The sequence below is a fragment of the Ochotona princeps genome, chromosome 5, assembly GCF_030435755.1.
Source record: "Ochotona princeps isolate mOchPri1 chromosome 5, mOchPri1.hap1, whole genome shotgun sequence".
NCBI classification, from domain to species: Eukaryota; Metazoa; Chordata; class Mammalia; order Lagomorpha; family Ochotonidae; genus Ochotona; species Ochotona princeps.
In genome coordinates, this window is record NC_080836.1 from 102,162,801 (window position 1) to 102,232,384 (window position 69,584).

General features: G+C 52.6%; 2 protein-coding genes and 3 non-coding genes across 5 annotated transcripts; all 5 read right to left on the minus strand.

The window, feature by feature from the left end:
- Positions 1 to 11,467: 11,467 nt before the first annotated feature.
- Positions 11,468 to 20,040, minus strand: NCL (nucleolin). Its single transcript, XM_058665103.1, has 14 exons — positions 19,874 to 20,040; positions 19,056 to 19,169; positions 17,630 to 18,104; positions 17,248 to 17,457; positions 17,071 to 17,157; positions 16,741 to 16,882; positions 15,399 to 15,527; positions 14,604 to 14,723; positions 14,155 to 14,312; positions 13,288 to 13,411; positions 13,009 to 13,142; positions 12,572 to 12,698; positions 12,021 to 12,244; positions 11,468 to 11,923 (listed from the first exon to the last, which is right to left on the minus strand). Exons 1-14 carry the CDS (start codon positions 19,889 to 19,891, stop codon positions 11,847 to 11,849), a joined length of 2,139 nt encoding a protein of 712 aa, XP_058521086.1. The 5' UTR covers positions 19,892 to 20,040; the 3' UTR covers positions 11,468 to 11,846.
- LOC118757948 (small nucleolar RNA SNORA75) lies at positions 12,372 to 12,512 on the minus strand. The gene has a single exon (XR_004995450.2). It is a non-coding gene; the product is annotated as a small nucleolar RNA SNORA75 (small nucleolar RNA).
- Positions 12,871 to 12,949, minus strand: LOC118757952 (small nucleolar RNA SNORD20). The gene has a single exon (XR_004995453.1). It is a non-coding gene; the product is annotated as a small nucleolar RNA SNORD20 (small nucleolar RNA).
- On the minus strand, positions 16,958 to 17,026 carry LOC118757951 (small nucleolar RNA SNORD82). The gene has a single exon (XR_004995452.1). It is a non-coding gene; the product is annotated as a small nucleolar RNA SNORD82 (small nucleolar RNA).
- Positions 20,041 to 44,865: 24,825 nt separating the features above from the next.
- Positions 44,866 to 48,919, minus strand: NMUR1 (neuromedin U receptor 1). Its single transcript, XM_036493284.2, has 3 exons — positions 48,832 to 48,919; positions 47,532 to 48,417; positions 44,866 to 46,139 (listed from the first exon to the last, which is right to left on the minus strand). Exons 2-3 carry the CDS (start codon positions 48,346 to 48,348, stop codon positions 45,688 to 45,690), a joined length of 1,269 nt encoding a protein of 422 aa, XP_036349177.2. The 5' UTR covers positions 48,349 to 48,417; positions 48,832 to 48,919; the 3' UTR covers positions 44,866 to 45,687.
- Positions 48,920 to 69,584: the final 20,665 nt, after the last annotated feature.

Genomic DNA, 69,584 nt, shown 5'->3' on the forward strand with positions numbered 1-69,584 from the left:
GGACACAAACCAGTGCCCATTTGGGATCTTAGTTTGTGCAAGGTGAGGATTTAACTCCTGAGCCGTTGCACCAGGCCCCCTAAGGTGGTTGACATATATAGGCCAAATGGAAGACAAGGGAGCAATGCTGGGTGCGGCCGGTGAATACAGCCCCTGTGGTACTGGCATCCCATAACCGAGCATCAGTTGGGAGTCCTAGCTCACCTGGCTCCCTGCTGAGGAGTCTGGGAAAACAATGGAAGATGGCTCAAGTCACTGGGCCCCTGCCGCTCACCTGGGAGACCCGGATGAACAAGCCGATGGAAGATCTCCTTCCTCTCACTGTCTCTGTCTCTTCATCTCTGTGTCACTCTGCATGTCAAATAAATACAGTGCTCACTTCGGCCACTAACACTAGAATATGCTAAAATTGAAAGAGTAAATAAATACATCTCCACCCCGGTGTTGCCTAGATTGCCTGGTACCTAGGCAAGTGTTACACTGCTGGAAGAAAAGCAGCCAACAACTGGCAGGCACTCAGGGCCTGCTTAAAGCCAAATGTGTGCTAACTATACCAGAGTGCCAGCAGTTACTTAACCCCCCTTTTCTTTTCTTTTTTTTTTTTTAATAAATTTTTTTTTAAAGATTTATTTTATTTTATTTTCATTACAAAGTCAGATATACTGAGAGGAGGAGAGACAGAGAGGAAGTGGAGCTGCCGGGATTAGAACCAGCGGCCATATGGGATCAAGGCAAGGACCTTAGCCACTAGGCCATGCTGCCGAGCCCCCCCCTTTTGTTTTCAAAGATAAGTAGGAAAGGCTGCGGGGGGAGGGGGTGCCATCCCGGCCCCCAGGCACAGGGGCTGCAGACTGCCTGGGAAAGGAGTCTGGGGAAGCCCTCAGAACACATGGCGGTCTCTAAGCATCAGCCGAGGACTCTCTTCCCCAGTGCTGATGCAGTCTGCCACAGGAGCGCCCCCTCCCTCTCCTGCCCTGCAGCCACAGGAGAAACAGGACCCCACCCTAATCAGCAGCCCACACGGGCATGCAGCCCTCAACTATGTTAACACTATCAAAGATAACATTTTTTAAAATAATAAAAAATGAAGGGCCCGGTGACTTGGCCTAGCAGCTAAAGTCCTCGCCTTGAAAGCCCCGGGATCCCATATGGGCGCCGGTTCTAGTCCCGGCAGCCCCACTTCCCATCCAGCTCCCTGCTTGTGGCCTGGGAAAGCAGGAGAGGACAGCCCAAAGCTTTGGGACCCTGCACCCGCGTGGGAGACCTGGAAGAGGTTCCTGGTCCCGGCATCGAATTGGCACATACTGGCCCATTGCGGCTCACTTGGTGAGTGAATCATCGGATGGAAGATCTTCCTCTCTGTCTCTCCTCCTCTTTGTATATCCAGCTTTCCAATAATAATAAAATCTTAAAAAAAAACAATAAATAAATAAAAAATGAATAAATAAAATTTAAAAGTAAATAAACACATCTTCAAATGTAAGATGGGGAAAGGCAAGTGCAGTTACCAAACTGGTATAATTAATGCAAATTAAATATAAAATTGTAAGAATCAAAGTTCTCCTCTGCTTGAGAGGCAACAGACAGAAGGATCTCCCATCTCCTAGTTTACTCCCAAATGCCTGCAAGAGCCAGGGCTGGGCATGGCTGGAGCTGAAAGCCAGGAATTCCAGCCAGGCCTCCCACCTGAGCCACAAGGAATCAAGAACCATTGGCAGCTGCCTCCCAGGGTGTGTGCTGGCAGGAGGCTGCAGGGGAAGCAGAGGAGCTGGGACTCAAACCAGGAATTCCCACCCAGCAGGTTGCTTGGTCCCTACAGAGGATTCAGCTCTTTCTTTGTTTGTTTTAAAGATTTATTGATTTTTTTATTGGCAAGTCAGATACACAGAGAGGAATAGAGGCGTAGATGAAGATCTTCTATCCACTAATTCACTTCCCAAGTGGCCACAATGGCCAGAGCTGAGCTGATCCGAAGCCAGGATCCAGGAACTTCCTCCAGGTCTCCCATATGGGTGCAGGATCCCAAGGCTTTGGGCCATCTTCTACTGCTTTCCCAGGCCACAAGCTGGGGGTGGGATGGGAAGTGGGGCTGCCAGGATACAAAACGGCACTTATACAGGATCCCAGTAATTGCAAAGCAAGGATTTAGCCACTAGGCTACCACACTAGGCCCTATCCAGCCACCTTGAACGTGATTGGACAAAATGAGTCTGGTCTCAGGCTGACACGCCGGTTAGCTAAGCTAGCAGGGGTGGAATCTCAGGTCCAAATGCATTCGTGGGGGCTGATGTGGAGGTGCAGTGTGGTAAGCCTGCTGCTTGCAACACCACTGTCCCAGACTGAGTCCCAGCTGCTGCGGGGGCCACTTCCCAATCCAGCTGCCTGCTGATGCGCCTGGGACAGCAGCAGAGGTGGCCCAAGTGCTTGCGCCCCTGCGGTGCTTGGGACACTGGAGAAGATGCTCTGTGGGGAGCCAGGAGCAGGCCCCCTCCATGCTGCTAGGAAGGGCCGTGAGGCTGGGCCACCGCCGGAGCAGGTCACCCCACTCCCTGCAGTGTCTCCCTCCAGCAGGCCAGTGGGCCATGACGCACCGCATCATGATGGCATCTGCGCTCAGCCCTCATTTGGCCATGGGGGTGCAGGCTCCATGGCCCACACCAAGGCTTCAGTGTCTCGGTTGTCAGGCTCCTTCCACTGCACCTCTTGGATCAGGAAGGAAGGAATGTCGGGGGAGCTTGGGGAAGAGCCCCAGCATTGCCCCAAACCCTGTCTTCAAGAATACCCTTCCTCTGCCTCCCTCCCGCTGCGTGAGGAGGAGCCAGGACACCCCCAGCCAACCCTTTGCCCCACCGTTGCCACTCAGATTCTGTCTACGAGACAGTCAGGGAGAGATCTCTGAGCCGCTAGTTTGCTCCCTCCACACACCCTCCACAGTGAGGGCTAGGCTGGGTTCAAGTCAGGAGCGGGGACGTCTCCCAGGGTTCTCCATCACTCAGCCACCATCGGCTGCCTCCCAGGTGTGCGCTGCAGGAAGCTGATGTCAGGAGCGGAGAGGTGGACCTGAGGTGCGACAGGGGCACCTTGGCTGCAGGGCCAGACCTCTGCCCCTCTTCCTGCTCCACACAGGGCCATTGCCTGCCGGAGTCCAGCTCCAGCCGAGGTTCGGAACTCGGGAAGGGTGCGTGGATGAGGCGTGAAGAGAGAAAGAAGGAGACGGACCACCAGATTCCTTGATCGTAGTGGACAAAGCGAGAAAGCTGTCCGCTTTATTTATACAGAGGCAGTACAAAGTTTTTTCTTAGGGGCATATTAACACAGCTTCAGGGGGGCACAATTTACAACTTCCTGAGGAAGGATTGAGGAAGGATTCCACATTCCTTGCTTATCTTGGCTTGCCAGTCTTCATCTGCTCTCCTCAGGTCTGGGCTATAACCTAGGCGCCATCTGTGTCAACCAGACCCCTATCTTGTATGAGTTAAAAGGACTGGGGCCTTGTTCTATGGGGATCAGGAATATTGACATTAGTTGGCCATAGGTCTGTAAGCTCACAGTTTGTTAACCAAACAAGTAAAGCAAGGGTAAAAACGGCGGAAAGAATTGTAGTTAGCAATGAGCTAAGTTACTCTATTTAAGTTTCAACTCTACAATGGATGAGCGAGTGTTTCCAAAGACAATTCTACAAATTGTTTCAGTATTAGGCAAGGCATTATCCATTCCAACGTTGCAACCAAGAGTTTTTCAGTAGACAACACATCTTATGCAGTAATACACTCCTAATACAATTCTTGTTCTACAACTTATCTATCACTAAATGGGAGAAATACATCAAGAGAGAAAAAACATGAAGATCTAAAACAAAAAGTTATAAACATTACATTCCTCTACAACTGCAGACTCTACAACTTCATAAGTGATCAAACAATAATCAAAAATATCTCTTTATGATGTTAGTGAAATCACCCTATATTTCCTTTAGCTAAAAATTTATGAAAACAACTAAAACAGCTACATTTTCTATATTCTAAAGAATTGCAAGGACAGGCTAACCTTTAAGACCACAGTAACTATATTTTTTGCCTTAGCAGGATAGGCTTCAGGGTTACAGTAGCTATATTCTTCGTCATAGCAGGATGGCCTTTAGAGTCATAGTAACTATATTCTTTGTCATAGCAGAATGACCTTTAAGGTCACAGTAACAGGATAACTTTAGAGTTCCTCTTATCAAGCCATTCCCCGGAAAGCATGATAAATATCTGGGCCAGATTTTATGGCAATGGGTAAACAGCACAGAGTTAATTATACTCCTGTGTGTAGTTAAAGGCCCACTCACCAGGACATCCTCAGTAACATTAACTCTTAAGCTCACATTGGTTGTAAAAGCCATCTCACAGAGGCAGACAATGCCTCAATAGATTACATAGTGGGGTGGTTGAGAGTCCATGCAAGGGGGAGTGAAAACTGCGTCAAGGTGGTCAGAGATGAATCCACTTAGCCCTGCTAAGCAGCTGGTAGCTCCCCGGGCCCTGCCAGTCAGGGAGCTGCTCTCTTCACACCCTCGCGCTATACACACCTACTGCATGGCCTGCATCAATTGCCCACCCCAACTCTTCCCAACACCCAACCAATCACTCTGCGATTGCTGGTGCTGGCTGGGTATCAGGGTGTGCTCCTGCTGGGTTGCACACATACAACCCCACACATGCTCAAACACACACACACACACACACACACACACACACACACACCATGAGCCCCCCGCCGACTCCATGCAGGGTTCCCCACCCCTGGGCAGCTTTGCCACCTGCCCAACTTTCTTGTTGCAACCAGCTCTCAGGGAGGGTCGGGCTTTTGTCACACAGGCTGAAGTGGCTGCCTGAGCACCTGGCTCCACTGCCAGATCCAGCCTCCTGCTAAAACACCCTCTGGGAAGCAGTAGGTGACAAAAAAGTGAGTCATCCTGCACTGCTTTCTGAGACCAGCAATAGGGAGCTGGATGGGAAGTGGAACAGCCAGGATCTATAGCCCTGATGGCACTGCAGATGGTGTCACAATGCCTGGAAAGAAAGAAAGAAAGAAAGAGAGAGAGAGAGAGAGAGAGAGAGAGAGAGAGAGAGAGAGAGAAAGAAAGAAAGAAAGAGACAGAGAGAGAGAGAGAGAGAGAGAGAAAGAAAGAAAGAAAGAAAGAGAGAGAGAAAGAGAGAAAGAAAGAGAGAAAGAGGCTGGCTCAGTGTTGCAGCAAGCTAATCCTCCACCTGTGGTGCTGGGGTCCCTTAAGGGCACCGGTTCATATCTTGGCTGCTCCACTTCCCTTCCAGCTCCCTGCCTGTGACCTGGGAAAGCAGCCTAAAGCCTTGGGACCCTGCAGTCGCATGGGAGACCCAGAGAAACTCCTGGCCCCTGGTTTCAGATTAGCTCAGCTCTGGCTGTTGCAGCCATTTGGGGAGTGACTCAGAATGAAAGACCTTTCTCTGTGTCTTTCCTTCTCTCTGTGTAAATCTGTCTTTCCAATAAAAATAAATACATTAAAAAAAAAAAAAAAAAGGCAGAGATGCAGGTGTTCTGAGCTGGGAGGACATCAGGGAAGGGATCCAGTTGCCCAGTTCTGAGTGTGACACTTGGCTTTATCATAAAGACGGCAAAATCATGGGACCACCTTATGATGAGGCCGGGGAGGGAGCGAGGGGCTCCCCAGTAAGGTCCCCTTGGGGTTGATGACAGTGACACAGCCCACTGTGCTGCATTCCTTATCTCCCCAGGGAGGTTCATAGGGTTCTGCCTCTGCAGGGACCCCCCTCTAGCGGTCCAGTCTCCTACCCCACCTCCCCACTGGCCAGACCTGTACCCGGTTTCCACTCTCAACAGGCTGTTCCCCCACCTGCATGCAGGCAGCCCACCCAGGGTGCGAAGGCAGCAGCTTCCCCAGCCAGCCGCTGTCCCCTTAGTGGCCCGGACACTGCACGCCGAGAGCTCCTTGCCAGGTGACTCCTTGGTAGAGACAGTGTGCGCTGGGCGGGGCAGCGGCTCGCGTGGCTCCTTGCCTGCCTGCCTGCCTGCGGTCCACTGCTCGCCTACATACGCGCCATCGCCATGGCCTCTCTGCTCTCCTGGGCACGGCCTTCCCTGTGTCAGTGTTTGCCTGACGTCACCCAGCACGATCCAGCAGTAAATCAAGTGTGTTGATGCTGTCTCCCAGGCCGGCTGCCGCTCCACTTTTTTCCGCTCCAAAATCCCAGCAATCGCCACCGGGAGGCGCTCCTGGGCTTCTGCCAGATGCGCCCCTCTGCACGGCTGTGGTAGGGGGTGTCAGAGGGGAGCTGGCAGCATGCTGAGGTTTGGGGTGCACAGGCTGCAGAATCCGAAATCACAGCAACTCTGGCCTTCTGGCTCGTTCCAGGGTTGGAGGAGTGGGTTCGCTGCTGATCTTTCTCGTCGCTTGTGGAAAATCCCAGGAGTAGATCACAGCACCAGCTGGGGGCACTGACGGGCTCCTGACGTGGAGCTCAGGGGTCCATGTGGTGAGGCGCCGGGATCCCATCCGTGCTCTGGTTCATGTCCTGGCTGCTCCATTTTCCATCCAGCTCCCTACCTACGGCCTGGAAAAGCAGTAGAGGATGGCCCACGTCCTTGTGACCCAGAGCAAGGTCCTGGTTCCTGGCTTCAAATCGGCTCAGCTCCGGCTGTAGCAGCCGTTAGGGAGTGAAAGAGTGAATGGGAGACCTTTATCTATCACTCTTCCTCACTTGGTAAAATCTGCCTTTCCAATACGAATAAAATAAATCTTTTAAAAAGTTTAAAATAAAGAACAGGCCAAGCTGGCATGTAGCCTGACTAAAATCCTCACCTTCCATGTGCCAGGATCCTAAATGGGCACCGGTTCTAATCCCGGCAGCTCCACTTCCCATCCAGCTTCTTGCTTGTGGCCTGAGAAAGCAGCAGAGGACAGCCCAAAGCCTTGGGACCCTGCACCTGCATGGGAGACCCTGAGAAGGCTCCTGGCTCCTGGCTCCTGATTGGCTCATCTCCAGCCATTGCAGTCACTTGGGAAGTGAATCATCAGACAAAAGATCTTCCTCTCTTTAAAAAGAAATGAATGCACGTGAAGGCAAGAGCTGCAGGAACATTGAGGCCAGGCCCATCAGTCCATGGGTGACCACAGACCCCCAGTCCTTCCTGATTGGGGCAGGTGTTGTCTGTTACCCATGATCCTCAGCCAGGGAGAACACACACTGAGAAGTCAGATATACAAAGAGACAGAAAGATCCCATCTGTTGATTCACTCCCCAATTGATTGCAATGGCCGGTGCCGCGCCGATCCAAAACCAGGAGCCAGGAACTTCCTCCAGGTCTCCCACATGGGTGCAGGGTCCAGGGGCTTTGGACCATCCTGACTGCTTTCCCAGGTGAGAAGCGGGGAGCTGGATGGAAAGCAGGGCTGCCAGGATACGAACCGGCACCCGTATGGGATCTTGGTGTGCGCAAGGCAAGGATTTTACCATGCTGAGTCCATTGCCGGGATACTTAACAGAATCACGAGCCCAGCCAAAATGCTCCAAGCAAGGATGGGAATGCTAAAGGACACCCCAAGTCCAAGGGAAAAGATGAGGCAACAGTTAAATCGTAAAGCCATGAGGAGGGCCCCTGAGATGTCTACCAGGTGCTGGTAGTGACCCTCGACCTTCAACCTCAGGCAGGTAGGCATCCTCACAGTAAGTGGCTCCAGGCCTCGGTCTCTGCAGCCTGGCTTGACACTCCTGCCCTGGGACCACCTGCACACTGGAGAGCTCGCAGGGGATGCAGGGGCCCCTGCCCGAGAGTTCCTGCTTCCTGCTGGTGCCCCCAGACAGGGCTTCTCTGCTCTGCCTTCCCTGGGGGTTGTCAGTGATGGGGACAGCTCTGTCCCTGGACACATGGCTCTGTCCTCACAGCCTGGCTGGGCCTCCTTCCAGACCCCAGGGCCACCACACAACCCTCTGTTCAGCCTCGCTGGAAATGGGCAAGTGTCTTACCTGTTGAGGAAGAGCAACAACAGGCCTTGCTGTCCCAGTTACTGACCTGTCTCGCAAGAACTGGCCACCATCTCTACTGTCCAACCCCATGCGGTCCCGAGTCCCTGCAGTCTGCTGCATCCCCATTAGCCTAGTGTCCCAGGGCAGTGAGTCTTGGATCTTCTTGCAGGTGGGGGTCTCTCTCCAGCTGGGGACCACTACATCTCATGACCTCAGCAGGTGTTCTAGGGGTAACCAGATACCTCCAGAGTCACTTCCACATGCATCCACAAGGGGGAACCAAAGGGTCAGCAGTTCGATTGTGGCACCTGGCAAAGGACAAGGGTCTGGTCCAGGGGGTCTGGGTGTGTCCAGATACCGGAGATAACGCAGTTTCCTCAGGACCAACTGGGGGCGGGGAACACCTTTCAGCCAGGCATGGGACCTGCTACCTGCCCTCAGCATTTCCCCGGCCAGCTCCCAGAACTGAGGGGGCACATCAGAGGTGGAAATCAGGAGCTGAGGCCTCCTCTGGAGAGGCATCTGGCCCTGGCCTTGGCGCTGGGGTGGGCTGGGTCAAGCCTGGGTTCAACCCCATGGACAACGGCATTCATCCACCTTGCCCAACATCAGGACAAGCTCTACAAGGCCAGGGACCCTTCTTGCCCAGTGGCACTCAGGGACTAAGGCCTTCAGGAGCCCCATGGCATTTCTCTTCTGTGTGCTTGTGTATGTAGCTTTGTGGGTCTTACCAAGGGGCACACTTGGATCCCCCCACCTGGAACCCTCCCAAGCCCACAGGGAGGCGCAAAAACATGGACAAGGTAAGACTGCAAAAGGAACTTTTCCACAAAGCTAAGAGTGAGTTGGGAGACCGGACAGGAGCCACTCTGTGGTCAGCTGGTCAGCCTCAGCTGGGCTGTACCCATCGCAGGATCAACCTCTGTTGTTCCTTGTGCCCACAAGTCATCACAAAAGTACTTGAGTATCCATTTTAAGTACACTCTTAAAAGGAGGCAAACTTGCAAACACAAGCTCCATGAATAGAACTGACACAAGACTGGCCTTGTGGCACAGCAACCTAAGCCACTGCCTGCAGAGCTCATCCCATGGGTGCCAGCTGCTCCGCTTCCCATTCTGCTGCCTGCTTACAGCCTGGGAAGACAGAAAACAGCTCAAATCCTTGGGTGCTGCACCCACGTGGGAGACCCAGAGGTTCCTGGCCTTGGCCTGGCCCAGCCCCAGATACAACAGTCATTTGGGGGTTGAAATAGCGAAGATTGAAAAAAAAAAAAGACCACTAAGATTTCTCCTGACCTCCTTTAGCTTCACCTAACTAAACAAATTAAATCTAAGGCCTGGTGCAACGGTCTAGCAGTCCTCACCTTGCCAAGTGCCAGGATCCCATATGGGGGAACTGTTTTTAATCCTGGTGGTCCCACTTCCCATCCAGCTCCCTGCTTGCAGCCTGGGAAAGCAGTTGAGGATGGCCCAAAGCCTTGGGACCCTGCACCTGCCTGGAATAAGCTCCTGGCTTGACTGGCTCAGCTCTAGCTGTTGTGGCCACGTGGGGGAGGGGGGGTGAATCATTGGACAGAAGACTTTCCTCTCTGTACTGAGTTTGCAATAAAAAAGACCTAACTGGATGCATAATAGACTATTATGTCCAGATGTGAAGATATAATATAGTATTCATTTCTACTTCCAGATCAAAGATGGACTCCCAGTGGTAACTGTTAACTATATCTTGACAATAGGATGCTGGGCTTTGTCACTGTTCATGCCTGCAATGATGGACATGACTTAGTAGCCTAGTGCCTAGTCCTCACCTTGAACATGCTGGGATCCCATATGGCTCCAGTTGGTTCACTTCCCTGCTTCCCATCCAGCTCCCTGCTTGTGGCCTAGGAAAGCACAGGCTTAGGGCCCAGATTTAGAGACAAGGAAAGCCAGAAACATCCTCTATTCAGTGGTTCACTCCCCAACAAATGAAGCCAGAAGTTTCTTCCAAATTTCCCACAGTTCTGAGCCATCAACTTGGTTTCCCAGGCTGTAATCAGGGAACAGCACGGAATTAAAGCAGCCAGAAGTGATCCTGGCACTTCTAAGATTGAGGATCTAACCAACCACCGAGCCATCATCCAGGGCCCTGGCAGCCTGGCACATGTTGCCTAGCAGGCAGCAGCTAAGCCCAGAGGTGAGTTCTTGAGTCTGAGCATAGTTGAGTATTCCCTGGCTGTTGTGGCAATCTTTGGGGTGACTCACAAGGATCTCACCAAGGTCGGTTTTAGGGAGCCCCACAGGACTCCCTACTGCTTGCAGGTCTGGTCTGCTGGGATCCTAAGAGTTTCCCGTCACTTGGGCTCAACCACATGTTACTGCAGGTGCTTTGGGCTGGTGTTAGCCATTGGATCCCATTAATGCACCTTGGTCAGCATCCCTCTCTATTGATTGGTGAGGTTTTCACCATCACCTCCAGTTTATGCGGCCATCCATGGAGTCTGCAGAGGCAGCAGGCTGAGAAATCAAGCCAGCAGAGGTGACTGGACAGGGACACTCTCCAAGTGGCTGGCACTATTTCCCACGTTCACAAGTCTGGTTCACAGTGCTCGCTGGTCTGCAGTCAGAAGCCTTCTGTTGCTCTCCAAGCCCCGTTCAGAAGTGTCCCTTTCTTTTCTGGTGTTACTACTGCCACCTGCTGGGACAATGCTGCAAGTGGGCACCACCATTTGCCAGAAGTGAAATCACTCCTAAAATGGCTGCACAGCCCTTGCCTAAGCTACCACACCAGCAACAGGGCAGGAGGCTGGGGTAAGACTGCAGGCATTCTCCCACCCTCAGGGCTGCAGGGCAACCACTCTGCCATTCCTTCATTCCACAGGAGACAGCACACTTGGGGAGCAGGCACGGCTGGGCCACTTCCTTCCCTCAGGGAAGGCAACCAGGCAACTTGGAGCCTTCCTTTAGAGAACCAGTGAATGTCAGGAAGCTATTATCCCCACTACCCAACACCCAGTGCAGTGACTGAAGGAATTTCTGGGAGCCGCACAGCACCCCAGCTTTCAGGCCTGACGGTTGCAATTAGCAGTTTATACATCCTTAATAGGCCCCAATTATCAGTGAAAGCGTCCTATCCCCATAGCTGATCACACACCACACCAACCAAAAAGGAAAATAAAACAACTCTTCTGTTCTTTTAGCTGCCGACGCCTTGACCAGAAGGTGTCCTGTGGCTGAGCTGAGGAAGAGGGCAGGTTGCTTTGTCAAACCAACAGCACTGTGCCCAGGGCAAACAGAGCTGTCAGCCCGCATGGTTACCGCCGCAAGCAGACGATGCCAGAAGGGCCTTCCAACAAGTTCCCATGGCACCTCCCTGGCCACCCCACCCAAGGCCCTGGACTCTGCAGTCATCAGGTGGTGGCTCTGCTGGGTCTTCAGTGCCACTTGATGAGGAACGCTCTTCCGAAGTGCAAGCCTGTGGCCAGAGTTTAGGACTTTTAATCGGTCCTAAAGTCACTGAAGCAAAAATCATAAAACATTTTGTTTTCCTTTACAAGCCCCGAACAGAAAACAAAACTATTTGTAGGAAAAAAAAGTTTTGTACATGGGATGAAACAATATAAATTCAAAACTTACAGATACAGGTTAGCACTATCACTCAGCTCTTTTAAAAAGTTGATATGAACATCCAGTCAGAACCAACAGGGTATTGCCCTTGAAATGTTATCTATGTGCATTTGCAAGTAGACCATAGGCCTGCACAGGATCTCGGAATGTCCGCAGAAGGCTCTGCCACAGATTGGGTCAGAGTACAAACCCCAGAGTCCTTTCTTTCAGATGCGAGAGGGAGACGGGGACGGACTACTCAAACTTTGTCTTCTTCCCTTGTGGTTTGTGGTCCCCACCGCCTCCTCTGCCGCCTCGGAAGCCTCCTCGCCCTGCAGGAAGGAAGGCAGATATTCAATGAGCCCAGGGGATCCTGTACCCTCAGAGCCCAAGTCGCCCATGGAGCACAAGGTAGCATCTCAGCCTTACCTCCAAAGCCACCCCTGCCTCGGCCCCCGAATCCGCCACGGCCTCCTCTGCCTCCGCCTCGGCCTCCGAAGCCGCCTCTGCCGCCCCCACGGCCCCCGAAGCCGCCTTCACCCTTAGGCTTGGCCCAGTCCAAGATCACTTTGTTCCCATCAATTTCCCCATCTTCCATCGCCTCCTTGGCGGCTTTAGCATCTTCCTCACTGTTGAAGTCTACAAAACCAAACCTGAAACCGCAAAGGAGATCCCACAATAAGTGCCGAGTTAGACTCCGCAGCCATGACGCCCCTGCCAGCAGCCTCAGGTATCAGCTAAGCCCCAAGCCACAGCTCCCTACCCAAGTGGTGAGGATGCCCAAGTGTCACAAAACAGCAAACAAACATGTCTCTGCATGTAGACAGAGGTAAAACAATGCTAGTTCTGTGAATTTTCTGTCCTTCCCTTGCGAATCCATAAGCTGCCACGAATCGACAGACAGGAGCTCAACGAGAAGGTTCCTAGCAGCCCAGCTCTGCCCACGACTGGAAGCTGCCCTGTCCACTTCCTGCACTTACCCTTTCGAGGACCCGGTCTCCCGGTCAGTTACTATCCTCGCTCGAATAGAGCCATCAAATGATTCCTTTAGCGTCTCCTCTGTGGTCTCCTCAGACAGACCTTTGACAAACAAGGTCTTGGTTGGCTCTGTGGGAGAGAAAGTCTGCTTGTGACACAAAGCACCTCACCCACCAAGGAAGCGCTGTTCAGTGGCCTCCACTCCACTTGTGCCCAGGAACCACCCTCGCAGCCCCACTGCACGGCCCAGATGCTGCTGCTGCCTTCAGGAAGCCCCATGTGCTGCCCTGCATCAACACAGCCGGATCAGAACTTGACTATCTAGAGGAATTTTCTTGAGATTTCCTCATCTTTTCTCAGAGCATCAGTCATCATGTCCAGCTGTCATGCTCAGGAGCAGAGGCGGACCAGCTCCCACTACACCTGCCTTGGCACTTACGGTTTCTGGCATTGGGCGATCCTCGGGGTGCTTGTAACTCCAGCCTAATGGCCCGGCCCTCAATCTCCCTTTTATTACAGGAATTTAAAGCTTCTTTAGCATCTTCAAATGAAGCAAATTCTATAAAAGCATACCTGGGAATGAACAGCAGAGAACGAATCACCACCTGGACCAGGCCAAGGTGCAGGCAAGGCCCCAGCTTCTCACAGCAAAACAACCGTGCCTTTCAGAACTGCTGACAATCGTCCAGCCCACAGCTGACCCCACAAAGATACTCACCCTTTAGGCTTGCCATTTTGGTTCTGTGGCACCTTGATGAACGTGGCCTTCTCGAAAACCTCCTGCAAAGTCTCTTCTGTTGCACTGTAGGAAAGATTGCTCAAAACCAGAGTTTTTGATTCACCTGGAAACAGAGATGCACACATACACTGAGGCACTAGCTCGCCTCCTCAGAGAAAACCCACCGACACTGTCCCTCCCAGTCACCGTGTGCTCACACCCTGCCTTCTTCAATGTGGAAGCTGAATATTGTGTCTTTCTAACCCTACCTCGGACAGGAGTGTGGTTCAGTGGGTAGGAAACCATTTTGTACACTGCACCCTTTGCTTGCCATCCACCTTGCCACCACTGTGCCGGAGTTGGCAGCAGTTTCTCAGCCCATCCACGGGAGGTCCAGGAAGCCTGGCCACAGCCTCATCAGCAAGCACATTACCGGGTTCTCAGCCTTTCAGGTAAACTACGTTTGACTTGCTTATGAAAAGAGTGATGGGAGACTATCAATCTTTTTTTCCACTTGTCAACTCCCATCTTAAATGCCTGCCAGGCCTGGCCCAGGCCAGCCAGAACCACATAGAGGTCTTGTGGGTAAGAAAAACCCCAAGTCCTGATGCCATAATCAGCTTCATTCTCGTATGTATTAGCAGGATGCTAGATAAGATGTGTAGATCAGCCACTACTCGAATCACTCAGATTTGCCTGTGGTCTAGCGGAAAATGCTTTCATAGCACAAAACCAAGACTGGAAATAACTATTAACAATAGCATCACTCTGATCATTTATGTCAAGTAACAAATTTACTTATAAATCTAAGCATGCAAAGAACTTCCCCTATCCTAGAACTCCTTCAACCAGCCCATATACCCTTACCACTCCAAGTGCTGTTCTTGCCCCCTCTGTGGTCCTGATTTTGAGCTTTCTCTCCAGTGTAGTACAGGGAAACAGATCGCCCGTCAATCTCTGTGCCCTGCTTTTCTTCAAAGGTTTTCTCTGCATCAGCTTCTGTTTTAAATTCAATATAAGCAAACCTGCCAAAGAGGAAAAAGCTTACACTCTGAACATTCGCATCAGTCTACAGCCATAGTACCCGAGCATGCCTGCTCTCACCAAGCATTTCTTTTTTGTTCATTTGAATGTATTAGTTCATCCTTAAAAAGTACCTTGTGAATTAACAGTATCATTCTGTGTTCAAATTCGGAAATACAATCACAGGTTTAGGTTAAGCTGCCTGGGATCACACATCTACAAAGACTAAAGCAACATTTATATTTTCTGAAGAATTGCATGCATGTTGACCAAAACACTCCTTAAAAACTTACCCTTTACTCTTCCCATCTTTGCTGACCAATCTGATTTCCACAGCATCTTCAAACACTTCTTTTAATTCTTCCTGAGTGACTTTGTAAGGGAGGTTTTTAGCTAGAAGTGTTCTTGCGTCTCTGTCTAGATAAACACAAAACCAATAACCTTATAACCTTCAGAAGCAACAAGGAAAACCTGGCCACGTGTGCACATCCACACCCAGTTCCTGCCAACAATGTGAATCCTACGGTGCTTCAGACTGTCCAAGTAAATGATGGGTATTTACAGAAAAGCCCAATCTGCAGCACATGCACAGTATCTAAATAATTAACGGTTTAAAGCAGAACAAATATGCGGGCTGAATTGTTTCGGAATACTCAGGTCCAAACTGGCTCCAGCCTCCTGGTATAGTATCCAGCAAGCAATGGGTCAGTAGTTAGGTTCCTGCTACCCACACGCAAGACTTGGGGCTACAGCCATCACTGGCAGACATCTGGTCTGGGGAGTTACCTACGGAAATGTGCAAGATGGACAGAGGAGTTGGGCCTTATCCAAGTTCTCATTACACACACGCAAATCCCCAAATCTGACAATAAAACCCTGCAAGCCAGGGGGCACTTCCGACCCAAAGCATTCTGGGTGGAAAGTGCTAGTTTTTCCTGAAACAGTTTTAGCCTGCGATAGTGAGCCACGCCAATACATTTACGTGATCTAATTCTTTTAGATCAGGAACCCAACTTCAAGTAGGAACCGCGAGAAGGTCAACAATCATCCTGGCAGTCGACACAGCCATTATCACCTCACTGCCATACCTACCCTTCTTGCTGTCTTTTCCTTTTGGTTTCTCCAGTTTGATTTCATTACCAAAGACTTTTACACCAGTGAGTTCCAAGGCTCTTTCTAGGTCTTCAGCAGATTCAAAATCCACATAGCCAAACTTCCTTTAAGGGAAGGAGGAAAATTCATAGGTGTGAAAAGGGCCACAGAACATACTTTAGGGACAAGCAGTAATTACTTAAAAACTCCACAAAGGACTACAGGCCAAGGTTTAATCACCAAGACGCAACATGCAAATTCATAGCCGATATGCAGATAGGCTAAATTCTAACAGTTTAGTTGCATATCTTTAAGAACCATGACAAGAGTACCCAGTCTAGCAAAAAGTACCTGCACAGGTGACAGAAACAGTACTTCTGGCCTGGCACGAAGGCACAAGAGCACATTCATCTCACACATATAATGCATGCCATCTCCCACTGCAGTGCCAATCACAGCCCTGTCTGCTCCATTTAGAATTCAGCTCCCTGCTAACTAGCCTGGGGAGCCTATGTCCCCACAGATGAAATGCCAGGCTCTTGGCTTCTGTCTGCCCGGTCCCATGTGATCAGTGAACAGAACCATCTCCCACTGTGACTGTAAAATAAAGCTGTAGAGCCTGGCACGATCGTCCAGTGACTAAATCCTCACCTTGTAAGCCCAGGATCCCATAGGGATGCCAGTTTGTATCCCGACTGCTTCACTTCCCATCCAGCTCCCCACTGGCCTGGGGAAGCGGTAGAGAATGGCCAAGGTTTCGGAAACCCTGCACCCACATGGGAGACCCAGAGGAAGCTCTTGGCTTCAGATTGGCTCAGTTCTGCCCATTTTGGCCACTTGGGGAGTAAACTAACAGATGGAAGACCTTTCTGTCCTTTTCTTTATAAACCTGCCTAAGAGGGCTCGGCAGTGTGGCCTAGTGGCTAAGGTCCTCGCCTTGATCCCATACGGCTGCTGGTTCTAATCCTGACAGCTCCACTTCCTCTCTATCTCTCCTCCTCTCAGTACATCTGACTTTGTAATAAAAATAAAATAAATCTTTAAAAAAAAATAAAAATAAAAAAATAAACCTAAGAAAAACAAATCTTGAAAAAATTAAAAACTTGAGCCATTTCTAAAAGAATTCCACGTTGAACCATTTCTAAACTCATGTGCTAAAATAAATCCAAATGTTCTGTACAATGCAACTGAAGTTTATTAGGAGAAGTTGAGATTCCATATCTTATCAACGATTTAACCCACATACAAGAACTCATTCACACATTCATGCTTTTGGAAAGCGGACACTTAACGGGAGAGGTCATGAGACGCACACAGCAACACAGTAAGAGCACCTACCTGTTCGTGCCAATTCTGACATCGACAACCGCAAGATCATTTTTAGCGAAAGCGTCACTGATACCAGTCTTCAATTCAGGAGCAGATTTGTTAGAATTCAGGTTTCCAACGAACAAATTGAAAGATGTGGTTGGCTCTGTACCTGTAAAAAACAAACTCGTCAGTCCCTGAAAAACATGGCCTCAGTAACTTCCAGTTTCAAAGGCTTCCCTGGGCAGCACATCAGCACATTGTGTGGATCAGCAGGTGTCAGTATTAAGTCCCTGTGTCACTCATCATTCGTGCTCTTGTAAGGCATACCCCCTAGCATCCACGTACCCCCCACATTACCTTCCACCTTCTGTTTCTTGGCTTCCGGAGCTGCTTTCTGCTTGCCTGCTTCCTTCTTCCTCTTCCCAAGGGCTACCTTGACAGGCTCTGCACAAGATGCACACACTGTAAGGAGCAGCCACACGCAAGGCTACTTCAAAATGGACAGGAAAGCATTCTGGAATTCAATGAGATTACCTTCCTCCTCCTCCTCCTCCTCTTCATCATCTTCTTCCTCCTCATCTTCCTCATCCTCCTCCTCCTCGTCCTCATCCTCATCATCTTCATCATCGTCATCTTCCTCTTCATCGTCCTCCTCAGCCACTGTCTTAGCTTTCACAGGCACAGCTTTTGCAGGGGCCTTCTTTCCCTTTGCCGGGGTGACTTCCATAGCCTCTTCTTCAGAGTCTGCAAGAGACACTTCCGCTCCAGCAGCCAGCCCCCCAGGGAGGACAAGCCGAGCAGTGCCGCCCGGAACCAGCAGCCCCGAGACTTCCAGGATTCCAGCCTAACCCCAGGCTGCTGGAAGGTAGCAGCACTTCTCTCGGAACCTTACAAAAAAACACTAAAAATTCCTTACCATCTTCCTCCTCATCCTCCTCCTCGTCATCTTCATCATCATCTTCGTCATCCTCCTCATCCTCTGAGGCAGGGGCAGGGGCCTTCGCTGCTGCTTTTACCACCGTCGATTCAAACTCGTCTTCATCCTCATCTTCATCCTCCTCGTCTTCATCATCATCGTCCTCGCTATCATCCTCATCCTCATCTTCCTCACTGTCTTCTTTCTTTGCATTCTTTCCGTTCTTTGCCCCCTTGGCTGGGATGACCACCCCCTTCTTCCCTGGCACTGCTGCCAGTGCTTTGCCTGGCGTGGCTCCCTTCTTGCCAGGTGTCACCACTGCTTTCTTGGCTGGTGTGGCAGCTCCCTTTTTACCTGGCGTGACAACAGCTTTTTTGGCCGGAGTAGGGACTGCCAGCTTCTTGGCGGGAGAAGCCACCGCCTTCTTGGCCGGAACAGCGGCAGCCTTCTTCCCTTTCTTCTGAGGGACAACTATCTACACAAACAGAAACAACTGCTCTGTGCCTGGGGTAGTCATGGTCCCAGGGCCCAAAGGTGCCCCCTCCCCGCACCACTACCCCAAACTGCCTTTCCAACCCCTATGTAAGGAAGAAAGTAGCCATGCCAGGTTCTGGCCCTGCCTGTGGTTCAAGTGCCCCCGTACCAGATACCCATTAGCACATTAAATGCAAGGGACAAAGTCCATGTCCTTCTGCTTCCCTTACTGAAGCAAACTCGAACATTTAAAAGCCAACTTTCCCATGAAAACCATGACATCAATACCACATGTAGAATTAACATGTGGGCTGTGAAGCGTCTAACAACTGCCGTTAAATCAGCTCTGGGCTGGTCAGACAGTGCACAGTGGCACGGAACTTGTATATACAACTCAAGCTCTTGACTAAAAATCAACATTTAATCAGCTGCACAAGCACTTAGCTGGATAAGAAACATTTGCTTACACTTAAAAATCCTACTAAAAACTACTTTCCGGTAATTACTAATTTTCAGAGGTAATTCTTACTCGAGTAAAACTTTCGCTAAATTCTACTACGTGTCAACTGTATGTGGCACGCTTAGAAAAAGCCTGATAGCCTTGGACTGACACCAAAGGCATCTTGACAGTTACTGAAACCTCTCGGGGTGCCGGCGCCCCCACACTCGGAGCGCAGGTCAGGGACTCCGCAGGCCGAAGGGCAAGGCCGCTGCAGATCGCTCACCGGCTTCCCCAGGTGCGGCTAAACTGAAGCTGCAGTCTGCACACACGTGCAGCACCGCCCAGCACACAGGGCTTCCGGTCTCAGCCCCAAGAGGCCGTGTCAAGGACCGTTCCTCCTGGTCATCCTCCACAGCGTACAAACCTTATACTACTTCCAGGAACGAGACACTAGTGAGCCCCCATTTCTCCAATTTCAAGCCAAGCTGGCATTAGACCCATCACAATCACCTCCTCTCCACTGCTTTCTTCGTCCTCGTCTTCTGACATCTCCTCATCGTCACTGTCCTCTTCTACCTCCTTCGGAGGGGGAGCCATCTTCTTAGGTTCTTGGTTTTTACCAGCCTATAAGGCACACCGCGAGGACCTGAGCCCTCCTACCTTTAACAGTACAAAACCAACCACCCATCTTGCATGTAAAAACCTCCCAAAAATGCAACACACCGCCACACAGTGAATGGGCCCAAAATAAACACCACTCCTTCAGGTTCAGGACTGAGGGTCCGCTGACTATTTTAAACGGGGCCCTTCCACAGAATTCTACCACCACAGACGCCAGTAGACCCCTTTAAAACAAGCACGTGCGGTCCTGCCTTCCTCCGGGGGTCCTGGCCTGCTTCCCCCCCACACCTGTCGGGGCCACGTGGAGGGGCTGCCCGGGACGCCACCATGTGCGCGCCGGGCACGTGTCGGGCCGCCGCCGGGCTCCGGGTGCCCATGCGGCGCGGTCCCACGTGGCGGGCGGCGAGCCGGCGCACGTGCGCCCGGGAGGCGGAGCCCGGTCGTGCGGCGCGCCCGAGCCCGGCCTCGTCCCTCCCGCCGCGCACCCCGGAGCCCCGACCACCCGCACCCGCGCCCGCCCCACGCGCCCAGGGCCGCAGCCTCCCCCGCCGCGCCGCCACCTGCCCCGGCTCTTCACCTCCCCGCCAGGCTGCCCAGGCCGCGAGATCTGCCCGCCAGTCGCGCGAGACTTCCCCCCCAGCATGGCGCCCTGGAACGCGCCCGGGCCGTTCCCCAGCAGGCCGCGCCACGCGTGCTCGCGCGCTCACCTTAGCCAGCTTCACCATGGCGGCGGCTGACGACGGAACGGAGCGCGTTGGCGCAAGACGAGTTCAGAGGAATCCCTCGCGGCGTCGATGGCGGCCGCGGACCCTGAGGATGCCGGAGAGCTTGCGGCGGGCAGCTCGCGGGCACTCGAGACTGAGACGAAAGACTGAGCCTGCCCAGTAAGCGCCCCTGGAAAGCCGACGACGGCGCCCTCGTGACCCCCGATCCGCCAACCAGAGCGCGCGTCCGCCGCAGGAGCCAATCCCGAGCCGCTCACGGAGAACGGCGTTGGGGCGGGGCTTGGACGCGAGTGGGCGGGCCCCGGCGGCCTGCGAGGGGAAGGGGTCCTGAGGGCGGGAGCTGCTTTGTGGAAGGCGGGCGCTGATTGGTTCGTCTGGCAGGCGCGCGGTGGCTCAATGTTCCTCCGCGGTCGGTGGTCCTGCCGCATGCGCCCTAAGGCCGGCTCCTTTGGCGCGGGTGTATGTGAGGAGCCGGGCGCCTGACTCCGGGGGAAACTGGAGCGGGCTTTGGGGTACGCGGTCGCCGCGGTTTCCACAAAGTAGCCAGGTCCCATAAACTTGTCGTCCCTAGGTACCCTCCTGCCCTGAGCGCCCTTACAGCTCTGACTATCCTGAGGATGAACCCAATGGCGCCAGAAGTGGGGGGCTGCCGAGTTCACGGGGGCCAACTTTTGGGGGCCCCAAGCCTGCCGGGGCCCCAGGACGCTTTGGTCGCTTGTGGCGTCCTTCGGGCCATACGCCTGGAAAGCTTCCTCGGGGCTTTTGTTAAAAAGTGCAAGCGGGGAGCCAAGCGTACTTTGCGTGGTGGGTACCTCTGCTCACGGATGAGAAGCTTGGAGAGACGAGCCTGGCAGGGCTGTGCTCGTGGTGCGGACGATGAACGACCCACACAGCTTCCCCGTGGTTTGGAACCCATAAACTGGCGGCCAGGCACACCGGTCACCACGTGGTCCAGACACGTGTGGAGGGAAGGTGTGCTTGGTGGCCCAAGGGATCCAGGGGAAAGTTGTCTTCTCCCAGCATCCACATGGGTTCTTTCTTGGGGACCAAACGTAGCAGACACAGCTCTCTCCAGTTTAAAGCCTGCCAGGGACCTGTCAGACCAAAATTGGCACCCGGAATAGTTAGGTTTGAAAGAGTGTGGGGCCCAGCGCGATAGCCTAGCGGCTTAAGTCCTCGCCTTGACTGCGCTGGAATCCCATATGGGTGCCGGTTCTAATACCAGCAGCCCCGCTTCCCATCCAGCTCCCTGCTTGTGGCCTGGGAGAGCAGTCAAGGATGGCCCAAAGCCATGGGATCCTGCACCCACATGGGAGACACGGAAGAAACTCAGGGCTCCTGGCCTTGGCTCGGCTCAGCTCCAGCCATTGCGGCCACTTGGGGAGTGAACCATCAGAGAGATCTTCCTCTCTGTCTCTCCTCCTCTCTGTATATCTGCCTTTCCAATACAAATAAATAAATCTTAGTGGTGAAAAAAGCGACAGCCCTGTGCCACGGGTTCACCCCCCCAAATGTCCAGCCAAAGCTCAGAGCCCCATTCAGGCCTCCTTCGTGGGTGGCTGCCACCCTCCTGGATGCAATGGCTGGACACTGAATCATGAGTGGGAATAGGACTGCGTCCCTGGTGCTCTGTCGTGGGGTGAGGGGGTCTTCAGCAGCTCAGCGTGCCACACCACAATGCCCACTCCAGGGCTTTTCATTGAAGGAATCTTGGGCAGGGGAGTGGTTTTGCAGTTCTTCCCAGCACACTCCCGAGACTGAAGGGATGGGAAACTCACAGTAACTCACTAGGGTGCTCAGACCAGTAGAGCAGACTGGGACCAGCTCTGGGGTCTGCACCCTTTTCTCCATGAGCAGTGGGGAGTGCCTGAGGAGGCCGAAGCCGTGATGTGTGTGGGGTGGGAAGGAGAGCCTAGACGCTGTGGAGTAAGACTGGGTTTCCAAGCAGAGCGGAGGAGAGGGACAGTGGACATGATGAAGGGTGAATTCTAGTAGTATCTGCCCAATGGACAGGTGTCTAGCCTACCAGTTGAGTCTCCTGTGTCTTAGAGAAGCTGCTAGTTTTCCTGGACTCCAGTTTTTGGCCTGTGTGGACTGGAGTGGGCGGAGGGGAGGGGCAGCAGCGATGGCTTAGCAGCTGGGCTCCTTCCACGTGTGGAAAGCCTGGATTGAATTCCCAGCTTTGACACAGCCCAGTTCCATCTGTTATGTGTGTTTGGATGCCTCTGTCTGCCTCTTCAATAAATAAAATATGTTACTGGCTCCTTGTCGGCCAGTCAGGAGAGCTCAGTATATGTCACTCCCTGAGACACCTGCCCTGAACCATCACTGCAAACAGTGTGTTTGAACTCAGCATCACACTACCCTCCTGCAGTCGCCTCGCAGGGACCTGCCCTGGTGTTCTCCTCACTATGTATGGTTAAATCTGTTGCTGCATCCCAAGTCTTGGTTCTGCAGTGTAGCATGGTGCCTGAAACATTGCCTGGCGCACCATAGGAGGGGACTTGAGAAAAAGGTCATGGAGGAGTTAAGTTGCCACCAGCAGTGTGTCAACATCCCATATAGACCCCAGTTTGAGTCACAGCTGTTCAATTCCAACCCAGCACCTGGGAGAAACACCCCAGGTGCTTGGGCCCCTGTACCCCTATGGGCCTTTGGCCTAACCCTAACCTTTTTGGCCATTTGGGGACTGAACCAGAAGTGAGCTCAAAAGTAAAAGTGGTGCCCAGCAATTAAGCTTAGCAGCTTAAGTCCTCGCCTTGAATGCACTGGGATCCCATATGGGTGCCGGTTCTAATACCAGCAGCCCCGCTTCCCATCCAGCTCCCTGCTTGTAGCCTGGGAGAGCAGTCGAGGATGGCCCAAATCCTTGGGCCCCTGCACCTGCGTGGGAGACCTGGAGGATCCTGGCTCCTGGCTTCAGATTGGCTCTGCTCCAGCCATTGTGGCCACTTGGGAAGTGAATCATCGGACGGAAGATCTTTCTGTCTCTCCTTCACTCTGTAAATCTGACTTTCCAATAAAAAAATTTTTAAATAATAATAAACCCAAGGGGTGATAAAAATTCATTTATGTGAGGGGAAGGTGTGGGGAGGGGTTTAGCTCCTGGTTCCTGGCTTCAGGTCAGCTCAGCTCCAGCCACAGCAGCCACTTGGGGAGTGAACCAGCGGATAGAATATCTCCCTCTTTGTCTCTCCTCCTCTCTGTATATCTGACTTTCGAGTAAAAACCAAAATTTGAGAAAAAAGGGTGGGCCCGGCAGCATGGCCTAGTGACTAAAGTCCTCACCTTGAAAGCCCTGGGATCCCATATGGGCGCCGGTTCTAATCCCGGCAGCTCCACTTCGCATCCAGCTCCCTGCTTGCGGCCTGGGAAAGCAGTCGAGGACGGCCCAAAGCCTTGGGACCCTGCATCCGCATGGGAGATCTGGAAGAGCTCCTGGCTTCGGATTGGTGCAGCACTGGCCGTTGCGGTCACTTGGGGAGTGAATCATCGGACAGAAAATGTTTCTCTCTGTCTCTCCTCCTCTCTGTATATCTGACTTTGCAATAAAAATAAGTAAATCTTTTAAAAAATAAAAGTGAGAATGGTCTGTGTTCACTGTTCGGCAGCAATGGACTTGGTGCACAGAGCCAATAATAGCCTGCATGGGCTACTCACTCATGGTCAATAGCTGAAATTTACTAGTGGCACCAGGCTTTCATAGACTGGGGTCACACAGAATAAGGGAGGAGGTATTGAGGGGCTTACAGTTCCCATAAACCTGTCTACAGAACCCATCGACCAATTAATTGTTTCCACACCCTTGTTTGAAAGTATCTCTCGGGCCCGGTGGTGTGGCCTAGCCGCTAAAGTCCTCGCCTTGAACACCCCGGGATCCCATATGGGCGCCAGTTCTAATTCCGGCAGCCCCACTTCCCATCCAGCTCCCTGCTTGTGGCCTGGAAAAGCAGTCGAGGACGGCCCAAAGCCTTGGGACACTGCACCCGTGTGGGAGACCTGGAAGAGGTTCCGGGTTCCCGGCTCCGGATCGGCGTGCATCGGCCCGTTGCGGCTCACTTGGGGAGTGAATCATCGGACGGAAGATCTTCCTCTCTGTCTCTCCTCCTCTGTATATATCTGGCTGTAATAAAATGAATAAATCTTTAAAAAAAAAAAAAAAGAAAGAAAGTATCTCTCTCGAGCCAGCACAACGGGTATTCGGTAGGCCAGAGACATCAGAGTAGAAGTGGGAGCCAAGATCGACCGCACTGGCAGAAAAGGGCCCCCCCCCTCTAACTCAGACATTGAAAAATAAATAAATATCCCAGCCTTAGGCAATGCCTAGGTTTCTTGCTTTGTATCTAGCAAGTGTTGCCTGCTGAATGCCAAATGTGTGCTAACTATATCAGTGTGCCAGCATAACTGCCTATCTGCCTATTCCATCTTTTTTTTTTTTAAGATAAGTGGAAAAGGCAAGGATACGTCATCCTGGCCCCCAAATGGGAGGGCTGCAGATTGCCCTGGGAAGGGGGTCTGGGGGTGACAGTGGGCCGGGCCTCTACACTAGCAGATAGGAGAAGGTAATCAGACCAAATGGTTTAGAGGGGGAAATCATAGGGCACGTGCCCAGTGGAAGACCTGGGTTGGGCTAAATGGCATTACTGGCTGCCTGCTGGTATATACATTACTGGCTGCCTGCTGGAGATGGTGGGGACATGCCTGGCGAGGCCGCAATGCCTGCCTGCAAGTGTCAGGCAGGGAGTAGCCCACTTCAGGCTGGGCTTCAACACCCACCAGAAATGTGACAGCACTGGATCTGGAGGCAGATTCTCTAGGGGACTTGTGGACTTGCCTCTGTGGGACTGTAGCACCCGCTGGTTTGTGAAAAGAGCTAGGGGTGTTGACAGGCTGAGCCAAGTGGGACCCCGGAACTCACCTGATACTTCAGATCGGCTCAGATCAGCTCAGCTCCAGCCATTGCGGTCACTTGGGGAGTGAACCAGCAGACGGAAGATCTTTCTCTATATATCTATCTATATCTATATATCTTCTTCTCTCTGCCTTTCCAATAAAAATCAATAAATCTTAAAAAAAAATAAATAAATAAAACCTGGCCTTGCAGGGCTTCTGCTTCTGGCTCAGTCACCAACAAAGCATGTGTCCCTAGCCGAGATGGTGCTGGGAAGCAAGGCCTACCGAAGTGGGGAGACAGGCCCAGGGCCGGGAAGAGAGTGACTGCACATCCCGTTCCTTCTACAAATCTGTTTTCTGTTTTTTTAGTTACTTATCCAAGAGGCAGAGAGAGAGAGAGATCCTGTGTCTGCTGGTTTACTCCCCACATGCCCTCAACAGCTGGGCGCCCAGACAGAGCTCCATCCAGGAGACCCAGACGGATGCAGCCCACCTTTGCGGCCAGCAAGGCTGCCCTGGTGACATCAAGCATCAAGATGTCCCTGGGCCACTGCCCCACCCTCCAGAAGTGGGTATCAGGCAGGATATCTGAAAGGGAGGTGGGCACCCAGAGAAAAATGATGACCACCTAGAGAATGGAGAAGACTGGCAAGAGGCCACCAGACAGCCGCTGCAGTCAGGAAACTCCAACCCTTAGTTCTTGATCCTTTCTAAGATAGATGTGGGCATCTATTCTCTCCTTTAAAGAGACAACGACAGTGCAGGGCAGTTCCTGAGTGCTGCCACCATCATCGGGTGTGACCTTGGGCAGCGTGACTCCCACCTGTCCTGTGAAGGCAGCAGAAGCCCTGAGGTGGCCAGTAGATGGCAGTGCCAGGCAGTGCCAGGCAGCGGGGTCAGCGCTTCCCCAGAGGCTGACCTCTTGCAGCCACCCTGGAAGGGGAGGCTCCCTGCAGCTCTGTAGGCATGGGTGGGCCGAAGAATGAGGGTCTTGGGAGGGAATACGGGGGTGCCGGGATGTGGCAGGGACTGGCTGGTGGCCCTGTGGGGAGCCCGCCTGGAGGGTGGAGGGAGTACACAGGGCAGCACCCTCTGCTTCCTGCAGAAGCCTGTTGCAGGAGAGGTAGTAATGCACCCCTCTCTGCTGCAGGCCCCAGGTTTATTCTCAAGTTCACTTGCAGGGCTTTCCAAGTGACCACCAATCACCAGGGCTCTGCCATGGTCCTGGACTCCACGGATCTCCAGACACCAATAGCACAGCTCCTGCGACTCCATTCCCTGCCGCCTCTCCAGTGGGGAGCATCGCCAGGGTGCCCCTCCACCTCCAGCTCCTCTGCCCCGACGAGTTACAGCAGCCGCTCACCGCCCCCTGGTGGCTGCTCTCTGCACTGCCGCTGCCCATGCGCCGGTCACATGTGCAGTCTCCTGGGGACTGTCAGGTCTGTAGCCGGGAGTTGGCCTCTGGCCGCTTGTCCAGCCTGGAGACCTCCAATCAAATCAGACCCCCACCTACAGTCCTCTGCACTGGCAGACGCCCGCCTTTCACCACGGATGACATCCCAGGATGCTTTTGGCACGCCAGAGGCCAGATGCTATGACACAATTGTCCAATGTTTATTGATGGTTTTCATGATGCTGTTGGATGAAAAAAGCAAATTGCAAAAGCACATCTACCATCGTCTTAACAAAGAAGATATGGGGGCCTTAAAAAAAGATATTTCTGTCTGAGAAATGTGTGCACATAGAAACACCTAGGGATAACAGGGATAAACCAGGAGCCCTTAGGGGAGAGCTAGTTGGGAAGGATGGAGAGAGGACAGCCACGGGAGGTGTGGGGCAGGAGGGGGAGTATCTCTGAATAGTTTCTTTCTGAGAGAGGGAGACACAGAGAGATCATCCATCTGCTGGCTCACTACCCAAGTGACCGCAACAGCTGCAGCTGGGCCAGTATGAAGTCAGAAGCCTCAAACTCTACCTGGGTCTCCCACATGGGTGCAGGGCCCAAGCACTTGGGCCATCTTCTGCTTTCTCAGGCGCATTAGCAGGGAGCTGGATGGGAAGTGGACTGTAATCAGCATCTCTATCAGATTCAGGTTACACATTACATAGCTGAGAGGGATGCGTTCCCATGTGGGCCTCTGATGACGGAGGGGAGGAAGATGTGTGGGACACATGTTTCAGTTTTTTCTCTGTCCATGACGGAGGAGGGAGCAGGGGTTGCTCCTTACTGTCAAACTACATTAGGGATGAGGGACGGTCCTTTGATGACACCTTAGAGAGCCCGATGTGGGAAAGAGTGTTCCGAGGATGTTTCTTGAGTGACTTTGATAGTTTTGAGAAGTTGGTTTTGTTGCTCCAGGGTTGAGAAAATCTCCCCAAGGTCTATTGGTTGACGCAATCCACGTCAGTGTGCATCCAGACACTGGCTACAAAACTTGGCCAGGAGAGTAGTCCAACCTGTTCTGTTCTCCATCCTTCGAAGAGGTATTCAATGCTGGCCTAGATGGGCCGGCCGTCATGTCCTCCGTGTGCATCTGGGCATGCTGTCCGCTACACAGGCATCAGCAACGGAGGCGGCCCAGTCCTGATACATGCACCCCAAGGTCGGACCACACATCTTACCTGCTCTGCCAAACACCTGCCCTAGGTCTTGTCACTCTATAGTCTCAAGGGGAAGCCTGGATGACAGTAGGTTTGTTTTTCAGAAATGGTGCATATTCTAGCATGGAGCAAATAAATAAAGATATGATGACCAAGAGCAGGCTGATTCGTCACCGTCAGATTAGCAAGTCAAAGCTAGGGCAATAGGCGTGGGCTGGAATAAAGACAGTGCTATCAGTCTTTCAATACCCATGCCTTTGTATGCATTTCCTAATTATGCACTGAGAGATCCAAAAGCAAAGAAGTCTCATACTAGAGAACTCATTCTGCCCCAAATCTAGGCTTTAAGGATTGCTCCTCCGGGAAAAAAAAAAAGCACCCAAAATTCCTGGAGAAATGATATTCAGATGAAGTAAAAGTTGAACCTTAAAACTCCAATCTTCTGGGTCCAGCTGTGTGGCCTAGCCGCTAAAGTCCTCACCTTGAACATGCCGGGATCCCATATGGGCGCCGGGTTCTAATCCCGGCAGCTCCACTTCCCATCCAGCTCCCTGCTTGTGGCCTGGGAAAGTAGTTGAGGATGGCCCAAGGCTCTGGGACCCTGCACTCGCGTGGGAGACCTGGAGGAGGTTCCTGGTTCCTGGCTCCGGATCGGTACAGCACCAGCCTTTGCGGTCACTTGGAGAGTGAATCATCAGATGGAAGATCTTCCTCTCTGTATATCTGACTTTGTAATAAAAACAAATAAAAGGTTAAATACCACATGTTTGCCTTGATTTAAGATGATATGATGTTATGTATAACATGTTATGTTTTGAATGTTATATGTTGTGTATAAACTAAAATTGAAGTATAGGTGAGGTGGTCACAGAAGGTGGCTGGGAACTCGCATTTACTTTTAACATATTGGTTACTCATTACTATGTCAATTAATTCCATAATGATGTAAATTTTTGCTGATGGTATGTTGGACCTTTCAATTGACTGGGATGATACTCTGCTGGCTCTGTCTTCAGACCAGAGAGGGTATACCTAAGAAGCCATTGAACTTGACGGGACAATAAGATACTGGACTCTATGTTTGGTATACGCTTGCAATGGGGAAATCTCAACTGAACTTGAGCTGTGGTTATGCAACAAGGTGGAGGAATCCACCATGGTGGGAGGGTTTGGGGAGGGGTGGGGAGAACCCAAGTATCTATATAACTGTGTCACATAATACAATGTAATTACTGAAGTTAAATAATAAATAATTAAAAAAAAAAAAAAAACAAATAAATGTTAAAAAAAAAAAAAAAACCTCCAATCTTTTGTGGTGCCTAAAGGCAAAGCCACTGGTGAGTCATGGGATGTGTGGCCCCTGGACCATCCACCTGTAAGGCAGGTAAGAGGAAGAGAGCCTGGCAGAGGCATCCGAGTCAGTTTGTGGGGGGATGTTGAAGCAGTGTAGGCAGTGGTGTGGGTAGAGTGGTGGGCAGCGGTGTGGGGAGTAGTGGGTAGCGGTATGGGGAGTGGTGGGCAGCAGTGTATGGAGTGGTGGGCAGCGGTGTGGGGAGTGGTGGGCAGTGGTGGGCAGCAGTGTGGGAGTGGTGGGCAGCAGTGTGAGGATGGTAGGCAGTGGTGTGGGAGCATTTGGAGAGACTGCTTTAGGGGTGCAGCTGAGGCAGGCACAATTATGTTGGCCCACGTGACATGGGACACACTGCAGAGCAGAGCAGGTTTGGAAAGGGAAGGACGATGGGAGAGAGAGTTTCGGGTTTAGGGGTGGAGATGCTGAGGTGGAAGGACCAGAGAGGGAAGAGTTCAGGCCACAGCTGCACAGGTCGAGTGACACCTGTGGAGCTGTCGGGCCAGGATGTGGTGCTCGAGTGCCCAGGGAAGGAACCTGAGGAAGAGGGAAGACCTGCCAGCCCCAGGCCTTATAGGGGCTCATACCAGCTGTGCCAAAGGCAGTCCTTGGCCCCCGACTGCCTATGCTCGGGCATACGCAGGGACTGAAGGCAGAGCCCAGGCCTCCCCTTGCTGAGCCAGAAGGCTTAGGCAGGGGCCTGACACTGGGCAGGCCCCTTAACCCAGCTCATGTGCCCTTCCTTAACCGCTGTCTGTGGGCCCTGGTTCCCACCACTGTTTAGCAGCTCTGGATCTGTAGTTTTCAGGGACAGAGCAGGCTGGCACTGTCACCCTCTTGGCCCCTCGCGACTCTCCCCACTGTATACTCCCTATGGTTTCTCACCATGCTCACCCAGCTGGGTTTGCCAGCTGGGCTCATTTCACCCAAGCTCCCAGTACTCTGCCAGCCTCACCAGCTCCCCATCCCAACCCTGGAGCATCAGAGACCATCTGCACAGCTTCAGCCTCTGTGGCTATTTGAGGAGTGAACCAGTGGATGGAAGATCGCTCTCCCTCTGTCCTCTCTCCCCATTTCTGTAACTCTGCATTTGACATGAAATACAAATACAGCTGAAAAACAACAACAAAGTTAGGAGTTCCAGCGGCCAATATTACAGCAGATGAAGCCATGATGTGTCATACCGGATTCAGTTCGAGTCCCAACCATTTCCTTCTGATCCAGCTCCCTGCTCATGCACGTGGGAGGTAGCGGAGGATGGCCCATGTACTTGGCTCCCTGTCACCCATGTGGGAAACCCAGGGGAGCCTTTTGGTTCCTGAGTTCAGATCGGCTCAGCTCTGGCCATTGCAGCCACTTGGGAGATGAGCCAGCATCTTTCCTTCTCGCTGGAAATCTGCCTTTCCAGTAAAAATAAATAAGTCTTTAAGAAAAAGGAAAGTCAGAATTACAGAGAGAGGGGTAGAGACACAGAGAGAGATCTTTCATCCTCTGGTTCAATCCCCGAATGACCACAACAGTCAGGGTGAAGCTGATCTGAAAGCTAGAGCCAGAAGCTCTGTTTGGGTTTCCCACGTGTGTGCAGGGCCCCAAAGACTAGAGCAGTTCTCTGCTGCTTCCTCAGGCCATTTGCAGGGAGCCGGATGGGAAGTGGAGCTGCTAGGACTACAACCGGCGCCCTTGTGGGATGGCGGCCACCATAGGCAGAGGCTTAACCATGCCAGCTCCTGGGGATATATATTGTTTTAAAGATTATTTTTTATCTTTTTTTTATTGCAAAAGCCAGAGAGGAGGAGAGACAGAGAGGAAGATCTTCTGTCTGATGATTCACTCCCCAAGTGGCTCCAATGGCTGGGGCTTAGCTGCTAGGCTACCGCCCTGCGGGAGGGTGTTTGTTTTTACAACCGAAAACAGCTACTACAAATGTAGTACTTCCAAACACTGGCAGCATCTTGGTGCAATAGCCACTCCTTCCCAACATCCTTAAACTTGACTCTCAGTGTGGTGTTGCTCTGCAGCTCTTTGCATGTGATTAATACCAACCAAGAAAGGTGAACTGTTTGACATCAGAGTATCTTTTTTGGGGGAATTCAGTCTCCAAATCTTTAATTTGGGGGATTTGGTTCAGGCTACTGCTCTCCTTTTCAGAAGGTAATCTCGGTGCAGGGAAGTGGGCCAGACTCCGCCCCTGTGAAGTGAGTTTCCCAAAGAAATGAGTCTGCGAGGAATGAACAGAATGAATGCTCCCACTGGGGAGAAAAGCCAAGTGTTTTCTCGACGCTTGTGACGTCAGCTAAAGGTTGCTGCTGGGCTCTCAGGCCGAGGGGGCCTGCACACTGGGTCCCTAATCAGGGAACGAAGCAGGTCTCCCCACCGTGGGAACACACCAAGCTCAGGATGCAGATTGCTCTGAACACAGCCCATTTTTCACTTTTTGGCACAAACTGATCCCTGGAGAACAAGGTCACGGACTGGCTTAGCTCGGCATGTTTGCAAAGCACTGCCAGCTTAGAGTTTTGTATTGTAACAAGCGGTTTATCACCAGTCACTGCAGATCTGCCATCTGCACTAATGCTTAATAAGTTTGACCAGTCCATGTTAAACTTTTTAAGGTTTTTCTCAATGCATAGAAATAAGTCATTTCAGGGCTCAGCATGAGGGTTTAATTGGCTAGTCCTCTTTGCAAGCACTGACATCCCATTTGGGTGCCCCTTTGTGTCCCGGCTGTTCCATTTCCAGTTCAGCTCCCTGTTTGTAGCCTAGGAAAGCAGTAGAAGACAGTCCAAAGCCTTGGGAGCCCACATCCACACGGGAGACCAGGTAAAAGCTCCTTACTCCTGGCTTCAGATCGGCTCAGCTTCAAATGTTTTGGACCTTTCCAGCAAAAATAAATAAATCTTAAAAAAAAAAAAAGTGAACTTCTAAAGCTGTTCCTGTCATACATATGATATCCAGAAGTTTTTCAGTCACTCTGAAAGCTTCATCAGTGCCAGGAGTAAACACAGCTCTCTGCGGAGCTATCGCTGTCGGCTCCCAGGAGCTAGGACAGAGAAGGCCGCACTTGCAGTGTCCCCACCCCCTTTTTTTAAGGTGTTAATTTTATTTATTTGTTTGTTTATTATTTGTTTACTTGTTTTATTGGAAAGGCGGATTTCGACAGAGAAGGAGAGACAGAGAGAAAGATCTTCTGTTCACTGGTTCACTCCCTAAATGGCCACAAGGGCAAGAGCTGAGCCAATCTGAACCCAGGAGCCAGGAGCTTTTTCTGGGTCTCCCACGCAGGTGCAGGGTGCCAAAAATGAGAATCTGAGCCATCTTCCACTGCTTTCCCAGACTACAAGCAGGGAGCTGGATGGGAAGCGGGACAGTTGGGACATAACCCGATGCCCATTTAAGATTCTGGCATGTGCAAGGTGAGCATTCAGCTGGGTGGCAGTTTTCTCATTTCATATCCACACGTGTTTCAGAGCAGCCTCATTTCTCTTGTTCACATTCAGAAGTAAGTCCTACTGAAATTCCAGTCTTGTCAGTTTCTGAAGTTTCTTTCCAGGCATCTTTTCAGGTCGCCTCATGTGGCCCCAATATAAAATAATTTTATATCCATGCATTTTTTTCCCAAAGTAGATATTTTCCATGAACATTTTGAAGACTCCCCTTCCATACTATTTTGTAAGAAAAAAAACAATTAACCCTATCATCCAACAATGCTGTTCACACCAACCGAGTGTGGGAGGCTCTGCACACAAGCAGTACTGGATGCCCACCAAAATTAACAGCCACAGTGAGGGTGGAGCCCAGGCAAAGCCAGACTCACTGATGTCTCCCAAGCAGACAGGGCTTGAAAATCAGGGCTTTGTGGGGCTGGAGTGATGATTCAACTGGCTATTTCTTTGTCAACAAATGCTGGCATCCTATATGGGCACCAGTTCAAGTCCCAGCTGTTCCACTTGCGATTTAGCTCCCTGCTCATGGTCTGGTAAAGCAACAGATGATGGCCCAGAGCCTGCACCTGAGTGGCAGACCCCAAGGAAGCTCCTGTTTTCGGCTTCCAGTGGCTTTTTGGAGAAAAAAAAAAAAAACTATGGAAGTTTTCTCTTTCTGTAACTTATTCAAAAATAAATAAGTTTTTTTTTTTTTTTAAAAAGGCTTCCTTCCTTCCTGTGTGTGCTGACTGATTGCCTTTGCATCGGCAAGCCACAGGTGACTCCATGTTCCTGGAGCCTCAGAGCTAGGAGGATTTCAGAGCTCAGGGACTAGAATCTGTGGGTATGCATGCCATCCCCCATTTCCGTCCCCTACAAGCCAGGCAGACTGACTTCTGTGCCTCCTAGATCCTGCAGAAAGATAAGCCCACCTACTCCAGTGAATCAAGTGAAGATTTCAGTTCCCACCCCAAAGGGCAATTAGATCCCAGCAACTTCCTCAAAATAATGGGAATGTATGAGGGACACAAACATGCTGGTTGGGAATTCTACAGCCTGTGAAATAGACTCATTTGATAAAATAGGGAGAGATTTCCCAACCCGGGATGATCCAGGCTCACATCCCTACTCAGCAGGAAATAGATGCAGAAGAGAGGAATTTGCATCCTTCAGCAACCCTCCGAATCAAGTCAGACATCCCAGGGCAGGTGAAGCTAGCTGAGCTGGAAGCCACACTCTCTCAAGTAACCCTTTCGACCTAGGGATCAAACAAATGACCCCTTCCCCAGGAAACGCTCTGTACCCCTTGGGTTGGGCGGGGCACTTAAGGAGCCTGGCCACAGGGAGGGGCGCTCTCTCTAGCAGGCCCATCAGACCAGTTTATCCACAGACCCAGATCCTGTTCTACCAGTCCACATCAAAGGGGAGCCCAACAGCTCTCAGCTCTGCAAGAACAGCTGCCCTAACCTCGGCCTGGGACGGCTCAGATGTGTGGTCTCCAGGGGAGACGCGGACAGAGCGCCTGGCCCATCCTGAGCTGGAGCAAGAGCTCTCTGTGTCTTTCTCTCCTTCTTTCCGTAACTTTGTTTTGTTTTGTTTTTTAAGATTTATTTATTTCTATTGCAAAGTCAGATATACAGAGAGGAGGAGAGACAAAGAGGAAGATCTCCCATCTGATGGGTCACTCCCCAAATAGCTGCAACAGCTGGAGCTGAGCCAATCCAAAGCTAGGAGCCAGGAGTTTCTTCTGGGTCTCCCACACGGGTGCAGGTCCCAAGCCTTTGAGCCGTCCTCAACTGCTTTCCCAGGCCACAAGCAGGAAGCTAGGGTGGGAAGCGGGGCTGCCAGGATACAAACCGGCACCCATATGGGATCCTAGTGCTTTCCAGGCGATGACTTTAGCCACTATGCTATCGCGCTGGGCCCTGTAACTTTATTCTTTTTTTAAAAGATTTATTTATTTTATTAAAAAGTCAGATACACAGAGAGGAGGAGAGACAGACAAGAAGATCTTCCGTCCGATGATTCACTCCCCAAGTGAGCGCAACAGGCCGGTGCTGCACCAATCCGAAGCCAGGAACCAGAACCTTTTCCAGGTCTCCCACATGGGTGCAGGGTCCCAAAGCTTTGGGCCGTCCTCGACTGCTTTCCCAGGCCACAAGCAGGGAGCTGGATGGGAAGTGGGGCCGCCAGGATTAGAACCGGCGTCCATATGGGATCCGGGGGTGTTCAAGGCGAGGACTTTAGCCGCTAGGCCACGCTGCCGGGCCTGACATATGCCTTTTTAAATCTGCTAGACTCTTCCTCTTTTGAAGGTTTTTAAGAAAATAAAACGTTTATTCATTTATTTATTTCCTTGAAAGGTGACATTACAGTGAGAGGCAGAAACAACACAGAGAGATCTTCCATCTGTTGGCTTATTCCCAAAATGGTTGCAATAGTCAGAGCTAGGCTTATGCGAAGCTAGAAGCTTCTTCTAGGTTTCCCACATGGGTACTTGGGCCATCCTCCGCTACTTTCCCAGGCACATTGATAGGAAGCTGGATTGGAGGAAGTGCAGCAGTTGGTACTCAAACAGATAGCAGCTTTACTTGTTATGCCACAGTGCCAACCCCTGATTTATTTGAAAGGCAAAGTGGTAGAGAGAGCGAGAGATCTTCAGTTTGTGGATTCATTAACCAAACGGCTGGGCCAGGCTGGTAGCATTGAGCCCAGGGCTCCATCCAGGCCTCCAATGGGGGTCGAGGGGCCCTAGCACTTGCGCCATCTTCTGTAGCTTTGCCATGTGCATTGGCAGGGAGCTGGGTTGGAAATGGAGCAGTAGGGACTAAAAGCAGTGCTAGGATATAGGATGCCAGCACTGCAGATGCTGTTGGGCTTCACACTTTTTTTTTTTATTATTATTAAAAAAAGATTTACCGGGCCTGTCATGGTGGCCTAGCAGCTAAAGTTCTCGCCTTGAATGTGCCAGGATCCCATATGGGCACTGGTTCTAATCCTAGCACTCTATATCCAGCTCTCTGCCTGTGGCCCAGGAAAACAGTTGAGGACAGCCCCAAACCTTGGGACCCTGTACCCGCCTGGAGGAAGTTCCTGGCTCCTGGCTTTGGATTAGCACAGCACCGGCTGTTAGTTATTTAAAAAACAATGGTGGGGCCCGGCTGCGTGGCCTAGCCGCTAAAGTCCTCACCTTGAACGCCCTGGGATCCCATATGGGCGCCGGTTCTAATCCTGGCAGCTCCACTTCCCATCCAGCTCCCTGCTTGTGGCCTGGGAAAGCAGTCGAAGACGGCCCAAAGCTTTGGGACCCTGCAACCCGCGTGGGAGACCTGGAAGAGGTTCCTGGTTCCCGGCTCCGGATCGGCGCGTACCGGCCCGTTGTGGCTCACTTGGGGAGTGAATCATCGGACGGAAGATCTTCCTCTCTGTCTCTCCTCCTCTCTGTATATCTGGCTGTAATAAAATGAATAAATCTTTAAAAAAAATGGTACAGTTCTAGTTCATAGGATATTACGATATTATTACGCGCAGCTAATTCTTTACCGTGAGCTGAAAACACCAGACGCAATGAGGTATCTTAGGAGGTTTATTCCAACGGGGCAGTAACAGGGTAGAGGTGGTGAAGATCAGGAAAGAAGAAAGGGGCAAAGGAAGCACCTGGGACTTTTTTATGCAGGTAGGACCGCAAGGTGTGGTGGGGGCGGGATTGGGAGGACTTGAGGGCAGGCCCCCAGGGAATTGGTGCCTGCAGGTGAATGCCTAGGGATGATTGTTGAGTTAGCGGAGTTGGGGAAGAGGCTGGAAGATTGGGGGTGGGATTCTCATGTGGAATGCCAGGTTACATCTGATTGGTGGATGGCTGGACTGGCGCGAACTTCATGAGCTGTGAGGAAGAAGAAATGGCACCGGGTACAGGGTGGGATATTGGAATAACTCCTTACACCGGCCATGGTAGTCACTTGGGGAGTGAATCATTAGACAGAAGATCTTCTCTCTGTCTCTCCTCCTCTCTGTATATCTGACTTTGCAATAAAAATAAATAGATCTTTTTTTTTTTAAAGATTTACTTATTTATATTGGAAAGCATATCAGATTTACAAAGAGGAGACACAGAAAGAAAGATATTTCATCTGTTTGTTCACTCCCTGAGAGGCTGCAATGGCCAGAGCTGAGCCAGCCTGAAGCCTGAAGCCAGGACCAAGAGCTTCTACCTGGTCTTCCACTTGGGTGCTGGGTCCCAAGGTGTTGGGCTGTCCTCTCTTGCTTTCCCAGGCCACAAGCAGGGAGCTGGAAGTGGAGCAACCGGGACACCAACCAGTATCCATATGGGATCCCAGCGGCTGCAAGGCAAATATTTACCCATTAAACCATCAAGCTGGACCCCACTCTTAATTTTCATCTGAGTGTCCAGCACGGCGGCCTAGTGGCTAATGTCCTCGCCTTGAAAGCCCCAGGATCCCATATGGGCGCCAGTTCTAATTCAGGCAGCTCCACTTCCCATCCAGCTCCCTGCTTCTGGCCTGAGCAGTCGAGGACGGCTCAAAGCCTTGAGACCCTGCACTGCACATGGGAGACCTGGAGGAGGATCCTGGCGCCTGGTTTTGGATCAGCTCAACTCTGACCGTTGCTGCTCACTTGGGGAGTGAATCATCAGACGGAAGATCTTCCTCTCTATCTCTCCTCCTCTCTGTATATCTGACTTTGCAATAACAATAAATAAATCTTTTAAAAAATTTTTTTCGGGCCCGGCTGCGTGGCCTAGCGGCTAAAGTCCTCGCCTTGAAAGCCCCGGGATCCCATATGGGCGCCGGTTCTAATCCCGGCAGCTCCACTTCCCATCCAGCTCCCTGCTTGTGGCCTGGGAAAGCAGTTGAGGACGGCCCAATGCATTGGGACACTGCACCCGCGTGGGAGACCCGGAAGAGGTTCCTGGTTCCCGGCTTCGGATTGGCGCGCACTGGCCCGTTGCGGCTCACTTGGGGAGTGAATCATCGGACGGAAGATCTTCCTCTCTGTCTCTCCTCTGTATATATCTGGCTGTAATAAAATGAATAAATCTTTTAAAAAAAAAATTTTTTTTCATCTGAAATGTTGGGCCACTCCTCAAAAAAGAAAATGAAATAAAGAGAAATAAAAATGAAAGTCACAGCTCAAATAAGGAGGTTGAAGCTAGAACTGTCAGCCTGTGTATCTTACTCCTAACGGGTTGTGCCCCTGAGGACGGCCCCTAGGGTAGGATCAGGCGGGGAGATGCCCTCGCGGGTCCGGGCCCGCAGTCATTCTGGAACGTCACCCGAAGCCGCCGCGAGACCTGAGGAGGTGGGAGACGATCGCCCGCAAGGCCACGACGGTCCCGTGCCTCCGCCTCAGCCAACCAGAGTCCGCGACGTCGCCTCTGGACCAATCCGAACCTACGGTGGGCGGACCCAAGCCTGTGGGCGGAATCGGGACGGCGCTGGGCGCTCGTGCTGCGCATGCGCAATGAGGCGCGTTCAGGCACCTGCTGACGCGGGGCGGGGACGTAGGGGTTCCCTGAACTGGTCCGCGCGGGGTCGTGTGTCCCCACCGGATTCGTCAGGTGGACGGGCAGGTCCTGCGGCACCGGGGAACCTGTGGGGCGGTCGTCAGGGCTTGTCACTGTGGGCTTGTCTGCCGCTTTCCTGCTGTTCACAGGGTTCGCTTGCCCACCCTCTCCGAGAGGCGCTGTTGACCGGGGAGACATGGTGGACCACGAAATTTCTCAAGCCCCAGACAGAAGTGTTAGGTATAATTTTCCTTTTACCTTTGAGGAAATGGGCTCATTAATACTGGCATCCTGGTTTTTATTTCCTATTTGAAAGACGCAGAGAGGGTTTACACCTGCTGATTCACTTTCCAGAGAGCTGCAGCAGCCACGGGCGGACGAGGCAGGAGCCAAGAACCAGGAGCCCCAGCCGGCTGTCCCCCCCGTGAGTGTCCAGGACCTGGTTCTTGGGCAGTCATCCACTGCTCCCAGAGTCACAGGAGGCCGAGACCCCATCAGGAATGCTGAGGGGTGGTGTTAGACCCCCACACACTTCCTCTCATCCTGGCTTGTCACCTGTTATAGGGTCCAGATCCTACGAATTAATCTCCACCTTAGGACAGCTATGGAACAGGTATATCTTTTGGGAGTGAGAAAGAGTGGGGTTAAGAAAGTGAGGGACCCTGGCTTGATTCTAGCTTCAGAGATAGTCATGTGGGAAAGGAGAACAGGAAGAAAAATGTGCCTATGTATTTTTAGATGGTTTCTGAACACTTTGGCCAAACCTTACAAAGTGAGACCTGTATGTCTGCATTGTGTCGTAGTGGGTTAGGGCTGCTGGCATGCCAGCATCTCATCTCAGCATCACTTCAGATCTTGGCTGCTCTGCCTCCCAGAACCAGCATTTGGAAGACTTTCCCTCTCTTCCCCTCTCTCCCACCTGTCTCTCTCAGATGGGAAATAACAGCCCATTGCACAAAGATGTGAGAGTCAAATAAATACTAGCACATTAAACATTTGATGAAAGAACATTGCCAAAGGTAGAGTTTTTTCCTGGAGCCCAAAGAATGTCTCAAAGTACAATCTGCCCATTAAAGTAGCAGAATAAAGGAATAAAAATGCTCTATCAGTTTTTTTTTTAAGATTTATTTTGCTTTTATTTGGAAAGGCAGATATACAGAGAGGAGGAAAGGCAGAGAGGAAAGCCTTCCACCCATTGATTCACTCCCCAAGCGGCCGCAACAGCTGGAGCTAAGCCAATCTGCAGCCAGGAGCCTGGAACCTCTTCCGGGTCTCCCACACGGGTGCAGGGTCCCAAGGCTTTTTTGAGGGGCCATCCTCGACTGCCTTCCCAGGCCACAAGCAGGGAGCTGGATGGGAAGCAGGGTTGCCAGGATTAGAACCGGCACCCATATGGGATCCCAGCAAGGCATGGACTTTAGCCGCTAGGCTACTGTGCTAGGCCCATTGCATCAGTTTTTAAGAAAGATTTATTTACTTGCAAGTCAAAGTTACATACAAAGAGAGAGAGAGCACACGCTAGAGAGAGGAGAGAGACAAAGAGAACGAGAGAGAGCTCTTCTATTTGCTGGTTCACTCCCCAGATGGCCACAGCGGCTAGAGCTGAGCTGGTTAGGACTCCCACAGCCCACATCAGAGTGCCTGGGTCCAGTCCTGGCTTCTAGGACAGCAGCCTGCTAATGTTCCTGGGAGGCAGCCGATGATGCCCCAAGTGTCTGGGTTCCTGCTATGCAGGAGGGAGGCCTGGATGGAGTCCCTGGCTCTTGGCTTTGGGCTGGTCTAAAGTTGTTGCCATGTTGGTGTGGAGTGAATCATTGATGGAAGCAGGTAGAAGAACTCTCTGTCTCTCCCTTTCTGTCAGTCTGCCTCTCAAACCGTTGAAATACCAAAGAGATATAAATCACTGAAGATGAAAGAGAAATGAGCACAGGTCATGAAAATCAGATTTTCAGAAGAAATGAAGTAGCTAATGTAAGAAGGGCTTGACTCTAGAAGCACCAGAGAAATGCGGTTTAGCACAGTAAGAATTATCTGTGAGTTTTTGACAGCAGTCTAGACTTCAGGTGGTTGGGATTTGTGGGGAAACTGGGGGAAGGCAAGCTTCGGTCTGAGCAAGTGACGGCTTAGCCCTCAGAGCCACAGCACTGGCTTTTTTCAGGCTATCCCAAGCCTGTCATTCACTCTTCTTTCTCCCATGGGCTTTTCATGCTGTAGTATCTTGCCTGTATTCAGTTTTTGTTGTTGTTGTTTTGTTTCAAAAACATGTTTTTCTGTTGATTGGTTTGAATTAGGATATTTGATATGTCTTAAATCTTGGGGGGTTTCTTTTAAAGATTTATTGATTGATTTGGACATTGCAGAAAGGGAGAGAGAAAAAGATATATTCACTGGTTTACCCCCCAAATGGCCTCAACAGCCAGGACTGGACCAGGCTGACTGCGTGGGTAGCAGGGACCGGATACTTGGGTCATCCTCCACTGCCTTCCCAGGTGCACTAGCAGGAAGCTGGATTGGAAGCAGAGCAACCAGCTAAAACTAGCACTCTAGTATGGGGTGATGGTGTTGTCTGTGGTGGCTTTAATCCCTGTCCCATAATGTGTACCCCTCATAAATTTTTATTTTTTCTTTTATTTTAAATTGGCTTATTGTTTGAGTACATGATTTTTAAAAAGTATATTTATGTACTGATTAATGCTGTATCTGTCATCTGCTGGTTTACTCCCGGCAGCCAGGGTTGGGTCACAGCTGGGAGCCAGGAGTAGGCGTCCCGTGTGAGTGGCAGGGGTGCTGCACTTGGGCTGTCATGGCTGCCTCCCAGGATCTGGCAGAACGGCAAGCTGGAGCTGGCATTGAACCCAGGCCCTGCGAAATACAGCTGTCCTAAACAGGGCTTTAGCTGCAAGGCTAACCATCAACCCCTCTGGACTCCTTCTGAAGATATACCAGGGGCCCAGGGTGTGTAATCTGTAGAACTTGCCTACGTTTTGGATTTGGCTGACACCTGGTGGCCTGTTCAGCAATTTCCTGGGTCCTGTGTTGGTGCTGTGTACTCCGTCACGTTTCCCTAGGAGACGCTGAACCACTCTGCTCTCTGATGTTGAACTTGTAATCAGTGTGGACATTACCACTGTAGACATCTGCTCAACGCAGGGATGATTGTAGGCAGTGTTGCTGTTTTGTAAAGATTTGTTTGTTTGAAAGACTGAATTACAGGGAAAGAGAAGCAGAGGCAGAGAGAGATGTCTTCCATCAGCTGGTTCATTCCCCAAATGTTCGCAATAGCCTTGGCCAATTCAGGCCAAATCCAGGAGCTGGATTAATATCCCAAGTGGATTCAGGGGCCCAAGCACTTGGGCCGTCCTCCACTGCTTTCCTAAGCCTATTATAAGGGAGCTGGATGGAAAGTGGAGTAGCTGGGACTCGAACTGGCACTTACATGGAATGCCAGCATGGCAGGCAGTGGCTTAACCCACTATACCACAATGCTGGCCCTGAGATTGCTGTTTTGTGTAAATCAGATGGTCAGGATTTTAAGTCTCTTTTCTCTTGCTCTGACTGCAGCCCCAAGCTGGGGAGGTGGTAGAGGAGTGAAGTGGGTTAGTGCACCATCCTGTTGTGCTGGCATCTGCTCAGGGAGGGTATTGTGCTGCTTCAGCTTGTGGAAGGCTGAAGGGCCCGTGGGGACCTGGGGGAGAGACACATGCAAGGGCCGGGCAGCTGTGGTAGCGCAGCAATTTAAGCCACCAACTGTGACTACAGCATCGCATATGAGGACCAAATCCTCAGGCCCCTGCACCCACATGGGAGACCTGGAGGGAGTTCTAGGCTCTCGACTTCAAGCTGGCCCAGCCCCAGCCATTGAAGCTGTTTGGAGGAGCAAGCCAGTAAATGGAAGAATTGAGCTCTTTCTTTCTGCCTCTTCTGTAACTCTGCTTTTCAAATAAATAAATTTTTTTTTTGTAAAGGATTTTATTACTTGGGAGAGAGTCTGGCGGACTGCTCCCTGATGGGAGATAGCCCAGGACCGCTTCCACATGGCAGGGTGAGCAGGTAGGGAAATGACCCTGAAATCAACCACTCCTTCCTGTGACTAATCCAATCTCAGGAATGAACTCTGCCGTAGACTAAGAACTTGACTCCTGGGAAAGAATTACCTCTTAAACACCCAATCTCACCCTTGTACGCTGTCACTATGGCTACCGCATTTTCTTTTTTTTTTTTTTTTTTAAGGCAGGGTGACAGAAGGAGAGAGGGAGGGAAGGAGAGAGAGCGAGAGTGAGAGAGAGAGAGAGAGAGAGAGAGAGAGAGAGAGAGAGATCTTCCATCTGCGTGTTCAGTTCCCAGATGGCCACAGGAGCCAGGGTTGGGCCAGGCTGGAGCCAGGAGCTTGGAACTGCATCTAGGTCTCCCACGTGTCTGCCAGGGCCCAAGCACTTGGGATATCTTTCGCTGCTTCCCCAGGAGCATTAGTAGGTAGCTGGATCGGAAGCGGAGCAGCTGGGACACAGAGAGGCACTCTGAAATGGGCAGCCAGCGCTGCAAGCGGCAGCCCCAGTCATATTTCGTGGGTTTGGAGGAGATGAGCCATCAGACCCACAACCACTTGGAAACAGCCTGCTCATTTCTAAGTGGAAAATGACGGTCATAGACGACCAAAATTCCACAGTGGTCCATCTGGGCGTCGGGGACACAAATAATCTCTCTAGTGTTTGTACTTTTCATTCTCCCCCCACCCTATCCTCAGATTTCCTAAATTGAAAACAGGAGAAATCCTGCCTATTCAGGTCTCACAGGAAGGGAGATTGGCTGGAGGGAAGGTTCTGGACCCAAACTCCAGCAGGTCAAGGGCTTGCAGGGCGGCAGCTGTGTGCGTGGCCCACAGCAGGATTTGCTGGTGACTTTTCCTGCCCAGCGTCCATTCCCCCTCCTCTAGCCCCCTCCCTCAAGGGGTTCCCTCTTCCCTGGATTCCTTTTTATTGTTTCAGACACCCTGGGCTGCTCCAGCTAGAGCCCTTGCTATGGACTTCATGAGCCCTACGGGGCCTTGCTGTGTCATTGTGTTGATGTGTCCCCACCCCCTGCCCAGCATGGTGCCCACCACGTGGTCAGTGTGCAGCAGAGGCTAGCTCAGCAATGCCTATGTGGCCTGCTGCCCACGAAGGGATTTAGTGTTGGACTTAAAAGGCCCCGGATCTTCTCAAAGATGCTCCATGTTAACGTGGCTGCAGCTCCCATGGGTGCTGTCACCCAGCCTTCCTTACATCCTCACTGCTCTCCACAGGGCCTCGGCTTCTATCCTTGCCCAGCCCCATGCAAAAGCTTGGCAGACAGTGAGGCCGGGGATTGCTTTAAAGAGGCCAAATAAAGGCACATTTGCCTTAAATCTTGAGGCTGAACCTCATGGGCTCAGATACCCAGACACTACGTGAAGACTGCAGATGAACCCTCCAGGGTTGGCCTCTGGTCTCCTGTGTGCAGGGGGAGTGCATTTATTTCCTTCAGAAGAGCCAAGCCTGGGGCTCACATTGCAGGGAAGTGGTCAAGCCACCACCTGTTACACCAGCACCCCATGATCCTGGCTGTTCCACTTCCATTCCAGCTTCTGGCTAATGTGCCTGGGAAAGCAGCAGAGGTTTGTCCAGGCAGTTTGGCCGTGGCATCCACGTGCACGACCCTGGCCAGAGTACCAGGCTCCCAGCTTTTACCTGGTATTTGCAGCCTTCTGAGAGATGAGCCAGTGGATGGAAGATCTCCCTGTCTGTTGCTTCCTCTCTCTGGGTAAGTCTTTCAAAGAAAGGCAGTGGGGGAATGAGGCAGGAAAAGAAAGGTCAATATCTGTCAGGTCTGCCTTTGGCCTGAGGCTGTTGTAGGGTGATTAGTCGCCCAGCTGAGTCCCTGCTGGGCAGCCTCAGCCAGACTCCCTGGGTAGCACCTGCCGCTGGGAAGCATGAAGCACAAGAAGCACACTGGGGTCTTTCCTTCTGTCTCAGATTTAAACTCTCCCCCCCCCCCCAAAAAAAAGTGTGTAGGATGATATTCATTAAACCTGTCCTCATTTTTTCTGCCTCTTAAAAAAACGTTTTTCTGCCATTTAAAAAGGAAGAGAAGAGAATGGAACTGATTGTAAAGTATTACAGACTGTAAGTGGGACTCTTTTTTTTTAAAAAGATTTTATTCATTTTATTACAGCCAGATATACACAGAGGAGGAGAGACAGACAAGAAGATCTTCCGTCCGATGATTCACTCCCCAAGTGAGCCGCAACAGGCCGATGCGTGCCGATCCAAAGCCGGGAACCTGGAACCTCCTCCAGGTCTCCCACGCGGGTGCAGTGTCCCAATGCATTGGGCCGTCTTCCACTGCTTTCCCAGGTCACAAGCAGGGAGCTGGATGGGAAGTGGAGCTGCCGGGATTAGAACTGGCGCCCATATGGGATCCCAGGGTGTTCAAGGCGAGGACTTTAGCGGCTAGGCCACGCCGCCGGGCCCAGGGACTTTTTTTTTTAAGATTTATTTTATTTTAATTAGAAAGTCAGAATATACAGACAGGAGGAGAGGCAGAGAAGATCTTCTGTCTACTGATTCACTTCCCAAGCAGACGCAAGGGCCAGAGTTAAGCTGATCTGAAGCCAGGAGCCAGAAACTTCTTCTGGGTCTCCCACGCAGGTGCAGGGATGTCCTCGACTGCTTTCCCAGGCCACAAACAGGGAACTGGATGGGAAGGGGAGCAACCAGGACGCCAGCTGGCGACCATATAGGATCCCGGCGGATGCAAGGCGAGGATTTAGCCATTAATTCATTGTGCCAGGCCTAGAAAAGGAGTTTCTTCAAAGGAGAGTTCTGGGTCACTCAAACAGGGAGCCCAGGAAAGGTGGCTGAGACGAAGGCAGAAAAAGCACTGCCCTGGCCATGCACAGCCCATGTGTCCTAATGTCACTCAGATGCAGGCTCTGTGTGGGCAGAACCCAGGGCATGGGGACATGGAGCCTAGGGACACAGGAAGCCTGACTGTTCCGTTCTAGGATGGGAACAGGACTGGGCAGACCTGAGAGGCATGCAGAGTCAGAGTGCCACGAGTGATGGGGAAGGCCACCAGCCACGGAGAGCAGAGCTGGAACATGCCACGCGCCCCTGAGCACGCTCGTGGCCGAAGGCAGGCAGCAGACACGGCTCTGTGGGTGGAGGCTCACTCCTGAACTTCCCAGGAAATACAGACTTCCCAGGGCTCATGCAGGCACACCCGTGGCTGAGTGCCCCTCCCAGGTCCCGTATTGGAGGCTAGGCTTATTGAACAGCTGGTGAGGCCAGGTGGGAAGTCTGGAGGGCAAGAGGGTTAATGGGTTATTCTGGAACCCCACTTGCTGTCTTACTGTATCATGTCTCCCTCTTACATATGTGCCCACCGTGAGGTGGGACAAGCTCCCCAACTCCCCAGACCGTGACCTCCAGGAAACTCATGTCTTCATGCTTTGCCCAGAATTGGACACTTTGTTAAGCGTCCCTGATCTCACAGTCTCCACAGCCCCCCCACCCCAGCCTCTGCAGGTAGGCCGGCCTTCCTGAACTAGGCCTGGGGACCCCCACTCCCACCTCATTGTGGTGTATGTGAGCCCCAGGGCTGGCCAAGGCCCATCAGAGTGGACTCCGTGAGGTGAATACTAGCCACCTTGAACTTGGATAAAACACAGGACGTGTGCTGGGACAAAGATGAGAAACGGACTTGTGAGAAGGACCATGCGCACAGCCACACAAATCCTTGTGAGAAGAGAACACGCCAAGTACACGCAGTAGTGAGTCCTGGGCACCCTGCTTATCCAACAGCATCAGTCAGCGTTGGAACTAACAGCGACTTACAGACACACAGGCGGGGAGACCGCTGCTGCAGGCACAAGGGATGGCTGGTGCTGAGTGAGGGTGGGATGGGAGGCTTCATTAACAGCTGAGGCCCAGAAACTTGGGGGAAGTACAGTTTGCTTGATGCAAATCGGGCTGGGATTAGAACCTGGTTTCTAGGCTGAAAAGGGAGGTTCTCCAGCACCCCTCTCCCACCCTTGGCGGAGGGAAGCTGCTTCTAGGTGCACTCTGGACAGGTCAGTCTCCTGCTGCCTCTCCAGACCCCCTCCTCCTGCCAAGGGGACCCTGCCAGCTGGGCAGCCCAGATCATACAGGGTGCTGCCCATAGTCCCTCGGCTGAAGCTGCGGGAGCCACGCTGACGTTGGTGGCGGGAGCACCAGGCCCCCAGGCCCAGAGCTTCTCGAAAGGCCTCCCGGAAGCGGCTGGACATGATGCTGTAGAGCACAGGGTTGGCAGCTGAGCCGAGGTAGAAGAAGATGCCGGAGATGACATGTAAGTACTGGAAGGCCAGGAGCTGTTCCTCTGTCCACTGGGCCACGAAGCTCCACATGAGCCGGTCAGCATGGAATGGGGCCCAACACACGCCGAACACCATGACCAGCACAACTGCAGGGGCAGAGAGGGCAGAGCTGGGCACTGAGCCTCCTCCCTGCCTCCACTGAATTTCATTTGACCCATCCTTATGGCCTCCCATCTCACAGACCATCTGCATCCTGCACCAACTGGAAGTTTCCAGAAGTTTCCTTGTCCCAGCTATATGTTTCAGAGAGAGTCCTCTTATGCCCTGTCATGAGCTTCACTGACAGTTACACACCCGTGCCCTGACCACAGCCAACTGGAGCAGACATGGACACCTGAGCCCGGCTGGTCCAATCAGATTCTCTGCCAGAGAATTTGGAATGATGGGGTGGGAGGGTAGGGCCCGCTTTGGGGGTCATGCCTGCTGCTATGTATATAGGAAAGCTGGGGAATGGGGCAAGTGTTCAAAACAACAGACACGGGAGACACACACACACACACCACTCTCCATACACTACTCTGCCTAGGCTTGGTCCCCAGCGCCAACCCCAATTCTTAAGGCCCAGCTGAGCAGCCAGAGACAGGCCAGGCTGGCTGGCCAAGCCTTCCTCCTGGATTCTCGCCTGCCTACTGGGGTCTCCATGAGCCAGCTCTCCCTGAGTCTCTGCCCCTAAAAGCAGATTGGTCCCTGCTGTTTGTGTCCTGCCTTTGTCTCTCCCCTGCAGCATCCTCCTTCTCCCCACCTAGGGAGGTTTGGCTCACAGCCCTGGATGCAAGCAGGATGTGGCTTTACAGGTGTCCCCAGCCAGCTCCTGCCTCCTCAGTCCCCTCCTGCGGCTCTTTTGGAGACCTACCCCCTGAAGATTCCTCTGGGGGCTCCCTCAAGCATGCTGCCACTCTGGCCTGGGTTGAGTCAGGACCTCAGCCCCACTCCTAACCCCCATCCCCACCCTGCTGGTTTGCAGCACTTCCCTGGGACTTTTCAGTGACCTTGGCGGGGCCAGGCCTGTTTCCCAGGACAGTGGACACAGTGCCAGCGGCCATGCACAGCAGGTCACCGTGGGAAGAACAGGGCCAGGTCCTGTTTAGAGATGCAGAGACAGGGCTGGAGGGTTTGGGCTCTGGCTCTGTCCACCTCAGCCCAGCTCCTTGCCCTTCTCATCACTGGCTTCCCCCAGCTGGGTGGCCCCAAGCCTGGAAGGGGCCCCGGCTTGCTTTAATACATTGCTGCTGCTGTCTTCACTGATTTCTGAATAAAGGACCCTGAGTCTTCATTTTGCAATTGAGCCACCCTCATCTTTAGTAAAAAGCTGCTGACTGGGAAATCTAAGATGCCAACCCCTGTACAAGGGAGCACAAACACGACAGGAGGTGGGAGGGAGGAGCAAGGAGCTCCTCCAAACCCCATAACCCCAGACCCGAGTCCCCCTCTCATAGCCAAGCTTTGTTCAGCCGCCTCCTCCCCACAGTAACACTTACACAGCATCTTGATCACCTGTCTCCGGCCTCGGTTCTGCAGCTGGAGACTTCGGGTGTTACTGGCCCTGGACATGGCAGTGGTGCATGGCCTGGTCGATGGCAGCAGCCTCTCCCGGCGCAGCTGCAGCCCAATGAGCAGGTAAAGTACACTGATGATGGTCATGGGCAGGCAAAAGAAGAGCAAGGCGGTGGTCTGCACCACCACGTTGTAGAGGGCCCGGGGGCGCACCAGCACACACATGGCTGAGTCGGGCACAGGGCCCCTGCAGGGCACCTGTAACTGCCGGATGCCATGAAGGCTGGTGTTGGGCAGGGAGCAGAGAATGGCCAGACTCCAGAGACCCCCAAGCACACGGCGCACGTGAACGCGCGTCACTGCAGACCTGGCCCGGAGCGGGTGCACCACGGCCACATAGCGTTCCGCGCTCAGGGCTGTGACATTGAGCACAGAGGCCAGGCAGACGGTCTCGAAGAGCAGGGTGCGGAAGTAGCAGCCGCCGGTGCCCAGCAGGAAGGGGTAGTTGCGCCACATCTCGTAGAGTTCCAGGGGCAGGCCAACCAGGAGCACCAGCAGGTCCGACACAGCCAGGCTGAAGAGGTAGCAGTTGGTGGGCGTGCGCATGGCCGCCTGGCGCAGGATGACCAGGCAGGTCAGCCCGTTGCCCACAGTCCCCACTGCGAAGATCAGCAGGTACATGGCGCAGATGGGCACGAACAGCTCCGAATGCCGCGGCCCCAGATACTTGAGTCTCAGCTCTTCATCGGTCAGGTTCAAGTCCTCAGGGACCACCTGGCCGTCACTGTCATTGCAGAACATAGGGGGCTTTGGACACCCCGTTGGGGATAGGTGCACAGGGAGGGTGGAGTGATGCAGGCAGAACTGATGCTGTGGGAGGAAGGGGAGAGAGGAGACCAGGAGTCACTCTTGTGGGACCCTGGCCTACAGGTGAGAGGCATGCAACCAGCTCCATCTCAGGGGTGTGACCACATGTGAGCCCTTCATTTTAAATGCCAGCATCTGCTTAGACCCTCAGATAGGTGACATATCCTCTCCAGTCCTGGGGCTGGCCACCCGCAGTCTCCCCTTCAGGTCATACCCTCATTGTGGGCATCTGTGAAATGCGCACAACAAGCCTTCTCCCAGAGTCCCTCAGAGAAAGGGCTCCAGAATGCACTGCCTGGCTTCAGACCCAAAGGGGGGTGGGTGATGGGGGCTAGGCTCTTCCAGTTACTTCCCTGAGGCTGTTCCCCAAGAGGAGTGCCCAAAGGACGCCTACTGGGTCACGTGGCCATCACCTACCTTGTAGTGGGATCACAGGGGCGGAGGGGAGAGGCAGCAGAATGGCCAGGAAGGGCACAGCTCCATCTGGAAGTCTGCGTGTGGTCTCTGTCTTAGGGGACTAGCTGGTCCAAATCTAAATACCCCGGGGGATTCCCGCACTTCAGCCAGGCTCCTCCTCTGGCTCCTCCCATCTACCCCAGCCTCCAGCAGGTCTGAGAGTCACACCACAGTGGAGTCCTCCACCAACCACAGAGAGCAAGGACCGCACTGCCGCAGCCTGCTTACTGACAACAGAGCCCCAAGCCCGCACGCTACCCTAGCACCCTGCTGTCCCATGGGTCAGCCCTACGAGCTGGTGGCTGGCGCTGTTTCCTAGCCCCAACCCAACAGCACCTGCCCGGCCTGCAGGGGGTCGTGTTGTGCAACACCAGGAACTCCACTGACCCCCGAAGCCTGCCCCCACACTCCTGGTGACTCAGTGCTCCCAGCTGCAACTTTATCTCACTGTCACCCATCCTGCCGAGGGAAAACACCCAACAGGAAGAAGTCAAAGGGGCTGTGCTCTTCAGCCTGCTGCCTTCAGCTCAAGTTCTGGTCACCACGTCCCTGCAGCCTGCATCCTGACTGCTCAGTATTTCAGTTACAGGTCCACAGGCACCCTAGGAACCCTGGCAGGCCACGTGGAAAGAGGGGACACACTGCTTCCCCATCCCAGCTCCCCAGCTGGCCACCTTTCTGTGGTCTCCCACTATTCAGGGTCTCCTTCTCTCCCTCGGTCCCCAGCAATGCTGTGTGTGGCCTGGAAACCTTTCTGTGGGTCCCTGACTGCTTCCCAACAATGGTCTTTGGAACTCTCCTCTCCCAAGCAGTCATTCAAACACTCCACCTGCTCCTCGCCCCACTAAGGGGGCTTATAGGCAGAAGTTGGAGCGATCCAAGGGGAAGCCAAGAATGTCTGCCCAGTTCCCTCCCCCCACCTCGCCCAGCCCCCAAGCTGCAGTCAACATCAGAGGGAGCGCTCACCCAAGCTAGCATGCTGGCTCCAGACCTCCGATGCCTTAGTCTGAAGGTGGCCTGGGATCGCTTCTGCTAACTGTTGAGGAGTTCCTGCCCCAGACATTCACACATGCTACACAAACCCAGGGCCCAGAGAGGCTGTTGGCAGCCGCATGGTTCTGCCACCCAGCTGCCCTTCCCACTGCTCCTGCAGTGGCAGGGGTGGCAAGGGTGCCCACAGTCAGCTCCAGGAGTGGTAGATGACCAAGACAGCTGGGTGGATTGTTACCATGCATGGACACCTGCAGTGCCTCCCTTCAGCCCTTCACTCTGCCCCGGACCCCGTGACTTACAGTCTGACTTTGGCGTCCGGGAGTCAGGGCTTGAGGAGTCGGACTGGGCAGGCCTTCTCAGGAACTGCACATGTAAACACAGGCGTGGGAAGTGCAGGAGTGCCTGGTCCACAGGGGCTGCAGCGCCCTGGGAGTTCAGAGTCCCAGATGAGCTCACCCAATGAGGAACCTTCCAGAATGGGGCTGCTACCCAGTGGCAGGAGTAGGGGGAGGTGACAAGCACTAACAGACCTGGAACCCGCAGGGGGCCCTTTGTTGGTGCCCAGCATCCTTGCAAGGAGGATCAGCCCTTCCAGAGGCACGTGGCTCTGGGCTGCAGGAATTCTGATAGCTGGCTTCATTATACAGCAGTGATCGTAATCCAGGACCATTCTGGGCTAAGGGCAGCCCCCAGAAGAGTAGGCCCATAGACCCCCAGGCTGCAACCCCCACCCCTGTATGGTCCAGAGGACCCTGAGGCCCTGGCCGCTGGGCCACAGCTTGAGACCTCCATGGCAGGGTAGCCCATTGACCACTTGCTGTTCCCCACGCGCCCCCCCTCCCAAGATGGCTTCGCCAGTTTTTTTTTTTTTTTTTAAGATTTGTTATTTACTTTTTAGTGGAAAAGCATATTTACAGAGAGATGGGGAGACAGAGAGAGAGAGAGAGAGACCTTTCATCTGCTGTTTTACTCTCTAAATGGCCACAATGGTTAGAGCTGAGCTGATCAGAAGCCAGGAGTTTCTTCTGGGTCTTCTGCATAGGTACAGGGGCCCAAAGCTTTGGGCCAGCCTTCACTACTTTCTCAGGCTGCAGGCAGGGAGTTGGATGGAAAGTGGAGCAGTTGGGACACCTACCGGTATCAGTATGGAATGCTAGCACTTGCAGGTAGAAGAGTAGCCAGTTAGCATCGCACTGGCTGGGGCTTCCCCAGGTTTTCCATGTGGATGCGTCTGACTCCCAGGCTTAGCAGGTGGGCTCAGTGCAGGTGGGGGGTGCCAAGGACCCAGTGCTGTATAATGGCAGATATGTCACACACCTAGGACTTCCTGAAGCCAATCAGGGGACCACCTAGCTCCTGAGACGTGGGCAAGTCCGTCAGGCCTCTCCCTCTCTGCTGCCTCTTTAATACCATGACTAGTGGCTGCCCGAGGCCAGGTCGAGGCCAGGCCCGCCTCAGCTAGGGTTGACCAGATGCATCCCCCTGCTCCCCACCTCATACTGTTTTCCTACCTGTCTGGAAGCATGAGCCAAGGGAGGAGAGGTGGGATGACCTTGTGGATCTTGAGCCACTGGACAGGAAAAAGGGACTACTCTGCAGCCCAGGTCAGGGATGAGTGGGGTGGGAGGAATCCAGGACCCTTCACTGTGGCACTGCAGCCAGGAGGCTACATGGGCAGCTGGGAACAGCTAGCGCCATGGGCAGTGGAGTCTCTGGGGTACCCCAAAGCCCCTCCCCAGGTCAGGCTCCTCTACCTGGCTCTGCTTGGCTGGGGCAAAGGACAGAGCCTGCGGGCCTGCGGCCGGGCATGGGGCGTGGTGACTGACTGCAGGTCAAGCAGAACATAATCTAGAGACACCCAGGGTTTCTCTTTGTCCCGGGGCTGGGGTTCACAGTCCTGGGTGCCCACGGGGGTGCTCCTACCACAAGCTGGCCCAGGGCAGCAGAGGCCCCCATCATATCCCCCTAGGCCCTGTCACACAGCACAACACAGCATAGTTTGGTGCGGATGTTGCCACTCTTAGGGCTGGATTTGAGACCTTTCAGCAGCCACATCTCGTGTGACATTGTTGTCTTCCCTTTGAACTTGCTGCATTGATTCAGACCTACAGAGAACATAGCACCAAGAACTGTTCTTGGGCCTGGCACAATAGCCTAGTGGCTAAAGTCCTTGCCTTGCATGCACCAGGATCCCATATGGGCACTGGTTCTAATGCCGGCAGCTCCACTTCCCATCCAGCAACCTGCTTGTGGCCTGGGAAAGCAGTCGAAGATAACGCAAAGCCTTGGGACCCTACACCCGCGTGGGAGACCTGGAGGAAGTTCCTGGCTCCTGGCCTCAGATCAGCTCAGCTCCAGGAATTGTTTTTGCTGCTCACTCAGATCCTCTGGGTATGATGATGTTGTGTCACGGTGCTCACAACCTGCTCCGTGTGTATGTGCGTGTGCACATGTGTGCATATATTCTGAGAGTCACTGCAGGCGTGAGAGACCATGCTGGCTCAATTTCAAAGTGTTCTGTGGATTTCGCTCACCGCACCTGTCGCATAGACAGCACTGTGCCAAGGGGTGGGTGCTAGGCACGAAGCACTGTGTAGATACCTACTGAGCAAGGCCAGCCTGAAGTGACTCAACACAGGGAGGCTGTGTGGCTGGTCCAATGCCTGCTTTCTTCTTTCTTTTTCTTTCTTTTTTTTTTTTTAAAGATTTATTTATTTTTATTGCAAAGTCAGATATACAGAGAGGAGAGACAGAGAGGAAGATCTTCCATCCACTAATTCACTCCCCAAGTGAGCGTAACGGCCGGTGCTGCTCCGATCTGAAGCCAGGAACCAGGAACCTCTTCCGGGTCTCCCATGTGGGTTCAGGGTCCCAAAGCTTTGGGCCGTCCTCGACTGCTTTCCCAGGTCACAAGCAGGTTACTGGATGGGAAGCGGAGCCACAGGTATTAGAACTGACACCCATATGGGATTCTGACGCGTTCAAGGCGAGGACTTTAGCCGCAAGGCCACACCACCAGGTTCTTGGGAACAAACAAGGTCAGCTGAGCTTGACACGGGGATTAATGGACAATGAATGGGGGCATCATGGAGCTGGAAGGTATGCTGGGTCACATAATAGGACCCCAAGCAGGGGGCAGCATGTCCTGGTCAAGCCAGCCTTTTTGCACGCAGGTGCTATGGAGAGGAGGAGAACACAGACTGTGTAAGGTTCTGCAAGGCCCATTCCCAGTGTTGTCCACACAGCTAGGGAACTGGGAGCCCACCCCCTTCCTGACCCACGTGGACCCACAGGGTTCACAAGGCACACGGATGAGCAGCCTGCTCTTGGGTGGGGGTGTCTGTCACCCCTGCTGGCCAAGGTGTTGCTGAGGGGCTGGCCCCGGAGCAGAAGAAAGCAGCAAGCCCTCGAGGTTCATCTCTGGTCCCAGGCCCAACAGCTAGCAAGGGCTGAAGCCAGAACTCCTGCAACTATTTAGCTGACCCTCAAGGTCACATCTTGGGATGAGCACTGTGGCATCATCTTCATCAGTTTAGTCACTTCCATCCAGTTTAGTCCCTGCTAATGAACCTAGGAAAGTAGCAGGATGGCCTAAGTGGGTCACCTGGCATGGGCTAGCCTGGAACCTTCCAGCTTGGGGCAGCAGCTCTCTACTGGGACCAGGAAGCCATTCACTCCCCAGGAAAAGGTGCGCTGGAATTGGGGGCCAAAGGGAAATTCCATAGTTCCCTGCTTGGAGCTTGATGCAGGGGTGGGGAGGATCAGGTGGCAACTCAGAGAGGAACCCCTGGGGCAGGAGGCATCTGTTGGTGGCAAGCAAGCTGCAAAGATTTTCTTTCTCCTGTCTGAAAAATGAGATGCTATCCAGCGCTAGTATATGCAGCTGAACACGCTGGCTCCCTGGGGGGAGGGAAGCTCAGAGGGCTTCCAGGACCACCCCATCCTGGAGGTTAGGCTTTTTGACCCACACGGGTCTCTTAGCCAGGCACTGTGTCTGCCTTGGGGGAGGGGCACTCACCGTGGGCCTTCAAGACCCCCTGCTTGGAGGCTTATCTAACCTGGTCCAAGCATGTACAGCTGAGTTACTGGCTCCCTGGGGGGAGGGACGCTCAGCAGGCTTCCAGGACCACCCCATCCTGGAGGACAGGTTTTTTTAGCTGCACGGGTCCCTATAGCTGGACCACATGGCTCCCCCAGGAAGCACCTGGGCAGCCTGGGTGCCAAAGGCGCAGGAAGACCCTTGGGCCTCCCAGCAACACATCCTCATCATTACAGGATCTTTTTAAAAATATATATATATATTTTAAAGATTTATTTATTTTTTATTACAAAGTCAGATATACAGAGAGGAGGAGAGACAGAGAGGAAGATCCTCCGTCCGATGATTTACTCCCCAAGTGAGCACAATGGCCAGTGCTGTGCTGATCCGAAGCCAGGAACCAGGAACCTCTTCCGGGTCTCCCACGTGGGTGCAGGGTCCCAAATCTTTGGGCCATCCTTGACTGCTTTCGCATGCACAAGCAGGGAGCGTGGGAAGTGGAGCTGCCGGGATCAGAACCGGCGCCCATATGGGATCCCAGTGCGTTCAAGGTGAGGACTTTAGCCGCTAGGCCACGCCGCCGGGCCCTTATTCTCTTTTTAATTGGAAAGTTAGATATACAAATATATAGAGAGGAGAGACAGAGAGGAAGATCTTCCATCCAATGATTCACTCCCTAAGTGACCGCAATGGCCGGTGCTGCACCGATCCGAAACCAGGAGCCAGGAACTTCCTCCATGAGGGTACAGGGTCCCAAAGCTTTGGGCCGTCCTCGACTGCTTTCCCAGGCCACAAGCAGGGAGCTGGATGGGAAGTAGAGCCGCCAGGATTAGAATCGGCGCCCATATGGGATCCCAGTGTTTGTAAGGCAAGGACTTTAGCCACTAGGCTACCACGCCAGGCCCTAGGGGATCGTGATTTACAGGGGAATGATGGGATCACACAGGTGATAGTAGGAGTTGACCTGTGGTTTTTATGCCCAGGTTAGGAATTAGAGCCGAGGGACTACCACAGATAAATCCACAACATGTGCATGTATGTAGGAGACCGACAGCAAACTGGTTTGGAGAGAACAAGAGTGAGCGAAGTGGATCTGATAGCAGAATGTGGGGGCAATGTGGGCTCACTCCTGTGGAACTACAATCTCTGTTGGCTCCCCGAAGACCTGCGGATGGAGTCAGGCCTTGCTGGGGAGCTAAGCGGATGTCCCAACTGGGCTGGGGTTCCCACTGGTGAGAGTAAGAGTATGATTGAGGGCAGCAGGTGTGGCTGTACATGGCTACAGACCACTGGCGTGGGTATGCACTGGGACTGTGCAGCAACAGATTGGGCTTGACTTCAGCCCCCACTGGTGCTCGTGAGAGCCAGGCTGGGTGTAGAATAGGCCAGACTATGCCTCGACTCGCACTGAACTATGTGAAACTTGTGTCTGGGCATGAGCCAGGTAGCAGTGGGCTGCAACACCTGACAACAAGAACCAAAACGGATGTGGACAGCCGAGCAAGGCCACTGTTCTTGTCAGGACAGAGGTAGACCTGGGACAATGACCCACTGGTGTGCTTGAGAACGGCCACTGGGAGGAGACTCGATGAAGGAGCTTGGGAAACAACTTCATTGGGATGCAGCCCCTGCAGGTGAGAGCAAGAGGCAAGGCCAGGAGCAGCCCAGACAATGCCAGGTTACAGTACCCGCTGGCATACATGTGGGTCAGGTCTGGGGACAGACCAGTCTGGGCCAGCACATAACACCCACTGGCAGATCTGAGAACCTGGCAGGGGCAGGAGGAGCCAGATCAGGCCACAACAGCAGGCAGTTCACATTAGGACCGGGCAGCAGTCAGGCTGGGCTGAGATAGGCTGAGCACCCACCAGCCAGAGCTGGAACAGGGGGCAGGCTAGGCTAGGCCAGGCTGAGCAATAAGACTGTGGATGCTGAAGTGAGGCGAGTCTTGCCAGCCTGGGCCAGTGGGGGCTGGGACGGGGGATCTGACAGGGCTTGGGTAGCCTGGCCCACCTGTGGGGCCCACCTGTGTGGTGGAGGCTGGGTTCCTGAACCCTAGGGACAGAGGAACCGGTAGGGTTTTGGTAGCTTGGCCCGGATCCTGGGGCCAACCTTCTAGGTGGGTATTGATTTTGTGAACCCTTAGGTGGGGGTTCTGGCGGGGCTCAGGTTACCTGGCTTAGGGCCTGGGACTCACCCACTAGGTGGGTGTCAGATTCGTGAACCCCCAGGGTATGGGATCCAGCAGGCCTTGGGTTGCCTGGCCTGGTTTCTGGGGCCCACTTACCAGGTGGGCACCAGGTTTGTGAGCCTCAGGGATAGGGGATCTGGCGACAGTTGGGACGCCTGACCCGGCTATTTGGACTCACCTGCAAGAACATGTCCTACATAATGAAAAAGATAGAGCAGTGGACACAGGCCCTGTTGTAAAAGGAAAATATGGCAGCACATTTGGTGCTGTAGCAGAAGAAGGCGAGCAGCACAAACTGGACAACTACCCCAAACAAACAATGACAGCAAAATATCTCAGTGAATGGAGCCACTGGACACTGGGAGGGTGACATCATCCTTGGATCAGTGAAATCAGCAGCATTTCAGAACTATCCAAACCACTTGGACAGAACCCTCGGAATATGTACACATGGAGACTCTGCGTTGATATGAGGTGGCGGTTCCTCATCCCTGGTACTGGGACATGTGGACAGTCATGAATGGTTTCCCCCTTTGTTTCTCCCCTTCCCCCAGGAACAGCAAAAAGCAATAGCAAATTTGGAAGCAATGAGTTCACCCAATTTTCCCTAAACCTCGAACCTTCCCATGTAATCATCATAAAAAATAAAATGTAGTTTAAAAAAAGGGATGCTAGCAGAGCCTACTCCCCAAGGTTTTTTGTTTTTGTTTTTTAAGATCTATTTTTTTTTATTGGAAAGACAGATCAAATTTACAGAGAGGAGAGACAGAGAGAAAGATTTTCCATCTGCAAGTTTACTTCCCAAATAGCCACAATGGCCAGAGCTGAGCCTATCTGTAGCCAGGAGCCAGGAACTTCTGGGTTTCCGACATGGGTGCAGAGTTTCAAGGTTTTGGGCTATCCTCTGCTGCTTTCCTAGCCCATAAGCAGGGAGTTGGATTGGAAATAGAGCAGCCAGGATAAAAACTGGCAAAATATGGGATCCCAGCAAGGTGAGGATTTAACCACTGAGCCATTGCGCTGGGCCCAGCTCCCCAAGGTTATGAAGAGGATCTAGCAAGGCCCAGAAAGTGGCCCTTGGCACTCCCCTGGCTATTTTCCAAACAAGTGAAGGAGATCCACAGCTCAATGGATTCATGCATTTCTGGAACAAAAAGGATGTGGTTTGTATTATTTTTTCATCTGAGGTTGCAGGAGAAGATGACACAGGGCTTGTTCTCCCAATGCCCTGGCGTGCATGCGCAGTGCGGGGTTGGGGTACAAATGGGAGATCAGGGCTCGCACACAGCAGCTGCTGCCCTCAGCCCACGAGGCCTCCCTCCAGCCACACTTGGCCTACAGAGAGCTCTCAAGTATGTTTGTGCAGAGACGCCACAAACAAGGAGGCAGGAGACGTCAGTCTCTGGCAAGCCAGTGCAGGGGTACAACAGCTTGCCAGCAGGCCCATGCCAAACTGCCAGCTTCACACGGGCCAGGCAGGCCCCTGGCTCTGCCCCACAGTGGGAGGGGAGCAGGGCACAGGAGAGGCTGGGGCCCAGGCTGCCCTCAGCCCCTCCTGTTCAGCTCCCACATCCATGCACTGGAGACCCCCATGTACTCCTACAGAGCTTGGCACAGGGACTGGTTGCAGCTGGTTCAGAGGCTAATCCATGGCCAAGGTACTGCCTGTAGGGCTGTGGCTGGGGTGTGTCCTCAGGGCTGTGGTTGAGGTGTATCCTCAGGGCTGTGGCTGGGGTGCCCTTGGCCTGGTAGCCCTGTGGGAGGTACTGAGACAGTTTTTTGGGAGTCTGATTGCTGTATTCCTGAATTTCTTTTTCCACTTTATTTGAAAGGGAGATAAAGAGCATGGGAGATGTCTCCCACTGCTTTTCCACTCACCAAATGCTGCCAGGCACCCAAGTCTCCAAGCCACCAACCCCTGCCATCCCTGTTGTCTCTGTAGCTCTGTTTTTCAAACAAAGGAAAAAAGAGAATCCTTTTTTAAAAAATATTTATTTATTTTTATCTGAAAGATTCACAGAAAGGAGAGACAGAAAGATCTTTCATCCCTGATTCACTCCCCAAGCAGCCAGAACAGCTGGAGCTGAGCCAATCTGAAGCCAGGCACCTCTTCTGGGTCTCCCACGCAGGTACAGGGTCCCAAGGCTTTGGGCCATCCTCAAGTGCCTTCCCAGGCCACAAGCAGGGAGCTGGATGGGAAGTGGGGCTGCTGGGATTAGGACCAGCATCCATACGGGATCCTGGCATGTGTAAGGTGAGGACTTTAACCACTAGGCTACCACACTGGGCCCAGAAAAGAATATTTTAAATAAATATTTAAGTAAATATTTTAAGTAAAAAAATTAAAAGGCAGCTTATTAAAAAGTAACCAAAGTGCTTGAATTTCTCCAAAGAAGATACACATATGACCGGAAAGAAGCACATTATAAAAATTTCTCATCATCACTGGTCTTTAGGGAAATGAGAATCAAAACCAAGGATGGTTATAAACGAAGGGAAAGCAAGTGCTGGTGAGGCTGTGGGGAAAGTAGCTCCCTAGAGCGGATGTAAAACCATGCCGCAGCAGTGAAAATCAGCATGGCAGCTCCTGAAAAACAAATAGAATTAGCCAGCAATTGCTCTTCGGGATCGCCTCTATGATCGACTAGAAAGCCACAACGGCGAGACGTTTGTGCACCTGTGTCCACAGCGGCAGCACCTTCTGCAGCCCAGGGGTGGGGAGGGGAGAGGGGCCCAGGAGGACAGGATGGACAATTACATACAGCGTGGGCTGCACGGTCCACGCGATAATGTTAAGCCTTAAAAAGGCAGGTGGTAAGGCTGGAGCTGTGGTTTAGTAAGCTAAGCGTCTGTCTGTGGCACCCACAATTCAGATGAGCGCTGGTTGGAGACTCAGCAACTCCATTTCCAATGCAACTCCATTTCCAATGCAACTCCCTACCTGTGGCCTGGGAAAGCAGTCAAGGACAGCCCAAAGCCTTGGGACCCTGAACCCATGTGGGAGGCCCAGAAGAAGCTCCTTGCTCCTAGCTTCAGATCAGCACAGCTCTAACCATTGTAGCCATTTAGGAAGTGAGCCAGCAGATGGAAGATTCCTCTTTGTATCTCTCAAATTCTGTCTCTATAACCGGCCTTGCCAATAAAAATTTTAAAAATGGTAAGGTTGATGTTTTGTATATATTATATTAACCACAGTAAAGAATCGAACCGTTCTACCTTCCCCTTCTCTACATCACATGGTCCTGCAGAAGGCAGCAGGTGTGGCACGTGCGCTGGGTGGGCTCAGCAGCTCTCTGGATGAGGTGGGGCCAAGGACAGCTACCTGTCAGCAGCCCTACCTGTCAGCTGGCCGCACCACAGCCCCCAGCCCCAATCAAGCCCCACCCAGCTCAATAGCCCCTAGTTCCCACGGTATGGAGCAGAACTGCTCACGGTGGTGGGTCGTGAAGTTCAGCGGCAATGCGTGATATGACACTCGTTACAGAAACTCCCTAACACTGTGTGTATGATGCGGCCCATGGAGGAGGGGGTGGGGGACAGGCGGCAGTGCTGCAGTCAAACACACAGTCTCACCTGAAGACTAGCAATTCAGTCCTGGAGCAGCCTCCAGGGAGATGGGCAGCTCGTTTGTGGAAACTTCTGCCAGTGTTTGCAGGAGCCGAAAGTGGAAATGACACAGGTGGATGCGTGAGAGTGTCTGTGAGGGGGGCCAGCGTGGGCCAGAGGCAGGGGACTCCACTCACACCTGTTCCATGTGCATAAGGTGCGGTCCCACCCACACACAGGGCTTAAACACCTGCCAGCCCCACTCACACACAGGACTCATACCTGCAGGTCCCACTCACACATTGTAAGGTGCGACTCGAATGGGGGGTCCCCAAAACTGACCCCTGATCCTGCCATCCTGAACTCAGCGCCACCTTGAGTGCCTAGTTACCCAGCACTACTACCATAAATCCCCTAGGTCTCGGCCCCCTCAAGGCCCACTTGCCTAACCTAGCACTACCGTAAATCCCCTAGGTGTCAGCCCACTTAAGGCCGGCTTGCCTAAGTAAGCGTAGTGAACTTCAGGTTTAAACACTGCGCTCCACCAATCCTCGGAGGCGTTTATCCCTGGTGTCTGCCAACAGCCGCACCTGCTGTCCCGACCCGCACTCCCATACCCACCTCAAGCCCCAAGGCTATAAAATGGTCTTTCCCTCTGCCCTGCGGCTACCTTTCCTGCCAGAATAAAGGACCTGTGGAGTGGTTCACTTGCTGTGTCTGGCATCTTGGATTTGTGGGGGAAAAAGCTAACACGCATGGACTGGCACCGGCTGCCCACACATGAGGTGTGGTCCCACTCACACACAGAAAGTTAGTGCTGCTTCCAGCGAGGAAGGAAGGGGGAGAGAGGCGACAGGTAAAGGGTTTGGGTTATTTATTTAGATTTTTGCAATGATGAAAACTTTCATGGTTGACTGCGGTCATGGCAATGTGTATCTGCAAACGCTCAAATCCACCAGGGCAGATGCTGCCCATGGGTTCATTGCATGGCATGTGAATTAATTTGCTGTGAAACTGCATTTCAACACAGACAAACAGTGCGCCACTACCCCGTGTTCTCTGGCAGGTCAACCAGAGCATGGCCTGGACAGCCTCCGAGAGGGTGAGCCGGACTCTCCCCTCTCCTCCTTGCCTCGCTGCTACCAGCCCACCACACTGGCAGGCCTGCCTCCACCTTTGCTCAGGATGTATGCTGTGTGCATGCACACACACATGTGTGCACAAACACTGTCGGATCGGGGAGCAGTGACGGGGCCTGAGAAGCAACACAGCCCTGTTCCCCTTTGGCTTAGTTCGCTGCATGGGGGCTGGGCCTCCTCTGACCACACAAACCGCAATACAGAAACAGCCCAGGTCATGGAGTGGGTGGGGCCGACCCAGAGGACTGTGGGAAAGGTTGGGCCCCCTGAGTGTGATTAAGAGATGGAGGAGGGAGAGAGTGCGAAAGGAGAGGAACCAGGATGTCCCTCAGGCCCTCAGAGGAGGGCTACATTTGCCCTTGAGGCTGCCCCGGGGCTGTCCGCAGGCAGGTGCTGTAGACAGCGGGGGAAGCCAAGCTGGGAGTCTTCTCCCACTGTCCCACTGTCCCCTTCTCAGAAGGAGCTGGACTCAGGGCACTGGAGGCCACCCAGTCTCCTCTTCTCACCTTCACTGTGTGTGTCACCGACCCATCCTGGGTGACGTCCCCAGCCCAGCTCCCCCATACCGAGAGGCCAGCCCCTCCACATGACCCTGGAGAGGACAGGCTAGCCTCCAGCAGGGAGGGAGGAGGGAAGCACAGCCAGCAAGTGTGGACCTCAGGTCTCGGCCTCAGCCCCGTGCCAGTCTCCAGGTGCCTGCTCGCTGGGGCAGCAGGAGCAAGCCTCAGGTGACTGGGGCAGTGACAGGCCTCGGGTGGTGTTTCAGCTTAGGGGCGTGGGACTCAGACGCACGTTTTACACATCCGCTGGGCTAGGCTCCGGGCCTTGGTCATCGACTCAGACCTGGTCTACGGACTGTTGTAAAGCCACAAAGAGGCAATTTATTGATTTTAATACTCATTAGTTTTTATTTTTTTTTAAGATTTATTTAATTGAAGGCAGAGTTACACAGGGAGAAGGAAAGACAAAGGTGAAATCTGCCATCCATTGGCTTACTCCTCAAATGGCCACAACGTCCAGAACTGGGCTGATCCAAAGCCAGGAGCCAGGAGCCTCTTCCGGGTCTTCCATACGGATTCAAGGTCCCAAGGCTTTGGGTCAAACTCCACAGCTTTCCCAGGCCACAGGCAGGGAGCTGGATGGGAAGTGGAGCAGCCAGGAACAAACTGGTGCCTGTCTGGGATCCTGGTGCACACAAGAAGAGGATTTAGCCACTAGGCTATCGTACCAGGCCCAATGTTTTTTTTTTTTTTTTAACCAGGTACACATATTGCTTTAAAATAAAAGTATGAAGAAACTAAGGGCCAGGGCTGTGGTGTAGTACATTAAATTGATGCCTATGACCACAGTATCCCAGCTGGATGCCAGCTCAGTCCGTGCTATTCCATTTCCCACCCAGCTCCCTGCCAACGCTAATGTGCCTGGGAAAGCAGGGAGGATGGCTTAATTGCTTGGACCCCTTGCAGCCATGTGGGAGACCCAGAAGAAGCTCCTGGCTCCTGTCTTTAGATTGGCTGATGGGGCCATTTGGGGAGTGAATCAGCAGATGGAAGCTCTCCCTCTCTCTCTTCCCTTCTCTCTCAGTAACTCTTTCAAATAAATCAATCTTAAAAAAATAAAAATAAGGGGTTAGTGTTGTGGTCCAGCATGGTATGCTGATGCCACATCAGCACTGGTTCGAGTCCTGGCTGCTCTGCTCCCAGTCCAACTCCCTGCTAAGGCCTGGGAAGGCAGCACAAGATGGCCCAAGGTGGGACAGTCCCTGGGCCCTACCATCTGACCCTGAGTGTCCTACCTGTTGCCCCACTGCCCCCCCACCCCAAACTCTCTAACCCCTGGATCTCCCCTTTTAGTCTTCCTTTCTGCCTCCCATTCCTCCTCCCCTTCCTCTGGCCTTAGGTTCTCCAAAGTTACACAACTACCTACTGCAGACCAGGGACCCCAATTCCTGTGAGGCCTGGGGGCGCCAGTCCTTGCCCAAGACACCCAACATTTGTTGTATACTGGTGGTAATGGCGCAAGGGCTGGGCCCTGGAGCTAGGAGGAGCAGCGGTAACAGGCAGACAGGGCACCCCTCAGCCAGGGGTGGGGGTGAGGGTGGCACAGGGCTCCAGGTACTCTCCTGGTTTTGCAAGGAGAGAGTGGCAGGCTGGCTGGTAGACCAGCTGTCAATCTAAAGACTGTCTTCTGAATCTAAAGATTGGGTTGGTCTTGGTTGCCCAGTTACTGGTTATGACCCACATTTCCGGGCTCAGCCCCACAGTTTTGGAGGCAGTCATGCCTGAGAACAGGCATTTCTGAGGGTTCCTCGGCGATGCCGGGACTGCGGGTTGAGGACTGTCCACCAGCAAGGCCTGATGATGGAGTTGTTTGCTTCCCCGCCCTGGCAGGGTCCGGTAAGCCAGGTTCTGATCCTACATCCGTTCCCTGCTAGCCAGTCCTCAGCTTGCACCTCATCTGTCTTTTTTTTTTAATTTATGTTTATTCAAAAGGTAGAGTTACAGAAACAGAAGAGACAGATTTTTTTTTTTTAATGTGATGGTTCACCCTAAATATCCACAACGTCCAGAGCTGAGCCGATCCAAAGCCAGTAGCCAGGAGCTTCTTCTGAGTCTCCCATGTGGGTTCAGGGCCCAAAGACTTGGGCAGTCCTCTGTTGCCTTCCCAGGCCATGAGCAGGAAGCTGGATTGGAAGTGGAGCAGCTGGCATTCAAACCGGCACCCATGTGGGCTGCTGGTGTGGAAGGTGGAGGCTTAGCCGGTTGCACCACTGTGCTGGCCCCTAGTTTCCTCTGCTTCTTAAATAAAAACAAGATAAAATAAGTAAATAATTTTGAGTAATGATCTATGATTATGTTTGAGGAGATGGAAGTACTGATTACACTTGTGAACACGTATCCTGTTCATATATGTCAATTAAAATCAAGTTTGGGGGGCCCCATAAGTGTTGTGTCCTACTTGTTTGAGCCTCTCCTGGGGACAGTCCTGTTGCCGGGCTAGAGATTTGCTTCTGCCTCTGATGTACCCGGGAAGGCAGCAGGAGATGGCCCAGGTGCTTGTGCCCGGCACCCATGTGCAAGACCAGAAGGGAGCTCCTGGCTACCAGCTTGGTCCGAGCTCAGCTCTGGCTGATGTGGCTATTTGGGGAATGAGCCAGCAGATAGAAGCTCTTTCTCTTTGCGTCTCTCTCTCTCTCTCACTGTAGGTGGTATGAATGTCTCCCTCCCCACTGCTCTGCCTTTCAAATAAACAAATAAATCTTGAAGAAAAGCCAATAAAACCAGAAGTGCGATAGGATCTTGACTTTGTAAATTAAAATGTATTTTGCTTGTATATTGAAGTATAGTGGTTTGGATGGTATTTTTTTTCCCCCAGAAATGAGGGCTGTTAACAGTGGTGAGCTCAAGGGGTGGAACTGAGCAGGGTGACTGGCTGCACATCTGCACACTCTACTGCTGGTGCCCAGGCACTGCCTTTGTGGTTCAGAAGGTTGGTCATGCCGTGCAGGGTTATTTAAAAGATCCAACAGGTAAGCAAAGGCTCCCACTGCCCACTTCAGAGAGCTAGATTGGATGCCAAGCCCTTAACTCCAGCTTCCTGCTAATCCAGGTCCTGGGAGACAGCAGGGGAAGGCTCAAGCCCGGGGGTCATTGCCACTTATAGGGGAGCCCTGGATGAAATTCCCAACTCCCGTCTTCTGCTCGACTCAGTCCTGCCGTGTTGGCCTTTGGGAGAACTCTCTCTCTTTCTGTCTCTCTGCTCTCAATTGTTAAAAACTCCAGAAAGAATCAAGAGGTTTTTTTGTTTTTTGTTTTTTTTTTTTTAAAGATTTATTCATTTTATTACAAAGTCAGATATACAGAGAGGAGAGACAGAGAGGAAGATCCTCCATCCGATGCTTCACTCCCCAAGTGAGCCGCAACGGGCCGGTGCGCGCCGATCTGAAGCCAGGAACCAGGAACCTCCTCCGGGTCTCCCACGCGGGTGCAGGGTCCCAATGCATTGGGCCGTCCTCTCCTGCTTTCCCAGGCCACAAGCAGGGAGCTGGATGGGAAGTGGAGCTGCCGGGATTAGAACCGGCGCCCATATGGGATCCCGGGGCGTTCAAGGCGAGGACTTTAGCCGCTAGGCCACGCCGCCGGGCCCTAAGAGTTTTTTTTAAGAGACCCACTAGTTGATGACCGTGTGAAGAGGGAGACAGCCCGAGGACAGTGGGGACCAGGGAACCAGCACCTGCTACTGGGATAGAACAGGCTCCACCCCATTCTAGACTCATTGACACGCCAGCAACTTCTAGGGGATCTGAATACATATGACTCCAAAAAAAAAAAAAATTTAACTGGCTCCAAATACAAAAGCCAAATATGATGCCAACGTCCACAGATGCTGAAATGACTAGAAACGAAGCCTTAAGTGGAGAAGTTCCACAGCAGCATGCCGCCTTGATGGGTACGGTGTAGTGTGGGGCGCTGAGAAAGTCTGCAAACTAGAAGTTGTGTTGTTTCTACATCATTGTGAATTACCCACTTTCAATGACTAAACCGGAAATTTTACATTAATATACGTTTGACCACCAAAAAAGCACTCGAAACCCAGAACCAAAACCTTCAGTAGCAATGCAAATCAATTTGCCTACAATCACGAATCTCACTCGTTGGTCGTGAAAATATTGAAATGAAATTACCGCAGAAGAGGCCATAAGGGCAGATGCTCCGTGTCCCTCCCCGGCTCGGCTCGGGACATCTCGTTGGGGATGATGAGTGGGGACGAAAGTGAACAGGAGTGAGCGCAAAGCTCCGCTCACCCTGGGCTTGAGGCCTGGGGTCTCAGACCCCTAGACCTGACCAGGTTCAGCCATGCCCCCCGCCCTACCCTCCAGAAACTTCGCCCTCCTGCGAGGCCACAGACCCAGCACTGGGTGGCAGCAGAGAGCTGGGCCGAGCTGGGGGAGGGCGCCTGGACGCTTCTCCACTGCTGCCCTCTGCCCTCTGCCCTCACGCCGCCACCCCTCTCTTGGCAACTCTGCAGGGAACTGCGTCCCGCGGGGTATTCACGAACTCGGGGGAGACCGGCTGGTACCTGTTGAACCCACTCCATCCTTTGAAATGTTTTGAGAACCTTTGCAACAGGAGTGTGGCTTCTTCAGGGACTGACCTAACAAACTCACATTCTATTGTGGGCTATCAATATAAGACTTTTCATCACTTGTTTATCATGCTAACTTTAAGAAGCTAGGGAGGGGGCCCGACATGGTGGCCTAGCGGCTGAAGTCCTCACCTTGCATGATCCCATATGGCCACCTCTTCTAATCTCAGTGTCTCCTCTTCCCAGGATGGCCTGAGAAAATTAAAAAAAAAAATTTTTTTAAAGATTCATAATCATTTATAAGTTTCTCTCTTTTTAAGATTTATTTTTATTACAAAGTCAGATATACAGAGAGGAGGAGAGACAGAGAGGAAGATCCTCTGTCCGGTGATTCACTCCCTAAGTGAGCACAACAGCCAGTGCTGCGCCGATCCAAAGCCAGGAGCCAGGAACTTCCTCCAGGTCTCCCACACAGGTGCAGAGTCCCAAAGCATTGGGCCGCCCGAGACTGCTCTCCCAGGCCACAAGCGGGGAGCTGGATGGGAAGTGGAGCTTCCGGGATTAGAACCGGCACCCATATGGGATCCCAGGCGATGCATTCAGGGTAAGGACTTTAACCACTAGGTCACCGCGCTGGGCCCAATTTTTTTTTTTTTTTTTAAGAAGCTAGGGAGGGATTGGCACAATGGTACACGAGCTAATCCTTTGCCTAAGGCACTAGCAGCAGCCACCCTATATGGGCACCAGCTGGAGTTCTAGCTGCTCCACCTTTTTTTTTTTTTTTAAGATTTATTTTCTTATTGGAAAGTTAAATCTACATAGAGAAGGAGAGACAAAGATCTTCCATCTGCTAATTCACTCCCAAAGTGGCCACAGCAGCTGGAGCTGTACCGATCCGAAGCCAGAAGCCAGAAGCCAAGAGCTTCCTCCAGGTCTGCCACATGGGTGCAGGGTCCCAAGGTTTTGGGCCTGTTGCATCTACCTGACCACTAAAACAGAATGTTGCACTCACATTTTTATTACAATGAGATGTAAGGCAACCAATCAACCGACTGGGACCAACACCCCTTAACAGAGTGCAGCCCCAAACTGCACACTTACAGGGTTTTTATGGGGGCAGTTTACAATAGCTTGTTGTGGCTGGACAGCCTCTGTCCATCTCTTCTCCGGTCCAGTAGTCAAGATAACCAGACTCAGGCCCTGGAGCCACCTGTGGGATAACCAGACTGGGGTCGTGATTCCCGGGAACTGAGAACTCTCTGTGCTGAAGGTCCTGTAGACGGCTCGGCCTGCGAGCTCACAGTCTCACATAGTTTCATAGCCAAGCAAGCAAAGCAGAAGTTACAAAAGCAAAAAAGTATTGCAGTTAGCAATGAGCCATGTTAACTCCATTTTGTTTTCAACTCCACAGGTCGTCCTCTACTGCTTTCCCAGCCCACATGCTGGGAGCTGGAAAGGAAGTGGAACAGCTAGGATACAAACCAGTGCCCATATGGGATCCTGGTGCATGAAAGGCAAGAACTTTAGCCACTAGGCTACCACACTGGTCCCCTGCTCCACTTCTGATCCAGCTCCTTGCTAATGGCTTGGGAAAGCAGCAGAGGCTGGGCCATGGGCCCCTGTACTCACATGGTGGGTCGGGCTGGTAGGAACATGTTGGGCAGTGTTAACATCATTGCCATGTAGGTCAGGCTTCTTCAGTTAGCAGCTGGGCTCCTACAGGGTCAAAAGGAGCCCAGCTACAGGGCACAGCTGCTGTTTATGCTTGTGCTCCTGTCCTGTCCTGTCCATTATTGTCCCCTTAACCCAAGCAAGCCACAAGGTCAAGCCCTGAATCAGGGAATGGAGAAAACTGGTGTCATCTTTGGAGAAAAACAAGCAGCAAAATGTCCTGAGCTTTAAAACTCAGCTAGGAGTATTTTTGTTTGTTTGTTTGTTTGTTTGCTCTGATTTATTTTATGTTTGTTGGGAAGTCAGATATACAGAGAGGAGGAGAGACAGACAGGAAGATCTCCCTTCCACTAATTCACTCCCCAAGTGGCTGCAACAGCCAGAGCTGAGCTGATCCGAAGCCAGAAACCAGGAAGTTTTTCTGGGTCTCCCACGCGGGTGCAGGGTCCCAAGGCTTTGGGCCATCCTCGACTGCTTTCCCAGGCCACAAGCAGGGAGCTAGATGGGAAGCAGGGCCACTGGGACATGAACCGGCGGCCATATGGGATCCCGGCACGTGCAAAGGGAGGACTTTAGCTGCTAGGCTACTGTGCCGGGCCCTAGGAGTGGTGTTTGACCTAGTGGTTAAGCCTCCATCCTGTATCAGAGGGCCTAGGTCTCAGACCGACTCCAGCTCCCTGTACCAGTTTCTTGCTAGAGCAGACACAAGGGGGTAGCAGGCAAAAGTTCCAGTAATTGCTTCCTGCCACTTATTTGGGGGACTCGGATGGAGTTATGGGCTTCTGGTTCTGCCTGGCCCAGTGTCAGAGACTGTGGGTATCTGGGGCGTGATGTGGTGGATGGGAACTCTCCGTGTTTCTCTGTGTACGTCCCTCTAGCTTTTTTTTTTTTTTTTTTTTTTTAAGCAGTGTGTCCTCTCCTCTTTTTTTTTTTTTTTTTTTTTTAAGATTTTATTTTATTTTCATTACAAAGTCAGATATACTGAGAGGAGGAGAGACAGAGAGGAAGTGGAGCTGCCGGGACTAGAACCAGCGGCCATATGGGATCAAGGCGAGGACCTTAGCCACCAGGCCACGCTGCCGAGCCCGTCCTCTCCTCTTCTATCTGCCACTGACGACCTCACGCAGGTAGGCTTGGATGGCAAGCGCGTGCCAGGGAACGCGATCCCCTCATAGTGCTGAGGCCAAGCTTATTTCCGGGTCCAATGTTGTGGCGTAGCAGATAATGCCACTGCCCTCAATGCTGACATCCCCTGTGGGTGCTGGTTCTTGCCCTGATTGCTCCACTTCCAGTCCAGGTCCCTGCTGATACGTCTGAGAAAAGCAGCAGCAGATGACCCAAATGTTGGGCCCCTGTTTAGCCAGTGGGAAGCAAGGATGAGGCTCCCAGCTTTGGCCTCGCAGGTGATCAGCCACTGTGGCCAACAGGAAGTGAAGCGGTAAATGAAAGGCCTCTCTCTCTGTAATTCTGACTTTCAAATGAAAGGAAGAAATCCTTTGAAAAAATGTGCATTTCCCCAGCTTTGTGGAGTCCCCAGGCCATCACCCTAAAACACAGCATCCTGGCAGCTGATTACTTTCAAAAGAAGGCACTTGGCAGCAAATGCCAGAAGAGGTTTCCTTCCGTCACTTCTTTATCTGTCCCAGTCTGATCTCTCAAGAAAGAAAGCATTGTACCCTCTCCACTCCCCAAGTTTCCAAGAACTGAATTCACATCCCAGGAAGAAAGAGTGACATGTGTCAACACGCAGGACAGACTTCCTTTCCTCACCACTGTCGTGTGTCCCATGGAGGATCCTGTCCAAACCACTGTCTCTTTTGCAGGCCACAGGGACTTTTTCCTGCACCGTTGTACAGTCTCCAAGTTCACTGAGTTTCCCGAGAGTCATCTCCCATCCTCTCAAACTCTGCATTCGCCATTCTCCCTGCTGCGGGCCTTGGACCTGGGGAGAGCTCAGCTTCTGTATCATCTTCTGTGGCATAAGGCTGGCCACCCACAGTCTGAGGATGTTCTGTCCCTAAGGTTTTTCTGCTCTTGCACATTGCTTCCT

Excerpts from the sequence above, each read along its gene's own strand:
- NCL (XM_058665103.1), bottom strand. Across the intron at positions 15,528-16,740 it reads GTCAGAATTGGCACGAACAG|GAAGTTTGGCTATGTGGATT; the intron begins GTAGGTGCTCTT and ends CTTCCCTTAAAG. Across the intron at positions 13,412-14,154 it reads CAAGAACAGCACTTGGAGTG|GTGAATCAAAAACTCTGGTT; the intron begins GTAAGGGTATAT and ends CTCTGTTTCCAG.
- NMUR1 (XM_036493284.2), bottom strand. The coding sequence starts at position 48,348 with ATGTTCTGCAATGACAGTGACGGCCAGGTGGTCCCTGAGGACTTGAAC. Across the intron at positions 46,140-47,531 it reads ACAGGTGATCAAGATGCTGT|TTGTGCTGGTCATGGTGTTC; the intron begins GTAAGTGTTACT and ends CTGCCCCTGCAG.